The sequence below is a fragment of the Triticum dicoccoides genome, chromosome 1A (assembly GCF_002162155.2).
Source record: "Triticum dicoccoides isolate Atlit2015 ecotype Zavitan chromosome 1A, WEW_v2.0, whole genome shotgun sequence".
In the NCBI taxonomy this organism is placed as follows: domain Eukaryota; kingdom Viridiplantae; phylum Streptophyta; class Magnoliopsida; order Poales; family Poaceae; genus Triticum; species Triticum dicoccoides.
In genome coordinates this window covers 255,587,758-255,659,846 of record NC_041380.1, presented here as the reverse complement: position 1 = coordinate 255,659,846, position 72,089 = coordinate 255,587,758, and positions in this window count along the sequence as shown.

Here is a 72,089-nt window from a genome sequence, read left to right as displayed (position 1 = left end):
CCAAAAATATTATATTATCATATCTATCAGATCTCACTCTGGTAAGTGGCCTTATAGGGATTGACAACCCCTATTTGCGTTGGTTGCGAGGATTTATTTGTTTTGTGCAGGTACGAGGGACTCGCGCGTAGCCTCCTACTGGATTGATACCTTGGTTCTTAAAACCTAAGGGAAATACTTATGCTACTTTGCTGCATCATCCCTTCCTCTTCGAGGAAAACCAACGCAGTGCTCAAGAGGTGGCAAGAAGGATTGCTGGCGCCGTTGCCGGGGAGGTCTGTGCAAAAGTCAACATACCAAGTACCTATCACATACTCTTATCTCCCGCATTACATTATTTGTCATTTGCCTCTCGCTTTCCTCTCCCCCACTTCACCCTTGCCGTTTTATTCGCCCTCTCTCTCTATCCTCCCTCTATTTCTATATTTGCCTCTTTTTGCCTGCTTGCTTTCTGTTTGCTTGTGTGTTAGTTCATTTGCTTGTCGTTATGGCTAGTCCCTTATCTTCTCCGTTGTCTCCCGAGAATGAAATTCTAAATTTTAAGCAAAGGGAGGGAGAAAATCTAAAAGATGATTGGTATAGAATTTGAATGCTCAAAATAGATCTACCAGGAAGCAATCTACTTCCGTTCTTCTTCGCAATTTTTATGTAGGCATTACTCCTTGGCACCATTATGTTCTTGATACTATTACCGGAGGGAACTTTTTGGGTAGCCATACTTTTGATTCTTATAATGCTATGTTAGATTTATTTGGCTTACCTCCTCTCTTGGTTAACGGAACTATATTAACTTTGGAGCCTGTAATGCAAAGGCTTGAAATTATTGAAAATAAGGTTGCTACCGTAGAGTTAATTGAAAATTTGGATAAAAAGATCCACACCCGAATCTCTCAATATGGATCTAAAGTAGGAGTTACTTTGAAAAATATTAAAGAAAAGGAACCCATAGTTAATGAGAAAATAAATCTCGATTCCACTAGGATCGATAAACTTGAGGGTATTATCAGCAACTTGGGAACCGCTTTTTCTTCCGTAAAGAATACTCCAAGTCCTCCCACTAAAATTTCCAAGCTTATGTATGTTCCTAAAAATAAGGGTGAATCCTCTAGTAAGGAAAATGCGGATCTCAAATCTATAAGTATTCATCCCAATCTTTTTGCTATCATTAAGGAATCATTTGTTACAAATGAATTTTTTGATGGTGTGCCTATAAGTTTGATAATTAATAAAAAGAAAGAAATTTCTAAAGATGGTAGATGCCTCATTGAAGAATTGCCCACCAAAGATTGCAATACCTAGATCTATTCTTGCTTGTTATGCCTAGCTAGGGGCGTTAAACGATAGCGCTTGTTGGCAGGCAACCCAATTTTATTTTCATTCTTGCTTTTTTTCTCCTGTTTAGTAATAAATAATTTATCTAGCCTCTGTTTTGTTTGTGTCTTTTTGTGTTTAATTACTGTTTGTGCCAAGTAGAACCATTGGGAAGACTTGGGGAAAGTCTTGTTGAACTTGCTGTAAAAAACAGAAACTTTAGCGCTCACAAGAACTGCTGTCATTTTTATTTGGAAAGTAATATTTTGTTAATTATTTTTGAATATGATTAACAGATAAATTTCTCACGTCCAGCAATTTATTTTAGAATTTTTGGGGTTCCAGATCTTGCTCTAGCTACAGATTACTACAGACTATTCTGTTTTTGACAGATTCTGTTTTTCGTGTGTTGTTTGCTTATTTTGATGAATCTATGGCTAGTAAAATAGTTTATAAACCATAGAGAAGTTGTAATACAGTAGGTATAACACCAATATAAATAAAGAATGAGTTCATTACAGTACCTTGAAGTCGTCTTTTATTTTCTTTCGCTAACGGAGCTCACGAGATTTTCTACTTTAAGTTTTGTGTTGTGAAGTTTTCTAGTTTTGGGTAAAGATTTGATGGATTATGGAACAAGGAGTGGCAAGAGCCTAAGCTTGGGGATGCCCATGGCACCTCCAAGATAATATAAGGACACCTAAAAGCCAAAGCTTGGGTATGCCCCGGAAGGCATCACCTCTTTCGTCTACTTCTATCGGTAACTTTACTTGGAGCTATATTTTTATTCGCCACATGATATGTGTTTTGCTTGGAGCGTCCTGTATTATTTGAGTCTTTGATTTTTAGTTTAACACAATCATCCTTGCTGTACACACCTTTTGAGAGAGCCATACATGATTTGGAATTTGTTAGAATACTCTATGTGCTTCGCTTATATCTTTTGAGCTATATAATTTTGCTCTAGTACTTCACTTATATCTTTTAGAGCACGGTGGTGGATTTGTTTTATAGAAACTATTGATCTCTCATGCTTAACTTAGATTATTTTGAGAGTCTTGATAGCATGGTAATTTGCTTAAAATCCAAATATGCTAGGTATTCAAGAATAAAAAATTCTCTTATGAGTGTGTTGAATACTATGATAAGTTTGATACTAGATAATTGTTTTGAGATATGGAGATGGTGATATTAAAGTCATTCTAGTTGAGTAGTTGTGAATTTGAGAAATACTTGTGTTGAAGCTTGTGATTCCCGTAGCATGCACGTATGGTGAACCGTTATGTCATGAAGTCGGAGCATGATTTATTTATTGATTGTCTTCCTTATGAGTGGCGGTCGGGGACGAGCGATGGTATTTTCCTACCAATCTATCCCCCTAGGAGCATGCGCGTAATACTTTGCTTTGATAACTTGTAGATTTTTGCAATAAGTATATGAGTTCTTTATGACTAATGTTGAGTCCATGGATTATACGCACTCTCACCCTTCCACCTTTGCTAGCCTCTCTAATACCGCGCACCTTTCGCCGGTATCATACACCCACCATGTACCTTCCTCAAAACAGCCACCATACCAACCTATTATGGCATTTCCATAGTCATTCCGAGATATATTGACATGCAACTTTCCATCGTTCTGTTATCGAGTTGTAGTTGTTAAGTTGTAAGAAAAATAAAAGTGTGATGATCATCATTATTAGAGCATTGTCCCAGTGAGGAAAGGATGATGGAGACTATGATTCCCCCACAAGTCGGGATGAGACTCCGGACGAAAAAGAGAGAGAAAGAAAAGAGGCCATAAAAAAGGAGAAACGGCCCAAATAAAAAAATGAGAGAAAAAGAGAGAAGGGACAATGTTACTATCCTTTTACCACACTTGTGCTTCAAAGTAGCACCATGATCTTTATAGTAGAGAGTCTCTCATGTTATCACTTTCATATACTAGTGGGAATCTTTCATTATAGAACTTAGCTTGTATATTCCTATGATGGGCTTCCTCAAAATGCCCTAGGTCTTCATGAGCAAGCAAGTTGGATGCACACCCACTTACTTTCTTTTTGAGCTTTCATATATTTATAGCTCTAGTGCATCCGTTGCATGGCAATCCCTACTCACTCACATTGATATCTATTGATTGGCATCTCCATAGCCCGTTGATACGCCTAGTTGATGTGAGACTATCTTCTCCCTTTTTTTCTTCTCCACAACCACCACTCTATTCCACCTATAGTGCTATATCCATGGCTCACGGTCATGTATTGCGTGAAGATCGAATTTTTTTTGAGAATGTCAAAAGTATGAAACAATTGCTTTGCTTGTCATTGGGGTTGTGCATGATTTAAATATTTTGTTTGGTGAAGATAGAGCATAGCCAGACTATATGATTTTGTAGGGATAACATTCTTTAGCCATGTTATTTTGAGAAGACATAATTGCTTAGTTAGTATGCTTGAAGTATTATTATTTTTATGTCAATATGAACTTTTGTCTTGAATCTTTCGGATCTGAATATTCATACCACAATTGAGAAGAATTACATTAAAATTATGCCAAGTAGCACTCCGCATCAAAAATTCTGTTTTTATCATTTACCTACCTGATGACGAGCAGGAATTAAGCTTGGGGATGCTTGATACGTCTCCAATGTATCTATAATTTTTGATTGCTCCATGCTATATTATCTACTGTTTTGGACATTATTGGGCATTATTTTCCACTTTTATATTATTTTTGGGACTAACCTATTAACCAGAGGCCCAGCCCGAAATTGTTGTTTTTTGCCTATATTAGGGTTTCAAAGAAAAGGAATATCAAATGGAATGAAACCTTTGGGAACGTGATTTTCTCAACGAACAAGACCCGGGAGACTTGGACCCGACGTCAAGAAAGAAAATAGGAGGCCACGAGGTAGGGGCGCGCCTATCCCCCCCCCCCCAGGCGCGCCCTCCACCCTCGTGGGCCCCCTGTTGCTCCCCCGGCGTACTCCTTCCTCCTATATATACCTAGGTACCCCCAAACGATCAGATACGGAGCCAAAAACCTAATTCCACCGCCGCAACTTTCTGTATCCACGAGATCCCATCTTGGGGCCTGTTCCGGAGCTTCGCCGGAGGGGGCATCGATCACGGAGGGCTTCTACATCAACACCATAGCCCCTCCGATGAAATGTGAGTAGTTTACCTCAGACCTACGGGTCCATAGTTAGTAGCTAGATGGATTCTTCTCTCTTTTTGGATCTCAATACAATGTTCTCCCCCTCTCTTGTGGAGAACTATTCGATGTAATCCTCTTTTTGCGGTGTGTTTGTTGAGACCGATGAATTGTGGGTTTATGATCAAGTCTATCTATGAAAAATATTTGAATGTTCTCTGAATTCTTTTATGTATGATTGGTTATCCTTGCAAGTCTCTTCGAATTATCAGTTTGGTTTGGCCTACTAGATTGATCTTTCTTGCAATGGGAGAAGTGCTTAGCTTTGGTTTCAATCTTGCGGTGTCCTTTCCCGGTGACAGTAGGGGCAGCAAGGCACGTATTGTATTGTTGCCATCGAGGATAACAAGATGGGGTTTTCTTCATATTGCATGAGTCTATCCCTCTACATCATGTCATCTTCCTTAAGGCGTTACTCTATTTTTAACTTAATACTCTAGATGCATGCTGGATAGCGGTCGATGAGTGGAGTAATAGTAGTAGATGCAGGCAGGAGTCGGTCTACTTGTCTCGGACGTGATTCCTATATACATGATCATACCTAGATATTCTCATAACTATGCTCAATTCTGTCAATTGCTCAACAGTAATTTGTTCACCCACCGTAGAATACTTATGCTCTCGAGAGAAGCCACTAGTGAAACCTATGGCCCCCGGGTCTGTCTTCATCATATTAATCTCCTACTACTTAGTTATTTCCTTTGCTATTTACTTTGCCTTTATTTTACTTTGCATCTTTATCATAAAAATACCAAAAATATTATATTATCATATCTATCAGATCTCACTCTCGTAAGTGGCCTTATAGGGATTGACAACCCCTATTTGCGTTGGTTGCGAGGATTTATTTGTTTTGTGCAGGTACGAGGGACTCGCGCGAAGCCTCCTACTGGATTGATACCTTAGTTCTCAAAAACTGAGGGAAATACTTATGCTACTTTGTTGCATCATCCCTTCCTCATCGGGGAAAACCAACGCAGTGCTCAAGAGGTAGCAGTCGCCCACAGGGAAGCACCTTCCGCAGGCGACGGTGACATCCAGGGGTGACCTCCGGCTATTCTTCTCGTTTCATTCCTGCGACATACATCAGGCGTCGTGGAGGCGTTTAGACTTTTCATTTGGCATTGTGAGAACAATATGCTTGTAATATCTGCTTTGAGATATTGCGTTTTCCTTCCTATTTGCTTTGTTTTGCGTCGGCAGAGCCAGGCCCCGCGCATACCTCAACCGCCATTGGGCCGACCGGAGACCAGGACGGTCCAAGGAGTGAGGGGCTACGTGACCAGTTAGGCTCCTGAGTCGCGATGCTCAGGAGTCCCCCTTGACATGCAAACAGCATATAGGGAGAGTTCGTGAGGATAAATTAATGTTATACGTCGGCAGAGCTCGGCCCCGCGCATACCTCAACCGCCATTGGGCCAACCGAAGACCAGGACGGAACAAGGAGTGAGGGGCTACGTGACCAGTTAGGCTCCTGAGTCGCGATGCTCAGGAGTCCCCCTTGACGTTCAAACAATTTCCATACCTGCCCTCACCGAGGCCTCGGGAGGGGCGCGCGACGCCCAGGTCCAGGGGACCTGGTTGGGTGGCGTGTGCTTGGGCGTGACCCGAGCGCAGCCCCCTCGCGCAACTCTCCCGAGGGGAGGCGTCGTGGTGAGGCTGGGCGTTGAGCTCTGGGCTCCCTGAGGTTGGCATGACCGTGGGGTCTCCCTCAGTTGTTTATCACCAGCGCAGAGCATAGTGCTTCCACTTGTGCACGGGCATAGCCGCTCCTCGGCAGTGTCGATAGCCAGCGCGGAGCATGGAGCTTCCACTTGGGCGTGGTATGGGGGGCCCCTCTAGGAGGAGCCCCCGGGGCGTGTACAACCCCGCCCAAACACGTGGCTTGCACGGCAGGGCTGCGAGGTGTATCTGGGCACTCGTGAGCCAGCGCGGGACTCACGAGGCCCTACCTCAAGGTGGGTTGCGCCTGGTCTTGAGTCTTGGTGACTGTATGTCCCTGCAAGGCGGTTAAATGCAAGCACTCTACGTCCTTAGGTCCCGGCTCTCGAGCAAGCTCAGTCGCCGCTGGTATGCCAAGTCACGATGCCGTGGTCAAGGCTAGGGGTGAAGGCTGGAGAGCCAGTAAGAGCTCCTGAGTCGCGATGCTCAGGAGCCCCCCTTTTAACGTGCAAGCGGGTTGCATGGGATAAATAGACCCGCAGCAGGCGGCAGTCGAGCAGGTGATAGCAGTTGGCAGGTTAAGCATGAAGAGCAGATCGACTCGGATAAATGCAGGAAGATACATGCCACTGGGTCTGGCCCGAGCGGCTTAGGGATGATGCAGCCCGAGGGGCGCCCCCAACAAGGTGAGCTAAAAACGTACCAAAAGGGATACATGCCACAGGGACGGACCCATGTGGCCTGGGAATAATGCAGCCCGTGGGGCGCTCCCAGCTTAAATGGACTTGGAAGATGTCACCTGGTCCTGTAGACGAAGTAGAGTTGGTGCAGCTGAAGCCACGCGTTGAAGGAATGGCTCCTCATGAACCACCGGGACCTTGAGCCTCGGGAAGCTCTAGGGGCTTGGGAGGTTTCCAGGAGATCGTCCCCATCTCCTCCTGAATGGCGTGGAACCTGGCCTCCTGAGCCGCCAGGACTTGCCGCACGTTGCGCTGATAGGCCGATGCCACGCTCTGCAAGCCAAAGGGCATGCGAACGTAGCTGTGTGGTGGACCCTCACAGTAGCCCGCACGTGATGGCCAGAAGTGCTCCTGAGATGCGGCCTTGTTGAGCCCTGGGATGTTGATGCAGGCGCGCAGCTCAGCAGCCTCACCTGGAGGTGATCCGCGCTCGGTCAGCGGCTGTCACCGGGCATGGCTCTCGCGTCTTGTAGCTCTTGGGTGGTCTCAGTGATGAACTCATGGGTGGTGGGCACTCCTCGCCCTTTGCTCTCCTGAGGAAAGTGTGCCATGAAGCATGCTTCCAAGTGGTGCCCAAGCGTCTCCCTCGTGAGATTGGCAAGGTCTGAGGCTCTCCAGAAGAGAGCCCCTGAGCCCTGCCCGAGGAGGGCGCCGGGTGCGCTTTCCTATGCGGTGGAGGGAGGCGCCCCTAGAGCGGGCGCTGATCCTGAAGTGGCTCCTGACGCGACACCATCTACTTGGGGTCCTGCGCGGCACGACAGCTTCTTCTTGGGGATGGTCTCCTGAGGGCCTTCGCTTCTGCTATCAGGGTTGTCAATTGCTGCGGCTTGGAAGGCGCGCTCAAGGGAGCACACCGCATCCATTTCTTCCCATAGGACCGTGATGATTCCCCTGCTTCCTGGCATCTTGAGAACGTTGTAGCCGTGGTGAGTGACTGCCATGAACTTGGCCAGGGCTGGGTACCCGAGGATAGCATTGTACGGCAGGCGGATGTGCATGATGTCGAAGTCGATGAGCTCGGTGCAGTAGTTCTTGCGCTCCCCGAAGGTGACAGGTAGGTTGACTTGCCCTATCAGTGTGGTGGAACCGTCAGTCACTCCTGAGAAAGGCTTGGTTGGCTGGAGCTGCTCATAGGGCACTTGGAGGTTGTTGAACGTGTCGACGGATAGGACGTTGAGCCCTGCGCCACCGTCGATGAGAGTCTTGGTGAGTTGCACATTGCTGATGACTAGGGAGCACAACATAGGGAGTGTGCCAGCGGTGGCTGCGCACTTGAGCTGGTCGGCTGAGTTGAAGGTGATGGCGCATTGGGACCACCTGAGGGGCGCGTGGCCTCGAGCTTGGGGAGCACCGTGTTCACCTCGCGAGCGAACTATTTGAAGACGCGCTGAGAGGCTGGGGCCTGAGCACCGCCCAAGATGCAAGCGACCGCACGCGGCTCCTGGAAGCCCCCGGCCCCCTCGTCCTGGTGGTGGTAGTCGTTCATTCTTGGTGGCGGCAACGGGGGAAGACCGGCGTTGCCCTGGGGGCGATCCTCATGAGGCGGGTCCCTCCAGGCGCCCTCACGAGATTGGTCCTACCAGCGGTCTTCACGAGGCTGGTCGCGCCACTCCTGGCGCCGGCCACGGTCGTCCCAGCGTCCGCCTCCGCGTCCTCCTCCACGGCCGTAGCCCCGGTCGTTGCGCTCGAGGCGTCGACCGAAGCGTCCTTCCCATATGGCTCTGAGCTCTTGACAGTCGCTAGTGCTATGGGTGTTCAGGTTGTGGAAGGCGTAGAACGGATGGCCGTTCTTGGATGACTCGGGCTGATCTTTGCCTCGCTTGGTGTCGGGCTCCACTGCGAGCACTACTGCCTCTTTGCACTTCACGTCCTTGGCCTTGGCCTTCTTCTCCTCCACTCCTGCAGCTGGCAGCTCAAGGAGAGAGAGGCGCCCCTCCTCAGCTCTTGCGCACTTGGTCGTCAGGTTGAACAGCTCCTGAGATGTGCAAAGCTCCTCGTGGATAGCCAGCTCTTCCTTCATCTAGATGTCACGGACGTCGTCTGAGAACGCGGAGATGATGGCTTCGTCCATGACCTTGGGGATCTTGAGGCAGGTGTTATTGAAGCGCTAGATGTACTTCTGGAGGGTCTCTCCTGGCTGTTGCTTGATCCGGCATAGATCGCCCTCGGCCGGTGGGCGGTCGCGAGTACCTTGGAAGTTGGCAATGAAGCGGTCGCGCATCTCGTCCCAGGAGGAGATCGAGCTGTGTTGCAGGTTCCGGAGCCAGGAGCGGGCCCCATCCTTGAGAGCCATGGGAAACCAGTTCGCCATGACTTTTTCGTAGCTGTTAGCCGCTTCAATGCTCATCTCATAGAGCTGCAGGAACTCTGTGGGGTCGGCGGTGCCGTCGTATCAAGGAGGTAGATCTGGCTTGAACTTGCCTGGCCAGCCGACGCTACGCAATTCGGGGGTGAAGGCGCGGCAGCCAGCCGGGGTCGTCGGGGCCCGCTTTTGTGGCGGAGCTTGGTCTTGGCGAGGCCCGCGCTGCGCCACTGCAGGCGGCACGCGGTCTTGATGAGGTGGCGCGGGGATCACCGGTGCAGCTTCTCGCGGCCGCAGGATTTCTTGGCAGCTCCTTTCTTCACGCGCGGGCGCCAGGCACGGTGGATCACGCCGCGGAGGCGCGCGCCTTGGTGTCAAGGCAGCGTCATGGGGTCGAGGAGGTGGAGGCACACCATGAGCCCCGTCGCCGGCGGCTGGTTGAGGGGGAGGCAGAGAGTGGGACGGCGTCGGAGAGCCCCCTGCGGCATGAACGAGCTCGGCAACACGGTCGAGCCACTCCTCATAGAGGTCGTCGACGGGGCGGTAACGTAGGAACTCGTTCACTACGATGAGCGCGGCCCGTGCCTCCATGGGAGCGCGGTGCGCGTGGGACGAAGAACCAGCAGGGGTGAGTGACGGAGTAGCGGTGCGGCCGTCCTGCCGCACTGAAGGATGCAGCGAGGACGCCTGCTGCTTGTTCCCCACTGGGCGGTGGCAGCGTTGGCGGCAGGGGACGGAGAACGACGAGGTGGCCTACCGACGGGAGCCGTCTGAGCGACGCGGGCAGCGAGTGCAGCCCGACGCTCAGCTCGAGCACGGCGAGCATCCGACATGGAGAGGACGGAGCGACTTACTGACGGAAAGGAAGCTACGGTGCACCCCTACCTGGCGCGCCAAATGTCGGATTTGGGGTTCCAGCTAACTCTTAAGGTTCGAACACTGGGGTGCGCGCGAAGTCTTTCCCTTCTACCAATCTACGCTCTAGCTCGCTAAGATATTGCGGACGAACTCGCAATACAGATAGACACAGAGTTTATACTGGTTCGGGCCACCGTCGTGGTGTAATACCCTACTCTAGTGTGGTGGTGGTGGATTGCCTCTTGGGCTGATGATGAACAGTACAAGGGAAGATCAGCCTCCTGAGTTTGAGGTGTCCTTGTGCGTATGAACTTGTGTGTCTCTGGGCCTGATGAGTCCGTGCCCCTACTATGGTGGCTAGCTCTACTTATAGAGGCCCTGGTCCTCTTCCCAAATATCGAGAGGGAAGTGAGCCAACAATGGCGGGCTAATTTGAAGGGGGACATCTAGTACAAGCTATCCTGACAAAAGGTAGTCTGCGCCTGTGAAAGGCTCTGGTGGTGACGCCGTCTTGGGCTCCATGATGACCTCTGCCTTGTCGTCCGCCTGGTCTTGGTCTTGTTGCACCGAAATGGCAACCTTTGCCTGAGGCCTTGGTACTCCACGGCTATACTTGCCTCCTTTGCACCGAAGAGGAAACAAGGACGCTGCATGCACTGGCGCCCGCCTGGTGTCGATCGTCATGGCTCACGTCACGAGAGCCTCGTGAGGTTCGCCTCACCTTGATATCTCCACTCCTCACGAGCCTGCCTGAGTAGGCCACTCCTGAGGAGGTCTTGCATCGTCCGCCTCGCTAGGCTTGGCCCCTCGCGAGGGTCTTGGGTGCCTTGTTGGTGAAGATGGGTCGTACAGCCTGCTGGCTCCGCCACGCTGTGGGCCGCAGGCAGGCAAGTATGGGGACCCCCGTTCCCAGAACGCCGACATGGGTCACCAGACTTGCCTGCCTGTGGCCCACGGTGTGGCGGAGCCAACAGGCCGTACGACCCATCTTCACCAACAAGGCACCCAAGACTCTCGTGAGGGGCCAAGCCTCGCGAGGCGGACGACGCAAGACCTCCTCAGGAGTGGCCTGGTCAGGAAGGCTCGCGAGGAGTGGAGATATCAAGGCGAGGCGAACCTCACGAGCCTCTCGTGATGTGAGCCATGACGATCGACACCAGGCGGGCGCCAGCGCGTGCAGCGTCCTTGTTTCCTCTTTGGTGCAAGGGAGGCAAGCACAGCCGCGGAGTACCGAGGCCTCAGGAAAAGGTTGCCATTTCGATGCAACAATACCAAGACCATGGACTGCAAGACAGAGGTCATCATGGAGCCCAGGACGGCGTCACCACCAGAGCTTTGTGCAGGCGAAGACTACTTTTGTCAGGATGGCACGTACTAGCTGCCCCCCTTCAAATTAGACCGCCATTGTGGGCTCCCTTCCCACTCGATATTTGGGAAGAGGACCAGGGCCTGTATAAGTAGAGCTAGCCACCACCATAGGAAGGGATCGAATCCTCACACTACAAGTTCATACGCACAAGAACACCTCAACCTCAGGAGGTCATTCTTCCCTTGTACTGTTCATCATCAGCCCAAGAGGCAATCCACCACCACCACACTGGAGTAGGGTATTACACCACAACGGTGGCCCGAACCAGTATAAAGCCCGTGTCTTTCTGTGTCGTGACTTCGTCGAGTTCGTCCGCAAGATCTTAGCGAGCTAGAGCGTAGATCGGTAGGAGGGAAGGACTTCGCGCGCACCCCAGTGTTCGAACCTTAAGGGTTTGCCGGAACCCCACATCCGACAGAGACTATGCTTTCCCCACAAGTCGGGATGAGACTCCGGACTAAATAAAAAAAGAGGCCATAAAAAAAGAGAAAAGGCCCAAATAAAAAAATGAGAGAAAAAGAGAGAAGGGACAATGCTACTATCCTTTTACCACACTTGTGCTTCAAAGTAGCACCATGATCTTTATGATAGAGAGTCTCCTATGATATCACTTTCATATACTAGTGGGAATTTTTCATTATAGAACTTGGCTTGTATATTCCAATGATGGGCTTCCTCAAAATGCCCTAGGTCTTCGTGAGCAAGCGAGTTGGATGCACACCCACTTAGTTCCTTTTGTTGAGCTTTCATATATAGCTCTAGTGCATCTGTTGCATGGCAATCCCTACTCACTCACATTGATATCTATTAATGGGCATGTCCATAGCCCGCTAATATGCCTAGTTGATGTGAGACTATCTTCTCCCTTTTTGTCTTCTCCACAACCACCATTCTATTCCACATATAGTGCTATGTCCATGGCTCATGCTCATGTATTGCGTGAAGATTGAAAAAGTTTGAGAACACCAAGAGTATGAAATAATTGCTTGGCTTGTCATCGGGGTTGTGCATGATTTAAATACTTTGTGTGGTGAAGATAGAGCATAGCCGGACTATATGATTTTGTAGGGATAACTTTCTTTGGCCATGTTATTTTGAAAAGACATAATTGCTTAGTTAGTATGCTTAAAGTATTATTATTTTTATTTCAATATTGAACTTTTGTCTTGAATCTTTCGGATCTGAATATTCATACCACAATTAAGAGAATTACATTGAAATTATGCCAAGTAGCATTCCACATCAAAAATTCTGTTTTTATCATTTACCTACTCGAGGACGAGTAGGTATTAAGCTTGGGGATGCTTGATACGTCTCCAACGTATCTATAATTTTTTATTGTTCCATGCTATATTATATTCTATTTTGGACATTATTGGGCTTTATTATACACTTTTATATTATTTTTGGGACTAACCTATTAACCGGAGGCCCAGCCCAGGATTGTTGTTTTTTGCCTATTTCAGAGTTTCGCAGAAAAAGAATATCAAACGAAGTCCAAACGGAATGAAACCTTCGGGAACGTGATTTTTGGAACGAACGTTGTCGTGGTGGGCGCACGGCAGATGCCAAGGGATGGCTAAATAGAGGAGGAGGCTCGACGGCGCTGGTGGACTCCAGAGGTGAGGTTGGCATGAGCGGGCGCGGGACGCCGGACATACCCAGGTTCGGGGCTCTCCGGAGTGATATTACCCCTAGTCCTGCCGAGTGTAGTTGGATGATCGATAGTACAATGTTTCTCCTGGAGCTGTATGAATGGAGGAGGAAGGAAGTTGGCCAAGGCTTAGGCAGTTCCCTCTCCTGGGGTGTTGCTAACTAGGTGTGTGTGTGTGTGTGTCTTCTGCTTTCTCTCTTGCTCTATTGCGTTGTGTTGCAATCGCGGGCTCCCGTGGGTTTTATAGTCCAACCCCCCGGGGGTACAATGGTAACGTTACAAGTTGGTGGGTTTGTATTGTCGGTGTCCGGGAACCCGGGCTGGGTCCCGCCGAGGGCTTGTGGTTCGCCGAGTTCCCCTAGGTGCGGGCCCCGCATGCCTAGGGGGACTGTGCGCCGTCTTGTCGATCGTCAGGGTGTGGCCAAGTCGAGTCATGTATAGTGCTCTTTGTCAGGTTGCCGCTTGTTGTTGTCAGCGATGAAGGCGGGGGCACTGTAGCCACGCCGGCCCTGGGCAACGGGTAGGTGAGGGGCACTGTTGCCATGTTCCTGCTGACCAGAGGCATGGGTGGGGCACTGTTACCTCGGTCATTGTTGATTGAAGTCTCGTCCCATCATACGGCCTGGATAGGACGGGAGTTGACCCGTGGCTGGATTGCGTAGCACGCCATGGGTGGTGTTGGCTTGTTGAGGAGGCTTTGGTTGTGCCGGGTTTGGCTGTCTTGCGCTAGTTGTTGGGGCCGAGTCAACGTGTCTTGCCGGGTCGGCTAGTCTGGCCGGCTTGCGGGGCTTGGCCGGGTCGAGCGACCTGGCCAAGGGCGTGCCGGTATTGAGGGGCAGTGCCAACCCCGTTGTTTTTGAAGAGGATCCGGGTTCCGTTGCCTGCCCGGGGTCCATCCCCCCAACAGTAGTCCCCGAAGCTGTGAAGGTCCACCGTCTTCGGATGAGTGGGCCTTCGCAGTTTCCCCCTTAAGCACGGTGGATTCTGCGAGCGCCGGGTCCGGCAACACCAACTGTGTGCCGGTTTGCTCGGAAACCGGATCGTGGCATTCCGGCCGTGGCGGGGACCGAGAAGTCCGCTGAATCTTCGGGCAATCCCTCGGGCTTCGCGCGGGCGCCACGTGGTGCCCGGAAGTCGGAGGGGCCTGACAGGACATGCGTGTGAAGGGACCGGGCGGCGTGCTGCGGCCCACCGCCGCGCACCCTTGGCCCAAGCGCGTGGATTTATTGCGGCGTCCGGGGGCCGGTTGCTCTTCCCCGGGTAGTTACCGCGCTTGTACGTGCGCACTTATTGTGGGGTAGTGGAACGGGTGCGCGCAGACGATCCCACTTCCCCATGTTCAAACCGAGGGTTAAAAATTGGCGGGCAGGGGGGCGGCGGACATTATTCTCGCTCGCGCCCTCCTGTCCCTTTGCTCTCGCTCCGCTCCTTGCAACCGACGCACTGCGGTGCCCGCTGCTCCGAGCAGAACTCCTTCACCGTCCATCTTCCTTCTTCTTCTTCCTTTGATCATGTCGCTGCCATCGGGCTCCTGGATGGGCTTGAGCGTCACCTCCGAGGACATTGCCCAACTCCGAGCGGCACGGCGCCTGCCATGGGAGACGGACTTCAGCGTTCTCCTGCCACTGGGCGAGCAGAGGCCTCGGCCCGAGGGGCAGGAGCGCGTGGTCTTCCTCATGCACTTCGAGCGCGGGTTCGGGCTGCCGGCGAGCTCCTTCTTCCGCGCGTTCTTGGAGTTCTTCGGGGTCCAGCCGCATCATCTTGGCGTCGGCGCCATCGTCCAGCTCTCTGGCTTCGTCACACTCTGCGAGGGGTACCTCGGGGTCAAGCCTTCGATCGACCTCTGGACGCGCTTCTTCTCCTTGAAGCAGCAGGGCCCGTCGGCCGGGGAGTTCACCGACTGCGGCGCCGCCGTCATCTCGAAGTGGTCGGGGGCGGATTTTCCCAAGATCCCGCTGGAGGATTCTGCCAAGAAGTGGCAGAACTCCTTCTTCTACATCCGCAACCTTATCGCGGATCGCATCAACCTTCCAGCCTTCACCATCGCACCGCCGCGGGCGAAGACGAACTGGGGCTATTCACCCAGGCGCCCGCCGTAGGAGATCGTCAATCTCTGCGAGCGGGTGACAGTATGAGGACGCAGGAGGGGCTCACCGGCACCGACCTCCTCGCCGCGTTCATCAAGTGCCGGGTCCTTCCGCTTCAGGGGCGCTCCTGCCTCATCGGCGAGATGGTCGGCCTTCAAGATCCCAACCGCATGGGGTCGACGCGGCTGTTCGCGGCGCACGTCGCGCGCGGCGTGAATGCCATCTTCAAGGCCAACCTTGGGGAGGACTGGGAGTTCGGCAAGGCGCCGTACAGCCGGTCGAACTCAGCGCTGCAGGTGAGTGTCTAGTCTTCTTACTTTGCTGCCGTGCACCTTCTCGTCCATCCTGATGCGACGCGGGTGGTACTTTTGAACACGATTCGGCATCCTTACGCCTGGGCCTCGTCGCAGGTGCTGCCGGTGGCGCCAGAGGACCCCGCGGCTTGTGGCGGGGAGGAGGAGGCCGAGTCCGATGCCGGCGCTGGGCGTCGCGCGGGTAAGTCTCATGTTCTTCTTCATGTGTCTTGAGTTGTTGACCACGGCACGGAAAGGTCGGTGCTGACGCTAGTTGTTGGTGTAGCGGCGATGGGCGGAGGAGGCGGCGACGCGGGCGGAGCTGGGACCTCGCATGGGGCGGCGCCGAGCTGCCCGCATGGGAAAGACAGCATCGCGCCGCGACCTCAGGCCCTGAAGCGCACAGTGGAGCCAGCCGGGGCCGGGAGGCCGGCCAAGAGGAAGCGCGGTGGCGGGCACGGGGGGCCAACCCCGGTCCCGGTCTTGGCGGGGTAAGCTTCGTTTCTTGTTTGCGCTTAGCTTTTCTTTCCTTGAGCTAGTCTTATTTATTTTCCGATCATTCTATCTTCTTCTTCAAGTCGCCAATCACGTTGGCGAGGGTGGCGGCGGAAGCCGCGGCCACCAAAGGGGCCGAGTTCCGCAGGAGTCGGTCCGACCTCGCCGACCAGACCGAGGTGGAGGAACAGGCCGACTCGGACCTTGGCCTGGATCCGAACGACGCCGAAGCTGTGGCCTGGCGGGACAGGAACCTGGCTGAGGCTGAGCTAAAGGCGGCGTCAGTCCGGGCTTGGACCGACCCAGCGGTGGCATGGGCGCGAGGTGACACGGAGCCAGCCTTGCGCGAGATGCCGGAGGGCACGGTGGTGGCGGCGACGGTCTTTGAGCCGTCGCTGGCGAGGGAGCGCAGCCGTGGTGGCCGGGTTGCGGTGGTGATACCCGACCGGGCGGTCGTGGAGGTGGCGGATGACTCCCCGCCGCGGGCCGACGTGGTCGGGCGAGCGGGGGCTGATGGTGGTGGAGGCGGCGCCGTCTTGGAAGAGACGCTATGGGCGGCGGTATCGGAGGCGCCGCTGGTTTTGGAGGAGGCACCACGGGAGGCGGTGCCGGAGGCCGCCCCGGCAGCAGGGCCGGAGATGGCGACGCAGGGCGTCCCGGCGTCCGGGTCATCATCGGCGCCAGGAGGGGCGTCGGAGGAGGTGTTGGCCGCGTCGCGAGCGGCCAGCGGGGAGTACACCTTGGTGCCCCGGCAGGGAGGGCGCCGAGCTGCCGTGCCGTAGCCGGCGCGGAGTGGGGGCCTCAAACCCAGGAGGAGGCGGCACTGGAAGCCGTCAGTCGCCGCCTGTGAGGCCAGACGGAAAGGCTCGAGGCCTTCGCCCAGGCCGAGGTGGAGCGGACGCGCGACCTGGAGCGCGTCGTTCTGGTAAGTATTCTAGTAATTTCTTCTTTGTGGGGGCGCGCCAGCGCACCTACTGGGTGTAGCCCCCGAGGTTCGGGCCAACTACATAGTAGTTGGGTCAAATCTTTAGAGCGTTGGCCTTGTTCTGACTTCTGCTTGCTTCAGCATCTCGATGCTTTCCGGGTCGCCGCCTTCAATTGTCTCCTGGGCAGGCACCGGGAGCTCAAGGGGCAGCTTGCCGCCAAGGAGGAGGAGCTCCACGTCGCCGCAGGTATTCTTGCGCCCTTTGCTAGTAGGGGCGCGCTAGCGCACCCACTGGGTGTAGCCCCCGAGGTTCGGGCCAACTACGTAGTAGTTGGGTCGAATCTTTAGAGCGTTGGCCTTTTTCTGACTTCTGCTTTCTTCAGCATCTCAACGCTTTTCGGGTCACGGCCTTCAATCGTCTCCTGGGCAGGTACCGGGGGCTCAAGGGGCAGCTTGCCGCCAAGGAGGAGGAGCTCCGTGTCGCCGCAGGTATTCTTCCGCCCTTTTCTAGTGGGGGCGCACAAGCGCACCCACTGGGTGTAGCCCCCGAGAGTCGGGCCAACTGTGTAACAGTTGGGCCAAATCTTAAGTCTTGCTTCTTTCTTCTGCTGAGTCCTTCTTCGCAGCTGAGGTGCTGTCCTGGCGGACTTGTCTGCTCCGGGCCGGTCATCAGTACGACCGGCTCGTTGCCGACACCAGCCGTCTTGGCGTCGAGGCGGCGCAGGCGAGGGCGGAGGCAGCCGCGGCTCGGCGATCCCTTGATGAGGCCAACCGGCAGCATGAGCAGCTAGCGGGTCACATGAGCTGTCTCGAGGCCGAGGTGGAGCACCTCAAGGCGGAATCCGCCAAGGTGGCAGAGTGGCAGCAGGCCCTGGTGAAGGCGGACCAGCAGCACGGCCAGCTGGCCGACGACAAGGGCCGGCTCCAGACCAAGGTGGATCGCCTGCGGGAGCAGGTCACCACGGCTGAGGGGGCCTGTCAGGACGAGGCCCGTCGCCGCGAGGCAGCCGAGAAGGCGGCCGAAGACAAGGATGCCGAGCTGAAGGCGGCCCTTGCCAAGGCGGCCGATCTGGAGAAGGCGCTCAAGGAGCGCGATCGCGCCATCGAACGGGAGCGGCGTGGTACGTTGCTTGAAGCGCAGCACCTGGAAGAGTCCTTCTCTAGTAAGTGCTTTTTCTTGTCGTTTGCCGGGTCGGGATCCGGCCTTTCTTCCTTGTTGTTCTTCTTCTAACTCGCTTATTCCTTCACGGCAGGGGACTTCCCGGAGACGCAGTGGCTGGCGGAGGAAACCGTCTGCCATCAGCGCGAGCCGATCAGCGTCGTTATGTCCGGGATGGATCTACGGGTGGCCTGGACCTTCCCGGAGATCATTGCCGCCGCTGAGGCCCGCCTGCAGGTCCTGGGAATGCAGCTGGGGCCTCTGTCCCAGGCCGGCACCGCGATGACGGCGGCCCTACGGCCGGACTCAATCCAACCGAGCAGCTTCTCGCGCCTGGCGCATTGGTTGGAGATGGGGCTGGACCGGCTTGGCCAATGGCGCCTCTCCGCCGCTCGTGCTGGTGCTGAGATGGTGCTCTGGTTCACGTTGTCCTGGCATCCGGACCTGCAGCGGGACGCATTGATGGGCCAGCGGGCCGGTTCAGAGCAGCACTTGCAAGAGCAAGCCGGCCGGATTGCCTCCTAGGCCAGGTACATCGCCGAGTTTTCCTTCCACGACGAGTTCCACTCGGAGTGGACGAAAGACGGCAGGGCCGTGGATGGTGAAGACTATGTCTTGCTCCTCCATGATCCGGAGGGGAGCTCGGAGGAGATGGGCGTCTATCGTGATGCTGGTGCTGAGGAGGACACCGGCACCTCGCTGGATCCAGAGGCCGCTAGGGGAGAGCCGCCGACGTCGCGACGCGGCGCTGGAGATGCCTGAGACACTTTGTGTAATAATTTGTTAAATAGCAGGTCCACCCACCCACTGGGGGTTTTAGGGTGTAATGAACTCGGGTCGTGGGCCTTTTCTTAAATACTTGTGTAGATGTCATGGGTGCTTTTGCTTTTTGCCTTTCGTTTTTTGGACCGATTTCATATGTTTTTCCTTTCTCAAACCTCCCCCCCCCCCCCGCACGCGAGTCAGACGGCCGAGGCTCCGGTCCGTGACAAGGAGTTCGGTTCTTTGAGAGGAGCACGCAGGACTTGGGTCCCTCGAAACGTTGAGCGCGAGCGAAACACCCACTGGGCTAGCTGGCGGCAATCCGGCAAAGCCGGTTGGCAAGCAGACGGTCATGCGACTGTTCATTTGATGAATGGTTAGCCGTGTTGATCAACCCGACAGCCTTTGACTTAGTGTATGAAGCGTAAAGGAGCTTTGGCCCGTTGTGCTTGCCGGCCGACAACCAAAGCTGGATCAGTGGCTTTAGGGCGAAGTGGGGGACCGCAGCATCCTAACTTTATCAGGAATCACCGAGTAAGGCGGCGGGGTGGCGACCGAGCCGGCCAGCCCCCAAGCCCCCGGGTCGAGCGAGTCGGACCGGTGGTCGGGTTTAGTGGTATAGTGATGCAAAAAAATAGGACACAATAAATTGGTCGACAAAAGGCAGCCCCCGAGTCTTGTTCGAGGACCCCATAGTTTCATGCGTTTACAAAAGGTGACGATACATATGCTCGTGCGGCTAACTGTATAATGGGCGGAGGAGCTCCGCATTCCACGACCGGGTCGTTTCTTCACCGGCAGTGTCCTTCTTGCACTTCTGTGATTTGCGTACGTCGATGAGGTAGTAGGCGTTGCGGTCGCGCAAGGCCCTGCTCACGATGAATGGGTCCTCCCATGGACGAGAGAGCTTGTGCTGACCTGCCTGCTCTTGGACGAGTCGGAGGACGAGGTCGCCCTTGCGGAACGTGAGGGGCTTGATCTTCTTGCAATGGTAGTGCCTCAGGCCTTGCTGGTAGATGGTCAAGCGACTGAGTGCCAGGAGGCGTGCTTCTTCGAGCAGGTCGACGCCATCTTCGCGAGCTTCTCTGGCTTCGGCTTCGGTGTACATTGCGACGCGTGGCGAGTCGAAGTCGACGTCGGTCGGGATGACGGCTTCGGTCCGTAGATGAGGAAGAACGGGGTGAACCCGGTCGACCGATTCGGCGTGGTGCGTAGACTCTAGAGAACGGCTGGCAACTTGTCAAGCCAGTTGCTGGGTGAGTGGATGGGTGGTTCAACGAGTCGCGGCTTTACGCCGGACAGGATGAGTCCATTGGCCCGCTCGACCTACCCATTGGACTGCGGATGCGCAACAGAGGCCAGGTCGAGGCGGATGCCGGAGAAGGAGCAGTATTGTTTGAGTGCGCCCTTGGCGAAGTTGGTGCTGTTGTCGGTGATAATGCTGTTCGGCATGCCGTTGCGCACCGCTATGTCCTTGATGAACCGGACGGCTGTTGGCCTGTCCAGTTTCTTGATTGGTCTTGCCTCGATCCACTTGGTGAATTTGTCCACTGCCACCAGCAAGTGCGTCATGCCGCCTCGAGCGGTTTTGAAGGTTCCCACCATGTCGAGTCCCCAGACCGCGAAGGGCCAGGCGATCGGTATGGTGCGGAGTGCTGACGCCGGCTGGTGGCTGTGTTTGCTGAAGCGTTGGCATCCCTCACACTTGAGGATGAGCGACTCGACATCTTCGAGGGCCGTGGGCCAGTAGAAGTCGTGGCAGAATGCCGTGGCCACCAGGGATCGTGATGCGGCGTGGTTCCCTCACTCGCCCTGGTGTATGTCGTGGAGGATGTCGATGCCCCGTTCCTGTTCGACGCGGCGCTGGAACATGCCGGTGGAGCTGCGCTTGACGAGCTCGTTGTTGATGATGCTGTAGGCGGACGCCCGGCGTTGCACTTGTCGAGCTTCGGTCTCGTCCATGGGGAGAACCCCGTTCTCCAAAAATTCTGATATTGGGAGGGCCCAAGATGGAGCCGTAACCACGGCGAAGACGGCCACCAGTATGGGTTCCGAGTCGGCAGCCCCTGAGCTGGTTTGAGCAGCCCCCGGGTCAGGAATGGCGACGCCCGGGTCCGGGACGATGGTGGCCGGTCGAGCTGAGCAGCCCTTGTGCTGGGTTGAGCAGTCCCCGGGCCAGGTTGAGGTGCGGCCGGGTCGTCTGGAACGTGGATGGACTCGGAGTCCGGCGATGGCTTGACGGACGGCTTGCGCAGGTGCTCGAGGGAGACGCCGGACGGGATGGCTTGTCGTGACGAGGCGATCTTGGCAAGCGTGTTGGCTGCTTCGTTCTCCGCATGCAGGACGTGGAGGAACTCGCAGCCCTCAAAGGATCCGGACAGCTTTTGGACGAGGAAGCGTTAGCTTGCCATGTTGGAGTCACGGGCGTCCCATTCGCCGGAGCAATGCTGCACCACCAGGTCCGAGTCGCCGTAGCACAGGATGCGTCGGATGCCGAGTTCCTTGGCAAGCCGGAGGCCGTGCACAAGGGCTTCGTACTCGGCGACATTGTTGGAGGCGGCGAAATGGATTTGGAGCATGTAGTGGAGCCGGTCGCCCTTTGGGTATGATAGTACGATGCCGGCCCCCAAGCCGAGTCGCATCTTGGACCCATCGAAGTGCATCCGCCAATGCGTCAAGTCGGGAGGCGGCGGCAAGTACTGGGTCTCGGTCCAGTCGATGAGGAAGTCGGCCAGGGCTTGAGACTTGATCGTGGTGCGGGGCTCGTAGAGGATGGTGTGGCCGGCTAGCTGGATTGCCCACTTGGCAACCCGACCAGAGGCATCCCGGCACCCGATGATTTCTCCGATAGGCGTCGTCCTGACCACGGTGACAACATGCTCTTGGTAATACTGCTTCAGCTTCTTGGCGGTGAGGTACATGCCGTAACACATCTTTTGGTAGTGCGGGTAGTTCTGCTTGGAGTTGGAGAGCACCTCGCTCGGGTAGTTGACTGGGTGCTGGATGGCTTGGATATTGCCCTTCTCTGGCCGCTCGACCACCAGCACCGTGTTGACTGCCCGCGAGGTCGCAGCTATGTAGAGCAACAGCGGCTCCTTGTCGGTCGGCGCGGCTAGGACTGGTGCGGTGGAGAGCATGCGCTTGAGGTCTTGGAAGGCCTCGTCCTCCTTGCCGTTCCATTCGAACGGGCTCGTCTTCTTCATCAGTTGGTACAGGGGTAGCGCCCTCTCGCCCAGCCGGCTTAGAAACCGGCTGACCGAGGCCAAGCATCCGGTGAACTTCTAGACATCGCGCAGCCGAGCCGGCTTGCGCATGCGCTCGATGGACTTGATCTTCTCCGGGTTCGCCTCAATGCCGCATTCCGAGACGAGGAAGCCAAGTAGCTTTCCGGCCGGGGCACTGAAGACGCATTTTTCCGGGTTAAGCTTGACCTTGTATTCGCGGAGGTTGGCGAATGTTTCCTTCAAATCGTCGAGGAGTGTGAGGTGCTGCTTGGTATTCACCACGATGTCGTCCACGTACACGTGGATATTGCGGCCGAGTTGCGGCAACATGCATTTCTACATGCAGCGCTGGAAGGTGGCGCCGGCGTTCTTCAAGCCGAACGACATGGTGATGTAGCAATACTCCCCAAAGGGCGTGATGAAGGACGTCTTCAGGGTGTCATCCGGGTCTAGCTTGATCTGGTGATAGCCGGAGTAAGCGTCCTGGAAGGACAAGAGCTCACACCCGGCGGTCGACTCGATGACTTGGTCGATCCCGAGAGGGTGAACGGATCCTTGGGACAGGCCTTGTTGAGGCTGGTGTAGTCGATACACATGCACCAGGTCTTGTTCTTCTTTAGGACGAGGACTAGATTGGCCAGCCACTCGGGGTGAAACACTTCCATTATAAAGCCGGCCGCCAAAAGCTTGGCGACCTCTTCACCAATGGTTCTTCTCTTCCATTTGGAAAATCGTCGTAGGGGTTGATGGACAGGCTTGGCGTCCTCGCGGACGTGAAGTTTGTGCTCGGCGTACTTCCTCAGGATACCCGGCATGTCCTTGGGGGTCCATGCGAAGATATCCCGATTCTCACGGAGGAAGTCGACAAGCTCGCCTTCCTATTTGCTGTCGAGGCGGGCGCCTACGATGACGTACTTGCTGCAGCTGGGGTCTTCTGGGTTGAGCTTCACTTTCTTGATCTCCTTGGAGGGCTTGAAGGCGGCCTCGTCGGCCGGGTCCGAGGTCAGGATTGACGCGGCGGAGGCCTCGCCTGCCAGAGCGACGATCTGGTCGAGCTGGCGCCGCTCCTCGGCAATGACCAGCGACTCGGCCAACTTGGCGCCGTCTCGGGCGCACTCCAGGGACTTGCGGTAATCGCTGGTGATGGTGATGAGGCCCTTGGGACCCAGCATATTCATCTTCAGGTACGCGTAGTGGGGAACCGCCATGAACTTGGTGAGCGCGGGCCGACCCAGCAACGCGTGATACGTGCTGGACAGGTCCACCACTTCGAACCAGATCGGTTCACACCGGAAGTGGTTGCTGCCACCGAACAGGACGTCTAGCCGGACCCGACCAATGGGGGAGCAGGAGAGGTCGGGCACGATGTCGTGGAAGATCGTTCGGGTCGGCTCCAGGTCCTTGGCCTTGAGGCCGAGCTTGGTCATCGTGTCGCGGTAGAAGATGTTGATGTTGCTGCCGCCGTCGATGAGGATTTGGGAGAACTTGCATGTGCGTCGTGCGACGATGGTGGGGTTGAGGATGAGGGCGTAACCACCCGGACTCGGCATGACTGCCAGGTGATCCTCCTGGGTCCAGGTGATCGGGCGATCCGACCAATGCATGAACTCCGGCTTGGCCGAAACGATGGTGTTCACCTCCTGCCAAAGGAGGCGCTCGCTGTGCTTGTCGTCGCCGAGGCTGGTGAAGACGACGTAGGCCGCGTTCTAGTCCGGGTAGGCGTCGTTGTGCATCGCGCCGCCAGCTGGAGGCGGCGGTGGAGGCGGAGGCGGCTGTCCCGCACCTGGAGCCGGAGCCGGAGGGGGCGGGACGTCGCCCCTCATGATGCGCTTGGTGATGACGCACTGCCGGAGCATGTGTGTGGAGGGTTTTGCGTTGCTGTCGTGCTTGCAGGGGGCGTCGAGCATCTGCTCGAAGCTCATGGCGGGTTGCCATGACGTCTTGCCGGTTTGCCGGCGCTTCGCCGCCGGGTCCGCCGCGGGCTTGGCGGCAGCGACGAGCCGGTTGTCGCGACACGGTGCTGGCTGGTCGGCCTTGCGCTTGTTGTTCTGGTGATGCTGCTGCCCGCTGCTTTCGCTGGCTGGCTTCGGAGGGGGAACCGGCTTCGCCTTGCCGGCCTCATCCAGCGCCAGCTGGATCTTCATGGTGGAGTCGGCATTGGTGTACTTGTCCGCCGTCACCATGAGCGCGACCATGGTGGCCGGCTCGGAGTGTAAGAGCTTGTGCTTGGGGAGGGTGCCATCTCGGCACCCGTTGACGAAGTACTGGATCGCTTGGACTTCATGGACGCCCTCGCAGCTGTTCCGAAGCTCGGTCCAGCATACAAGGTACTCGTGGTTTGGACGTGGCTTGGGTCGGCCGCGGTGGCCGTGAATCCGTAGGCGGCATTGCGCTCCAGCTGAGCGGCGTCCAGGCGACGCTGAGTGGCGGCGAGCATCTCGGACAGGTCCAGCATCTGCTGGCGCCTTTCCTCGAGCTGAGTTCGGGCCTCAGCGATGTTGGTGGCGTCGACGTTGGTGCCGACGGGGATGCGGAGGCTCTGCATCGCGGTGCACAACGGATCGGACGGCTCGATCCGTTCTGCTGCGGCCCTGGGTTCGACAGCCTTCCTTGTCTTGCTCGACGAGGAGGAGGCGTCGTCGCCAGTGACGAAGACCTCCACATGGACGTCCATTGCCCCGGCGGAAATGCCGCCGCCGAGGGAGAGGGAGAGTCGGAGTAGCTGAGCACCTCGCTGGGGTACTCATCGGCCACGAACGCGTCGGAGATGCGCAGCACGGTGAAGGAGGCGACAAGCGCACCGACGACGTCATCCGCCAGTGCGACGGACTCATCGGTGTTGGAGAAGGGCCCCGTCTGAAGCATGTTCCCGGCCAATTCCTCGAGCTGCCCCACGGTGGGCGCCAACTATTGTGGTGGGCGCGCGGTAGATGCCAAGGGATGGCTAAAGAGAGGAGGAGGCTCGAGTGCGCTGGTGGACTCCAGAGGCGAGGTTGGCATGAGCGGGCGCGGGACGCCGGACATACCCAGGTTCGGGGCTCTCCAGAGATATAATACCCCTAGTCCTGCCGAGTGTAGTTGGATGATCGATAGTACAATATTGCTCCTGGAACTGTATGAATGGAGGAGGAAGGAAGCTGGCCAAGGCTTAGGCGGTTTCCTCTCCTTGGGTGTTGCTAACTAGGTGTGTGTGTCTTCTGCTTTCTCTCTTGCTCTGTTGCGTTGTGTTGCGATCGCGGGCTCCCGTGGGTTTTATAGTCCAACCCCCCGGGGGTACAATGGTAATGTTACAAGTCGGTGGGTCCGTATTGTCGGTGTCCGGGAACCCGGGCTGGGTCTCGTCGAGGGCTTGTGGTTCGCCGAGTTCCCCTAGGTACGGGCCCCACATGCCTAGGGGGACTGTGCGCCGTCTTGTCGATCATCAGGGCGTGGCCGAGTCGAGTCGTGTATAGTGATCTCCATCAGGTTGCCGCTTGCTGTCGTCAGTGGTGAAGGCGGGGGCACTATAGCCACGCCGGCCCTGGTCAGTGGGTAGGTGAGGGGCATTGTTGCCACGTTCCTGCTGACCAGAGGCATGGGCGGGGCACTATTACCTCAGTCAGCGTTGATTGAAGTCTCGTCCCATCATACGGCCTGGATGGGACAGGAGTTGACCCGTGGCTGGATTGCGTAGCACGCCACGGGTGGTGCTGGCTTGTTGAGGAGGCTTTGGTTGTGCCGGGTTCGGCTGTCTTGCGCTAGTTGTTGGGGCCGAGTCGACGTGTCTTGCCGGGTCGGCTAGTCTGGCCGGCTTGCGGGGCTTGGCCTGGTCGAGCGACCCGGCCAAGCGCGTGCCGGTATTGAGGGGCAGTGCCAACCCCGTTGTTTTTGAAGAGGATCCGGGTTCCGTTTCCTGCCCGGGGTCCATCCCCCCGACAAACGTGATCCAGAGGACTTGGACCCTATGTCAAGAAAGCAATCAGGAAGGCACGAGGTAGGGGGGCACGCCTACCCCCCCCAGGCGTGCCCTCCACCCTCGTGGGGCCCATGTTGCTCCACCGACGTACTTCTTCCTCCTATATATACCTACGTACCCCCAAACAACCAGATACGGAGCCAAAACCCTAATTCCACTGCCGCAACCTTCTGTACCCATAAGATCCCATCTTGGGGCCTTTTCCGGAGCTCCGCCGGAGGGGGCATCGATCACGGAGGGCTTCTACATCAACACCATAGCCTCTCCGATGATGTGTGAGTAGTTCACGTTAGACCTTCGGGTCCATAGTTATTAGCTAGATGGCTTCTTCTCTCTTTTTGGCTCTCTATACAATGTTCTCCCCCTCTCTTGTGGAGATCTATTCGATGTAATCTTCTTTTGCGGTGTGTTTGTTGAGACCGATGAATTGTGGGTTTATGATCAAGTTTATCTATGAACAATATTTGAATCTTCTCTGAATTATTTTATGTATGATTGGTTATCTTTGCAAATCTCTTCGAATTATCAGTCTCGTTTGGCCTACTAGATTGATCTTTCTTGCAATGGGAGAAGTGCTTAGCTTTGGGTTCAATCTTGCGGTGTCTATCGGTGTACTAGAGTAGGGGTACCCTAGTATCCCGAACTTGTGCACGGGCAGTTGCAGCGCCGCGCGGCAAGGCTTGCCGGACGACCGCCAGAGTCCTCCATGGGTTCCTTTGGAGCCATTCAAGAACAAAGCATTCAAGATAAAGAGACAAGGCCCTGGCAAGAGGACCTTGCCGGGAAGAGACAAGGCCCCGGCAAGAGGAGCTTGCTGGGAAGGCCAACCACGGCACTTCAAGAAACTTGCCGCGATGCACCGCACGTCCCGACAAGGTCCGGTGAGCGACAAGCTTCTGGACTCGACAAGACGACGACCCCGACAAGGTACTCGCTGAGGGCCCGCTGCCACTCTTTACCCATGCTCCAGCGCACCCACCCGCGTGTCACCATGAGGCTTCCTCAGGGGCGCGTGGCGGAAGCCTGTGCAGCCAGGGGTACGCGGTGGCAAGCGGAGATGAAGAGAAGGACATCGTGGCAAACAGTGGCGCTCCTAACGGTCACTTTTTGCACTGTTTAGGCAACTCAGACGGGCATTCAATGACCTTGTCCCCTGCCGTCAGAGTTAGGTAGGGTGCACTGTGTCCACAGTAGCGATAGCTGCACCTACCGCATCCTTTTCCATTTTTACCCTTCTAGTCTACGTTGCCACCTGTCGGTGACCCCTTGAAAGTATAAAAGGAGGCCCAAGCGCAACGTAGAAGGGGTTCGGCTCATTCGAAACATCAGGAACACTCTCACGCTCGGTCTGGCAGCGTCCATCGCTCCTGAGCAAGAATTCAATACACACAAACAAGCAGCAGTAGGGTTTTACGCATCCGTGCGGCCCGAAGCTGGGTAAAACTGCTCGCGTGTACTGCCTTGATCTGCTCTTTGCGCGGCCTCCGCCCCCCTCCGAACCGAAAGGGGCCCGGTCCCCATAGGTGTTGGTGGATCAGTGTCCCCTACCTGGCGCGCCAAAGATGTCGGGGAAACTGATCCACCAACACCTATGGGAACCGGGCCCCTTTCGGTTCGGAGGGGAGCGGAGGCCGCGCTACAGGACTTGAAGAGGTACCTGTCCTCCACTCCAATACTTGTCGCACCTAAGCCACAAGAGAATTTGCTGCTATATCTGGCAGCAACCAATCAAGTGGTTAGTGCTGCGTTAGTAGCGGAGAGGGAGGCGGACGATGAGCCAGCAACCGTGGCAAGTGAATCCAGCGACAAGCAGGGGGCTTCTCCGACAAGCTCTGGCCCCGACAAAGTTGAGTCTGCGCAGGCATGCAAGGAGGTGCAGAGGAAAATGGTGCAGCGCCCAGTTTACTTTGTCAGTTCCCTTCTACAGGGGACTAGATCAAGGTATTCTGGCGTACAGAAATTGCTTTTCGGCCTTCTCATGGCCTCGAGGAAGCTGCGCCATTACTTCCAGGCACATGAGATAACAGTTGTCACTCGCTTTCCGTTGAAGAGGATACTGCAAAATCCAGAAGCAACTGGCAGGATTGTCGAGTGGGCACTGGAATTGTCAAGCTTTGGCCTCAAGTTTGAGAGTACTTCCACTATACAGAGCAGAGCATTGGCAGAATTCATAGCGGAATGGACGCCGACACCAGACGAAGAAAATCCAGAAACAAGCATCCCCGTCAAAGAGGCAAGCAAAGAGTGGCTGATGTACTTTGATGGTGCCTTCTCGCTGCAAGGCGCCGGCGCAGGTGTGCTGCTTATCGCACCCACCAGAGAGCACCTCAAGTACGTAGTTCAGATGCATTTTCCCAAGGAGCAAGCAATGAACAATACCGCAAAGTATGAAGGTTTGCTTGCCGGACTCAGAATCGCGGTAGACCTTGGGATCAGCAAGCTCATTGTCAGGGGTGACTCACAGTTGGTCGTCCGCCAAGTAAACAAAAGCTATCAGAGTCCGTTGATGGAAGCATATGTTGATGAAGTAAGGAGGCTAGAAGCACACTTTGACGGCCTGCAAATGGAACACGTTCCACGAGCTCAGAACGATATTGCTGACGGCCTGTCAAAGTGCGCAGCACTAAAGTTACCTGCGGAACCAGGGATTTTTGTGCTCAAGCTGACTCAACCATCTGTAACACCATCGACTGGACAGAGAAAGAAGAGGAAGTTGGTTTCTGATGACTACTTTCCGGCAGAGCTTCCCGAAGCCGCCGCCAAGAAGGTCCCCAAGATCGACGCCAAGAGTGCTGAGGAGCAGTCTGCTCCGGCGAACCTCTTGGTTTGTTCCGTTGAAGCAGACGCTCCCGACAAGTTTTGCTCCGGCAAGCTTGCCGGGGAATATCACGCTCCGGCTGAACCGCAGGTTCTTGCCGTAGAAGCGGATGTTCCCACAGCAACAGATATGCCTTTAGCCCTTGTTGTCGAGCCGCAAGCTCCAGCATGGGCGCAGCAGATCGTCCGTTTCCTTCAGACAGGAGAGCTTCCCGAAGAGCAAGAAGAAGTGGAAAGAGTAGCCCGGCAGTCAAGTATGTACAAGTTTGTCGACAACACACTGTACAGAATAAGACTCAACGGTGTGAAATTGAAGTGCATTCGCCGGGAAGATGGACAACAACTGTTGACAGAGATACATGGAGGCATATGTGGTCACCACATTGGCGCAAGAGCACTTGCCGGCAAAGCTTTCCGACAAGGTTTCTTCTGGCCAACAGCCCTCCAGGATGCAACTGCACAAGTAACCAAGTGTGAAGCGTGCGAGTTCCATTCCAAACAGATACACCAGCCAGCTCAAGCTCTCCAGACGATCCCTTTATCCTGGCCATTTTCAGTCTGGGGGCTCGACATCCTCGGCCCCTTTCCCCGAGCTGTCGGGGGCTTTGAGTTCTTGTACATCGCCATCGACAAGTTCACAAAGTGGCCGGAAGTGGAACCAGTGAGGAAGGTGACAGCACAGTCAGCAGCCAAGTTCTTCAGGTCGATTGTTTGCCGTTTCGGGATCCCTAACAGGATCATCACCGACAACGGCACGCAATTTACGAGCCGCACCTTCATGCAGTACGTCCAAGATCTTGGCGCCAAGGTCTGCTTCGCTTCTGTTGCTCATCCGAGAAGCAACGGTCAAGCGGAGAGGGCAAATGCTGAAGTGCTGCGAGGCCTCAAGACCAGAACTTTCGACAGGCTGCACAAGTGCGGAAGAAACTGGATCGAGGAGCTGCCGGTGGTTCTTTGGTCGATCAGGACGACGCCAAATCGAGCCACTGGCCAGACACCCTTCGCTCTAGTCTACGGAGCAGAGGCAGTTCTCCCCATGGAACTCGTTTACGGGTCACCTCGAGTGCTCGCTTATGATGAGCTCGAGCAAGAGCAGTTGTGCCAAGATGACGCGCTGCTCCTTGAGGAAGACCGTCTTCAGGCTGCTGTGCGAGTCGCTCTCTACCAGCAAGCTTTGCATCGCTACCATAGCCGCAAAGTTAAAGCCAGGAGCTTCGAGGAAGGCGACCTTGTTCTCCGGCGTGTTCAGTCCGCCAAGAATTCCAACAAGTTGACGCCGAAGTGGGAAGGCCCTTATCGGGTGAAACGAGTTACTAGGCCCGGCGATGTCCGCCTTGAGACCGAAGATGGCATTCCGGTGAGCAACTCCTGGAACATTGAACATCTTCGTAAGTTTTACCCGTAGGGCGCGGTTGCCGGAAGCTTTTCTGGCAACCACCTTTTGTACAAGTCTTGCCGCTGTTGCATGTAATCCTTTGTACAAAGCCGGGCGCAGACCCCGTGCACCAGTAAAGTTCATGTGCCCCGCACATCTTGTCAGTTTTTATGCTATAATCCTTTTTTGCATATGTTATCTGACACTTTGTGCAGCACCAGACCCCGGTAAGCGATAACGAGCCCAAGGCTCCATATCATTACTTTATTTCTCTGTTTCTTTCTCAAAAGAGGGAAGGTTCCCTCGCCCACAAGGTTTACCGGGGGGGAAGGAGAAGATAATGGTGTGTACCAGGCCGTTCAAGAAAGTTTCTCCTTGCCGGGAAGCAGACGACAGAAAAGCTAAGTTGCTAAAAGTTTGAGCAATCAGTTTTTTAAGTTTTTGAGTTATTTTCCTTGAACGACCGTGCTTTGTATGGAAAACCTGTGCACGGAGGAACCAACTCGTAGCTAGCTGCGCCCTTACTTTGTTTCGAGTCCGCTCAACAACTTAAGTGAGCTGCAACTAGTTGCAACAAGGTTGCTTGTCGGTAGCGACCCCGCCAGCAGGCTGCTGAAGTTCCGCACTCGGCGCTCGCGGCAAGGGTGCCTGCACTGGCAAGTTTCCCTAGAAAGCGTAGGGCAAAACCATACAAAGCCAAGAGTCGAGTAAAGGAAGTAACACAGCAATTTTTTGCCTAAAATATAGTTATATTACAAAAATAACTTGTCGCGCCTCTAATAAAGTGTTCCCATGACATGACTGGCAGCAACAAGAAAAGAAGAAAACGGACGACCTAATCTACGCGACCGCCGTCAACCCTTTTGACCTCGTTCACCCTGTCCACAATGGGTGCGACGAGGGCCTTAAGTGCGTCAAGATCAGCGTCCGCCGGCAGCCTCTTGAGGACGTTGGTGAGGTTGAGGCACGGATTGCGGAAGGCCACCTTCACCAGCACCTTCTCCAGAACTCCGGCACAAATCGAGCGTGACTCGTTGGCCAACTGCTTTGGGATCCGTTCCCGGAGTTGCTGGAGCGCCGCCGCCACGCCTTTGAAGAACAGAGTGAGCTTGGCGCTGGGTTGGAGGTTCTCGTCGGAGGAGTACCCGAAGCCTTCCACCCCGAATTGCACCAGCTCCTCTTCGATGACTGCAGCAATGTTCACGAGGCCCTCCGTCCAGAGCGCCATAGTATCTCTGAGAAGATTCTGGGTTTCGGCGGCCCTCGCTAGCAGCGCCTCGTTGGCCTTGATGTCCTTCTTCAAGTCCGCCTCCCATTTCTTGGCGCCGTCCAACGTCTCCGTCAGGGTGGCCAGCTTCAGCTCCAGATCAGCATTGGAATTCTTGGTGGTGCGCAGCTCTTTGCCCTTCTCGGAGAGTTGGCCCTGCAGCTCACCATGGGCAAGGGCGTCCTTCTCGCGCTCCAGCTTGAGCGCGGCAAGCTCTTCGCCACCCACCTTCAGATCAGCCTCCAGCTGCGCCACCTTTACTTCCAATTCCTTCTTGACGGTCTCGGCAGCCGCAGCCGCATCCTTTGCCTCTTGGAGCGACCCGCCAAGTGCCCGTTCGCGTGCGGCAAGCTCCTCCTCGTGGCTGTCGAGGTTCACTTTCCGCTGAGCCAGCTCTCCTTCTCGCGCGTACAGCTTCTTGCCGGTGAGCCGCTGCTGCTATTCAGCTTCGGCCTTCTCGAGGAGGAAGGCCTTCCGCTCTTCAGCAAGCTGCTCCCGCTCCTCCGCCAAGGCCCGGAGAGCTTCCTGGCGAAAACCTCGGAACTCCTCCGCGCGCTTCTCTATATCCACGCTCGCTTTCGTGACGAGCGCTTCCCGGGACTCCAACATGACTTGACGGGCGCGATAGAGCGCCAGCAGCCTCCGCAGCAGCCGCTCCTCCTCGGGCTCGTCACCGCTGCTTCCCGGCGCGTCAACGATCGACAACCCGGCAGAGGCGAGCACCTTCCCATCCAAAACTTCTCCTTCCACCGGCGCCTTGGAACTTGACGCCCAAGGGAGCTTGATGAAGATGCCCTCGCCAGCCTTCAGATAGGCGCCGGGCTGGGGCTCCTCGGAGCCTGACGCTGCGGCAGCGGCGGAGGGATCGGCGGTCGGTGCAGCACCTGACGCTCCTGCGGCCTCAGGGCCGTTAGTGCGATCGCCAGATCCCCCGCCAGCTTCCTCGGCGGCAGCCTTGGCGGCCTCTTCACCGGCAGGCACATCGGCACCAGCTCCGTCTTCGGCGGCCGCAGCATCATCAGTGTTGCCGCGCGCGTCCTCTCCGCCGCCCGCCTCGGTCTCCATCGGATCCGCGGAGGGTGGACCTGACGACCGGGGAAGAACGAGAAGTCAAACAAGCACTCAAGAAGAAAAATCAGCAGAAGAATACAAAGAAAGTTTCGGGCAGGAAGGATTACCTGTGCTGGGATCCGCTGTCATAAGCTCCACCACCGGCGGATCATTAGCGCTGTCCCTTGCCGGAGACTCCTCCCTTGCCGGAGGCTCCTCCCTTACTGGAGAACGCTCCCTTGCCGGGGAGTCCGCCCTTGGCGGCGTAGTCGAACAAGACGACGAGTCGGAGGTGATCACCACGCCCTCCTGATGAAGCTGTTCTGCTCCTGCACAAACAAACCAGTGATCAGATGTCAACAAAGGAAAAGAGCAACCACGCGCACCCAGAAGCAGAAAGTAAACCATATGCTTACGCTGGGGGCTGCGCTGGGGGCTGCTCTGCAAAGTGATGGCCGGATCCGGCAAGGTGGTCTCGGGCGCGCCTCCTGTCGTTGCAATGGGCTCGTCCTCGATGATCACCACCTGAGCCTTCGCCCTCTTCGCCGCCCTCTAGGCCAGAGTCCTGAAAAGGGAGAGTCCAGGGTGGGTCAGATCAGATGCAAGACCGGAATGGCAAGTTGAAGAACTACAAGAACAACAAGGGAATCTTACTCTTCTTCCTCTTCCTCGTCGGAGCTGAGCGCGGAGAGGTCGAAGTTCGGCCCACCTCCGGCGCGATGAGGTGGAGGGGTGGGATCCCTTGGCCGCTTGGCGGGGACTGCGGCGCCAGCCCGAGATGACCCCGCCCCAGTTGCCACTGCGGTGGGAGGCGCACCCGCGGCAACCGTACTTGCCGCGGCAGAGCGCGTCGCGTGGCGCTGCGGCTGTTGACCAGCTTGCCGCCCTGCTGCGTCCCCGATCCTGCGGAGGCGCCTTCTTGGCTGCACTGGGGGCTGCATTCCGGGCCCTGTTCCCGGCAAGCTCCCCAGAGATGGCAGGCCGCTCGCACCCTCGGCGGGCTCACTCAACTCGGCGTCGGGCGCGGCAAGCTCTTCTTCGTCTTCGGGCCACTCCCGCCTCTTCCGCCCTGGTGGCGATGGGTTCCATCTCTTGATCAGTGGTGTCGCGGGTGAGGAGCTTCTTGTCGTCAGCATTGACCGCTACTTCCACTAGGCTGTCGAAGAACTGCTGCACAACGTCTCCGGCAGGCTCTTGCCAAGTTGGAGCGATCCCGTGCGAATCACACAACGACATCATGGCGCAGATGCGGTCGCGCGAGGAGTTGTTGCACAGAGGAACGACGCCTGCCGGCAACCTGAACCACTCGGGATGCTGTGGGTCATGCTTGAATATCTCCTTGAGTATCCCGTCCAACTCTATGACGGTGAAATTGAAGTTGAGGCCTGGGTGCAACCTCATGATATCTGCCGGGCCTCCAAATTCCCAGGCGGGTCTCCCCCTCGCCTGAAGAGGGGCGATGCGCCGGTGAAGGAAATCTGCGCCGACAGCTCCTACAGTCAGCCCGGCAAGCCTAAGACGCAAGATCCGAGTGGTGGCGATCTTCAGCTTGTCGTCGTCCACGGACAGAGCGCTCTAGTCATTGCCACGCACTGCTGGGGCTTGGCGCAGGGCGGTGAACGGCTGTGGGCTCTCTTCTACAACCCAGCACCAATCTGCTCTCCACTCGTCCCACTTGCTGCGGAGCTCCCCCTCCAGATAGGTCTCCTTCTTGCCGGCCCGCGAGATCCAGGCGATCCCGCCGGCAAGAGGTTCCCCTCTCTCGACACGAGGCATAAAGAAATGGCGGAAGAGAGCTACGTTGGGGTGGATTCCGACAAAGTTTTCGCATAGATGGGCGAAAACTGCCATGGTCAGAACGGCGTTAGGGGTGAAGTCAAGGAGGTGGAGTCCATAGGTGTTCATGACGTCGCAAAAGAAATCAGAGAATGGCGGGCAGAGCCCGCAGTAGAAGAACACGGCGAAGAAAGGATATCCGCCAACTGGAGCTGCTTGCGAGGCGACGGCGGAGAGTACCTTCGTGCGCGGATGCGCCCGCATCTCCGTCGACCAGAAGAGATAGTACCACTCCCTCGGCTCCTTCGCGGAGAGCTCAGGGGGGGGGGGAAGTGGCCCGCTCCTTCCGCAGCGCCTCAAGCCGCTGCGCTTCGGTCGACTTCATAGCTTTCGCGGCCGCGGCCTTCGTGGCCTTCCCCTTCCCGGGCTTCGGAGGCATGGCGGAGGCGGTGGGGGAGATCGACGGTGCTGGTGGTGGCGGCAGCGACGGGGGTGGAGCGCTGCCCTCTTTCAACTCTGCAAGCGGAGGAGGGCGGCGGAGATTTCTGAGATTGCAGCAGCGAAGGGCGAAGGTGGGGGAAATGCCCCTGTTTCCCCTGCTTATAAAGAGGGACGGGGCGGACATTTTGGCCTTCCAAATAAACAACCACCCACGATCCCTCCCACGACTCCGCGATTGACGCGTGCCGTTACGGGGGGCGCGGTGGATACGGAGTTAGATTCGGCATAACCCAGGCTCCGCGCGTGCCCGTGCCCTATTTTGGGCCTGGCCCAATAGCGCTCGGCACCATGTGTGGCCCAGGCCCGGGGGCTCCTGTCGGTGTACTAGAGTAGGGGTACCCTAGTATCCCGAACTTGTGCACGGGCAGTTGCAGTGCCGCGCGGCAAGGCTTGCCGGACGACCGCCAGAGTCCTCCGTGGGTTCCTTTGGAGCCATTCAAGAACAAAGCATTCAAGATAAAGAGACAAGGCCCCGGCAAGAGGACCTTGCCGGGAAGAGACAAGGCCCCGGCAAGAGGAGCTTGCCGGGAAGGCCAACCACGGCACTTCAAGAAACTTTCCGCGATGCACCGCACGTCCCGGCAAGGTCCGGTGAGCGACAAGCTTCTGGACTCGACAAGACGACGACCCCGACAAGGTACTCGCCGGGGCCCGCTGCCACTCTGTACCCACGCTCCAGCGCACCCACCCGCGTGTCGCCATGAGGCTTCCTCAGGGGCGCGTGGCGGAAGCCTGTGCAGCCAGGGGTACGCGGTGGCAAGCGGAGATGAAGAGAAGGCCATCGTGGCAAACGGTGGCGCTCCTAACGGTCACTTTTTGCACTATTTAGGCAACTCAGACGGGCATTCAATGACCTTGTCCCCTGCCGTCAGAGTTAGGTAGGGTGCACTATGTCCACAGTAGCGGTAGCTGCACCTACCGCATCCTTTTCCATTTTTACCCTTCTAGTCTACGTTGCCACCTGTCGGTGACCCCTTGAAAGTATAAAAGGAGGCCCAAGCGCAACGTAGAAGGGGTTCGGCTCATTCGAAACATCAGGAACACTCTCACGCTCGGTCTGGCAGCGTCCATCGCTCCTGAGCAAGAATTCAATACACACAAACAAGCAGCAGTAGGGTTTTACGTATCCGTGCGGCCCGAAGCTGGGTAAAACTGCTCGCGTGTACTGCCTCGATCCGCTCTTTGGGCGGCCTCCGCCCCCCTCCGAACCGAAAGGGGCCCGGTCCCCATAGGTGTTGGTGGATCAGTTTCCCCGACAGTGTCCTTTCCCAGTGACAGTAGGGGCAGCAAGGCACGTATTGTATTGTTGCCATTGAGGATAACAAGATGGGGTTTATATCATATTGCATGAGTTTATCCCTCTACATCATGTCATCTTGCTTAAAGTGTTACTCTGTTCTTTTGAACTCAATACTCTAGATGCATGGTGGATAGTGGTCGATGTGTGGAGTAATAGTAGTAGATGCAGGCAGGAGTCGGTCTACTTGTCTCGGACGTGATGCCTATATACATGATCATACCTAGATATTCTCATAAGTATGCTCAATTCTGTCAATTGCTCAACAGTAATTTGTTTACCCACCATAATACTTATGCTCTCGAGAGAAGCCACTAGTGAAACCTATGGCCCCCAGGTCTATTTTCTATCATATTAATCTTCCATCAACAAGCTATTTCTTGCACCGTTTTTATTTTGCTTTATTTACTTTGCATGTTTATCATAAAAACACCAAAAATATTATCTTATCATATCTATCAGATCTCACTTTCGTAAGTGACCGTGAAGGGATTGACAGCCCCTTTATTGCGTTGGTTGCGAGCATTTTATTTGTTTGTGTAGGTGCGAGGGACTCGTGTGTGGCCTCCTACTGGATTGATACCTTGGTTCTCAAAAACTGAGGGAAATACTTACGCTACTTTGTTGCATCACCCTTTCCTCTTCAAGGGAAAACCAACGCAGTGCTCAAGAGGTAGTAGTAAGACGCTCCTATCAGGTGGTTCGGGCTCGAAAGACGACGTTGTTGCGCAGTTCCTTCGTAAGGACGAGCCTTTAGCCGAATCGTAAGTGAACAAGGGTGTTTTAAACATATCCCGTTCCTTTTCCTGTTACAAGGGTAACATCTAGAGTACATGTTTTGCAGTCTGGCACGCAGTCTTCCTCAACAATCCTCTTCGGGGGATCTTCTTCCGGAGATGATGGAAAGCGAGAAACCTCCACAGGATTCCTCGCCCAATATTGCGGATGACTTCGAGGTGTCGTCTCGGAGGATCTCTCCCGATCATCAAGTGGTGCAGAGGATAATGAAGACAATGCCCCAAGGTGAAACTTCGGTCGCCCAGGGCTCGGGGAGTGCGGTCCCTACAGGGACCAACAATAAAGTCCCCGGACTATCCGGTTTACAGCCGGAGACGACTCTAGGGTCGGACAAACATATCCCTTCAAAGGAGTCCATACTCCCACAGCTGCTTCCCGGGGTCTGGAGGCGCCGGATACATTGATGGACATGTTGCGATATTCGTCCGTCTCAGAGGAACATCGTACCTTGATGGGTACGGTGGTTGAGAGGATTATGTCCGCAAAAAGCGGATTGAATGAAGCTTTCACGGGCCTGCTAAGAGGCTTCGAGGTACGTAATGTAATATTTTCAATTGTGCTCTATACGCAAAATACTCCTGTGTATAGATAGTAGCCCCTGAGACTCTGGTTGACGTCCAAAGGGAGGCAATCAGAGGATCGAAAAAGATATGCCCAGGAAAAATCTAATTAATTCGAACACAGGCTGTTACATCCACGACGACTGCCCATGCTACAGAGGTTGCAGGTCTGGAGCAGAAACTTGATGTGGCGAATGACGACATCATGCTTATTAATAGGCAGCTCGACGAGGCGCAAGGTATGTTTTGAGGCGGTCAGTGTATGTATGTATAATAACATGAGCACGAATCTAAGAATTATATACTAAGACATGCATAACTGCAGATAGCGCTGCCGCGGTGGAGGCCCTTTGGGATGAACTTGCCCGAGCAAAGGAGCAAGCCAGGATGAGTAATGTGGCTGTCAAGAAGGCAGCTAATGAGTTAAAAGCCTGACAAGCTGCTCGGCTCTAGTGCGAGCAGAGAATGTCTACCATGGCGCGCGAGCTAAAGGAAGCCACTGTCCGGTGCGAGTTCCTCCAGAGGGATAACAAAGCCAAAACGGCCGATCTCGACAATGCCTTACAAGAGGTGAGGGAAGCACGATCCGAGTCTAGGGCGGCTCGGGAGGAGATCCGACAAGCTGGGGAGATAGCGGCCGGGAAGCCTTTCTTATTACAGAATAAATTTGGTGATCCGAAATATGCCCCACTTAATCAAATGTGGAGCTCTCCAGACGCATTGGTGGACTTGCCGAAGAGCGCCTCCGATGCAGAGCAATTTTACCAAGCACAAGAAGGGTATGCAACGGAGAAGCTTTTCTGGACACAATTCGGCACGCCAAAGCGCCCGCTGTTGCTGAACGAACAGATGGCCCAGGTGGGCCGAGCTCCACAAGATATCCGATTCTATCATGAAGGACGTCGTGGTCCGGCTGTGGCCGACTAAGCCAATTCCGAATAGTTATTTCGGTTTGGAGCAGCGACTTATGGATGTGGTGCCGCGTATCGACGCCGTGAAGCGATCGGCGTGCATTGAAGGTGCATGGATGGCCTTTGCCCGTATCAAGACGTATTGGGCGAAGATGAAGGCCAACGATATTGCAGCGAAGAGTCCACCCAAGGGGAAGAACAGACACACGCCGGAGCATTATTTTGAAGATGTCCTAGAGGGCGCCCGCTTAATAGAGGTTCAGTGCTCAAAGGATACGATCTTCGAGTGAATGTGCCAAAATTGTAAAAACAATATTATGATATTTTAAGGTTATGCCTAAAAGTTTTGGCTCCTCCTGTGCCACCGTTTTTGTATAATCTGAAAGTTTTCCAGTCGTCGGCTTCAGCCCCATCACATAAAATACGGGGGTGTTCGGAAAAGCACTTGATCACTCTTGACCCAACATCTTGGTCCGTGAAGGAGGTGTCAATGCGGTGAACTAGGCAATCGGACTATAGGGCTTTAACACTTTCACTTAGCCATAGGAGTTTGACAGTGGGTCTATGATATAGCCCCTGGTATGTACGCGGCTATCCGAATGCAGTGCATTACATAGGTGACCAGAAGAATGGTCCTTCGTGTAATACGGAAGGAATCGTGAAAGATTCTGATAATTCATCGAGTGGTTGACCAGCTCTCGCCGCATCATGACAGTCAGTTTTCGACTTTCTCTACTGAGGTGCTCATCCGGATGAACCAGGACACAATCGCAGTAGTTCTCCCTTTACTACCCTAGCCGATAGAGTGGAACGTAAGGTAGTAAGCACAGGAGCCAGGCAACCCAACTATTGACCAAATACATGATTCGGAGCTGATGCATATAAGGCTGAACTAGTGACGCCGAAGTGTGCTATAAAGTTGTTCGGACTTGCCCGCAATTTATTTGTTTCCATATTGAGCCCCTGGCAATTTGTGCCGAGGTGCATGTGTGAAACAACCGAAGAAGCAAAATTCAGTTCTTTTTGAAAAAGTGAGTACTAAATACGGATTATGTTCACTGGAACCTGATTGATACGTCAATTGCCATTTTATAGATAATAACGCCACGACCCAGGTTATTTGACATGTCGGTGGTCGAAGGCTAAGGGAGAAGGCACTTTACAGGGTCTAAATAGAGAGTGTGGTCTACTAAGAATTACTTGGGCCTCCTGTCGCGCGTCTGCGCTGCCTTGCCTTGGTGAAAGGACTCCTTAACAGGAATAGCCTTTGGGTAGGTGAACGAAGCCAAACTCCAAAAGAGTTCGTGAGATGACCAGTCTTTGAGCCACCTGTGGTAAAAGATAAAAAATAGTTAGAAAAGAAAGGAAAAAGGAGGCTATTGGAGAGCTTGTAGGCCTGTCCGTATTGTGCCTTTGCCTATCAGGAATAGCCCAGGGTATTCTAAGTACATCATTATGTATGTGCGGTACAAACTTCATGGGTATATGAGGCGAATGACGGAGGCAGAACCGCTAATCCAGCTCTAAGATTGATCGGCCCCATTTAATAGAGGCAGCCGGCTTAATGGCCGATGAGATATGCGGCTTGATGAGGCCGCTTGGTACTTCGACTGTGGTAGTTGTAGTATGACCCTCCGTACGGAGGGAGTGTTCCGTATTTCGATTTTTTTATGACGCCGCGTGGACCAGGCATCTTAAGTTTTGCGCGGGCGTAGAGTTGGACCGCATTAAAACGAGCAAAAGCGGTACGCCCTGGAAGTGCATGGTAGCTACTGCGGAACGGGACAATATCAAAGGTCAAGCCTTCGCTTCGAAAGTTGTTCGGCGAACCGAAAACGACTTCCAATGTGACGGAGCCCCTACAGTGAGCTTCTACGCCGAGTACTACTCCCTTGAGGGTAGTTGTGGTGGGATTGATTCTTGAAGGATCGATACCCATTTTGCGGACAGTGTCTTGGTAGAGTAGATTAAGGCTATTGTCCCGTGAGATGGAAACCGTCGATAATTGGATCGATGACCAGAGCCGCCGAACCTTCGGGACGGATATGGCGAAATTTTGGGGGAGCGGCTCTATGGCGTATGCATTCCGTAGTGCACGCCTACGCTCCCCTGTAGGGGTGTGCGTCATGTATACCATGTTTAGGGTTTTTACTTCGGCGGGAAATTGTTTCTAACCCCCGGTATTCGGCTGGTGAGTCTCTTTGTCATCGCTGTCACTGGGCGGCCCCTTCCCCTTGTGTTCGACATTAAGCTTGTTGGCTTGTTTGAAGACCCAACAGCTTCTGTTGGTGTGAGTAGCTGGTTTATCGGGGGTGCCGTGAATCTGGCAGGGCCGATCCAGTATTTTGTCTAGATTTGATGGTCTGTCTCTATTTGCCTTGAATGCCTTTTTTTCGTTGACCGGGTTTGTAGCCGCTGAATTCAGCGTTGACTGCCGTGTCTTGCGTTTTCGTTATGATTGCGACGTTTGTGTTTATTGCATTGTGGCTTGCCGTTGCCGTCTCGGACTTCAGAAGTGCCTGGATTGCTGGCACTGCTGCTTCTATGAGCGAGCCAGCTGTCTTCTCCCACGCAAAAGCGGGTCTTTAGAGCGGTAAGGGCTGCCATGGATTTTGGTTTTTCTTGACCGAGGTGGCGGGCGAGCCACTCATCCGGGATGCTGTGTTTGAAGGCCGTGAGGGCTTCGGTGTCCGGACAATCGACAATTTGGTTCTTTTTCATTAGGAATCTAGTCCAGAGCTTCCTGGCTGACTCTCCCGGCTGCTGGATGATGTGACTTATGTCATCAACATCTGGTGGCCGGACATATGTACCTTGGAAGTTATCGCGAAAGGCGTCTTCCAGGTCTTCCTAGCTGCCAACGGAGTTCTCTGGAAGGCTGTTTAGCCAGTGCCGTGCTAGTCCCTTTAGTTTTAATGGGAGGTATTTGATGGCGTGGAGATCATCACCGTGGGCCACATGGATATGGAGAAGAAAATCTTCAATCCATACCGCGGGATCTGCTATTCCATTGTATGATTCGATATTTATGGGTTTAAACCCTTTTGGGAATTCGTGCTCCATTACTTCATCAGTGAAGCAAAGAGGGTGTGTGGCGCCTCTATATAGAGCCACATCGCGACGTAGTTCAGATGGAGTCTGTCTGCGGCATTCGGCCCCTACGTGATTAGGCTTGTCACGTTCGAATAGATAGCCATCGTCGCGCCGCTCCAAATCCCGCCTCGGCAGAAACAACAATCATATAGACCCAGCGTTAGAGCAGGGTGAACCATCGCCGGACCACGGCAACACGGAGAATCAAACCGAACAACCTGACTCTGTCAAAGATAATAGTCCGACGACATCACACCAGACAGACACCCAGAGCAACAGAATGCCCACCAAAGGCTTGTTGCCACCGCGAGGAGTCTAAAAAAGCAGAAGCAAAGGCTCAAGGCTGCGCAAGACACACTCAGAATCAGATGGAGTAAAGTACTCAACACAATAGCGAAGTACAGTGATAATCGCCACACCAAGAGCTACCCGAAGCGGAAGTTGCTACCTGAATTCGATGAGGAGGCCTTAGATCCGCCGCAACCAAAAATTAAAACGGCCATCTGGCCGGATAGTCAACGTCACGGCCAACATAGAGCGGCAAACAACGCCGCACATAAGCCAATACGCGATCCACGCGAGGGCTCGTATCAAAAGGACGGCACAACCAGATCCATCTATGGACCACGCAAGCGCGCTCCAGCATACGATGCAACACAACAAACATCCAAACATCACGGTACACCCAGATACAGGGGTGCCGCACACCCCCTATGTTTTACCGACGAAGTGCTGGACCACGAATTTCCAGAGGGATTCAAACCCGTAAACATAGAGGCATACGACGGAACAACAGACCCTGGGGTCTGGATTGAGGACTATATCCTCCATATCCATATGGCTCGAGGAGATGATCTCCATGCCATCAAGTACTTACCCCTCAAGCTCAAAGGGCCAGCTTGGCACTGGCTTAAAAGCCTCCCCGAAAGCTCCATTGGAAGCTGGGAAGAGCTCGAAGACGCTTTTCGGGCAAATTTTCAAGGGACTTATGTCCGACCTCCGAATGCGGACGATTTGAGTCATATAACTCAACAGCCCGGAGAGTCAGCCCGAAAGCTTTGGAACAGGTTTCTTACTAAAAAGAACCAAATAGTCGACTGTCCGGACGCCGAAGCCTTATCAGCTTTCAAACATAGCATTCGAGACGAATGGCTCGCTAGACACCTCGGCCAGGAAAAGCCAAGAACAATGGCCGCATTACCAAGCCTCATTACCCGCTTTTGCGCGGGCGAGGACAGCTGGTTGGCAAGATGCAGCACCAGCGACCCAAGTACATCTGAAGTCAGGGATGGAAACGGAAAGCCACGACGCAACAAAGACCAGCGCTGAAATATGGGAAATAGCTCGAAGAGCACGGGAGTTAACGCTGGATTCAAAAGCTCTCGGCAGGGTCAGCAAAAGCTGCCCCTCAAAGATAACAGGGACGAACTGTCTAACCTAAACAAAATCCTGGACAAGATATGTCAAATCCACAGCACCCCTGGGAAGCCCGCAAATCACACCCACAGAGAATGTTGGGTCTTCAAGCAATCCGGCAGACTCAACGCCCAACACAATGGGCTGGATACACCAAACGAAGACGAGGATGAGCCTCGCACGCAAAACACTGGGGAACAGAAGAAATTTCCACTAGAAGTCAAAACAGTAAACGTGTTACACGTGATAAAGGGGAGAAGCAAAGCGGCACTCCCAGATAAACATGCCCAAGGACCTATCACCGCAGAGTTCTGCCACTGACCGTCTCAACCAATCACCTTCGACCATCAGGATTTCTCAGCAAATATCCGGAGCGCAAGATGGGCTGCCTTGATATTAGATCCAATAATTGACGGATACCACTTTACACGAGTCCTGATGGACGGCGGTAGCAGCTTAAACCTGATATATCAGGTTACAATCCGCAAAATGGGGATAGACCCAACGAAAATTTACCGTAGCAATACTACCTTTAGAGGAGTAACACCAGGCCCAGGGGCTCATTGCACGGGCTCCCTGCTACTAGAGGTTGTATTCGGCTTCCCTGACAACTTCCGTAGAGAAAATTTAACCTTCCACATTGCTCCATTCCAAAGTGGCTATCAAGCACTACTCGGACGCAAAGCTTTCACCCGCTTTAACGCAATACATCATTACGCTTCCCTCACGCTTAAGATACCCAGTCCACGTGGCATCATTATAGTAAAAGGAAATACTGAGTGATCCCTGCGCGCCAAAAAGAATGCGGCTGCCGTGGCAGCCGCACACTAAAGCGGCCTCACCAACTAAAACATTCGATAGGTCGTCAAGACCACAGACACGGTTAGACGAGTCCGGCGCAGCTATATGTAATTCATACAGGTTTGATGACCACACCCCTATTACAAATACAAGGGGCTCAACGTGCGCAGACAAGTGGCAACTTTTACTCATCTTGATCTATACATGGTTTCTTTAAAACCTACCTTTTGGCACAACAACTTTTCACCTAAGTTCCTCTCTTTTACAGATGACCATCGTGATACACCCGTCCAGGATACGGCACAATGGAGACACAGGCGCAGACGTGCAGCAGGGACCTGTTCAAAGGATTCTTTTTAGATTAACACCCTGCGTCAACCTTTTTTACTGTCTCTTGTTGATACACATCCCTCGGATTCTCAGTACAATTGAGAAGGATGCTGACGTCTTGGCATGTGACCACGTCAGAATAATGCACATACCTGGACACCAGGGGCTTCTTATAAAGGGCACTGTTAAGGCCCACAATAAAGACCGAACACCTTAGGGAGTGTTCGCGTCGCGAGTTTGGCCTTATATGCATCAGCTCCGAATCATGTCTTTGGTCAAATGTTGGGTTTGCCCGACTCCTGCGTTTTGCTGCCTTACGTTCCGCTCTATCGGCTAAGGCGGCACCAGGAGAACTACTGCGATTGTGCCCTGGTTCATCCGGACGAGCACCTCAGTAGAGAAAGCCGAAAGCTGACTGTCATGATATAGTGTGAGACTGGTCAACCACTCGATGACCTATCGGAATCTTAGAATTCCTCCGCCTTAACGAAGGGCCGTTTCCCGGCCAGGCATGTACGCACCCCGAACTCGGGTGAGTGTAGAGCCACCAGGGGCTATATAGTAGCCCCACTGTCAAACTCCTCTGGCTAAGTGAAAGTGGTAAAGCATTATAGTCCGGTTGCCTAGTTCGCTGCGCTATCACCTCCTTAATAGGACCAAGACGTTGGATTAAGTGTGAACACGCATCTTCTGCGAACACCCCCGCATTATATGCGTGGGGGCTGAAGCCGACGACTGCAATCTTTCAGCATATACATATATATATACGTAAACGGCCGCACAGGAGGCATCATATTACTATCGGGCAAAAGTATAAATACAGCCTTGATAAATTTAATAAAAACATTGTTTTTACAATGGGAATACATGTCACTCAAACATAATATTCTTCGAGCACTGGGCCTCTATCAAACGAGCACCCTCAAGAACTTCTTCAAAATAGTGCTCGACAGCCACTCGGCCTATGGCTGAACCCTGCGCCGCAACAGTGGTAGCATCCATCTCCGCCTAGTATGCTTCGACATGGGCAAGGGCCATCCGCGAGCCCTCTATGCACGCCGACATCTTCATCACATTGATGCGCGGCACCGCACCAAGGAACTACTGCACCAGGCTAAAATAGTTGTTCGGCTTTGGCCTTTTCGGCCACAGCTGGTCCACGACAGACCTCATGGCGAGTCCGGACAACCTATTGAGTTCGGCCCATTCGGCTAGCTGATCAGTCAATGGAAGCGGACACTCTGGAACGTTAAACCGCGACCAGAATAGCTTGTCCACTTCACGATCTGTTTGATCTCGAAAGTATTCGGCCGCATCGACCGCGCTCGCCGCCAAGTCCAGATATGCGTCTGCCGAACTCCACAGCCGATCCAGAGGGGCATACTGCGGATCTCCGAACTTCCTCTGCAGCATAAAGGGCTTCCCAGCCACAATATCCCCGGCTTCACGTAGCTCCTCCTTCGCTCTCATAGCAGAGCGGGTGTCTTTGGTCGCCATCGTGGCCTTTTCAAGGTCCGTCGCCTTCGCTCGGTTTTCTTCTTCAAGGAACTGGCAACGGTCGACAGTGTCTTTTAACTTTACAGCCATCTTGGCCATTTTCTCTTTGCTCTCGCAATGCGCGGCCTTCTCGGCTCTCAACTCTTCGGCCGCCTTCAAAGCAGCCGCATTACTACTCCTTGCTTGTTCTTTGGCTCGGGCAAGTTCCGCCCGAAGGGTCTCCATGGTGGCAGCTCCATCTGCAGTCACAACATATTAAAGATACTGGCATCACGCTGCTCTTCCTATGTGACATTCACCAGAAAACATCACTTACCCTGTGCCTCATCAAGCCGCTTATTAACAAGCTCGATGTCGGCATCCGCCGCATCCAGTTGCCGCTTTAGTTCGGCAACCTCATCAGTCCGGCTAGCCACCGGAGCTCCAGACACCTGCACATAAAGGCGGTCTGGTTATTACCTGGGACTACGATCCTCTGTTCGCCATCGTTTTTGACGACAACCAGAGTCTCAGGGGCTACTATCTACACAGGGCACACCTAAAAATGTGCGGTTCTACCACAAATGCATATCATTTCACATACCTCAAAGCCCGTCGTAGACTCATGAAAGCTTCATGCAACCCGCTTTCGGCGGACGAAATCCTTTCAATCACCATACCCATCAATGTACGGTGCTCTTCTGAGATAGTGGCTCGCCCTAGCAGATCCCTTAGTGCGTCCGACTGCGTACTAGAAGGTGTCGGATTCTTTTGGTTGCTCTCTTCAAGAGCCGGATACTGGGGGCTTCGGGTGACCATGGGATTACCTTCTGGCCTTGCTAGATCCAAAGACATTCTCCGTGATGACACTTCAAGGTCGCCCGCTTCTCGAGCCGGGGAGTCCGGGGGAGGCGTTTCGCTCTCCATCATCTCCGGAAGAAGATGCCCCGAAGACGAGCTCTGCTGAGAAGGGCTCAGATCCGAACTTCAAGATAGATGCTTCGGTTATCTTCCTCAGAAGTAAGGTACAATATCTTCACTATTAAGTACCTTTTGATTACTTACAGCTTGTTAGAGGGCTGATCCCCGCACGGACTTTGTGCGGCAAGAGCACCCTCCGAGGTAGGACCCTCTGGTGGAGTTTTCTTCTCCTGTTTGGAAACCTTGGTTTCCGGATCATTAGAGGTAGTCCTCTTCCTCCCCCAGGGCGAGGGAATGTCAGATTCCTTCCCTTGGTTATCCTCCCTCACGGAGGCGCTCGTTCCCTCGGTTGGAATAGGTAGCGGTGGGGCCCGCTTTCACCCTCTTTATTCCCCCCTTCATCTTCCTTTGAGGGAACCAAGCAAGGTGCTGGCTTGAGCATCTTTTCCAGCACTGGATTGTCCAAGCCTTCGGGAAGGGGGGCCGAACACCGGATCATCTTCGCCTTTGTTATCCAGTCCTGGTCAAAAAGTGATTCTTCAGAATGACGTCATGATAAATGAAAGACAGTGTGTTTGGCTAGAGAATTACTTACTTGGGCCGCGGTGCGGTTGCTGCTCAGTCCCACGTCCTCAGTAGTGTCCGGACACTCTATTTGAGGTCCGAAGAATGATTTATACATCTCCTCGTGCGTTAGGCCGAGGAAATTCTGAATAGTACGCGGTCCTTCTGGGTTGAACTCCCACATGCGGAGGGTCCGGCGTTTGCATGGCAGGACTTGACGTACCAGCATGACTTGCACTACCATAACCAATCTAAAATCTCCCTCAAAGAGATCCCGGATGCGGCTCTGCAGTATGGGCACATCCTTGGCTGGACCCCAGCTCAGCCCCCTGCTGATCCATGACATCAGTTGTGGTGGAGGGCCCGAATGAAAGGCGGGGGAAGCTACCCACTTGGCACTTCTGGGAGCGGTGATGTAAAACCACTCCATTGCCATAATCCGGACACCTCTGGAAAGGAACCTTTTGGCCATGGAACTCCAGCAATCTTGCTTATTAATGCACCCCCACACGCTGCATACTGCCCCTCGGCCGTCTTCGGCTTCACATCGAAGGTCTTGAGCCACGGGCCAAAGTGAGGGGTGATGCGGAGGAAGGCCTCACATACAACAATAAATGTCAAGATGTGGAGAAAGGAATCTGGGGCTAGATCATGGAAATCAAGCCCGTAATAGAACATCAAACCCCTAACAAAAGGATCCAGCGTAAGGCCTAGTCCTCGGAGGAAGTGGGAGATGAACACGACATCTTCACTGGGTTCAGGAGTAGGGATGACCTGCCCTCGGGCGGGCAGCCGATGTGAGACTTCTGCGGTCAAGTATCTTGCCTCCCTCAACTTCTTGATATCCTCTTCCGTGACGGAGGAGGGCATCCACTGGCCTTGAAGGCTAGATCCGGACATGATTGAAGGTCCGAAGCTCCTGACCTAGGTTTCGGGTGTTAGAACTCGAGGCAGGGGAAGGATTCGATTGAGCACGGGAGGAAAAAAGTAAAGGCCTTGCCCCTTTATAAAGAAGGTGAATATCAAGCGTCCTCTCCGTGGCCGTTTGGGACTTGCCTATAATCTAGGAGTCCTAGACACGGCTAGGTTACCCACGTCCGTATTGATGAGGATCCTATAATAAAAGGAACACGATCTCTTCTTTGACAAGACGTGTCAAGAAACCTCCTCGCATTAGGTGCAGGGCTGGTTAAATAAAAACGGTTCAAATAATCACCGGGCCATGACGTAACGTCATGATTGCCAAAACAGGTCAATAGATTAGATCGGTGGAAATATTATTCTCTCTACGGTGGTATGTGGAAATTATTTTGCAGGGTCGGACACTATCCTTCTATTCCAACTCTTCTGTGATGTATTCAGAGGAAGAACCCGCCTTGCAATGCCGAAGACAACATTGTGTGCCGGACTCATCGTCATTGAAGCCTGGTTCAGGGGCTACTGAGGGAGTCCTGGATTAGGGGGTCTCCGGACAGCCGGACTATATCCTTTGGCCGGACTGTTGGACTATGGAGATACAAAATTGAAGACTTCGTCCCGTGTCCGGATGGGACTCTCCTTGACATGGAAGGCAAGCTAGGCAATACGGATATGGATATCTCCTCCTTTGTAACTGATCTTGTGTAACCCTAGCCCCCTCCGGTGTCTATATAAACCGGAGGGTTTTAGTCCGTAGACAAGATACAATCATACCATAGCCTAGCTTCTAGGGTTTAGCATCTCCGATCTCGTGGTAGATCAACTCTTGTAATACTCATATCATCAAGAATAAATCAAGCAGGATGTAGGGTTTTACCTCCATCAAGAGGTCCCAAACATGGGTAAAACATCATGTTCCCTGCCTCCTGTTACCATCCACCTTAGATGCACAGGTCGGGACCCCCTACCCGAGATCCGCCGGTTTTGACACCGACACCCACGGTCCGTAGATCGATCTGGTATGTCCTGCTCTACTGTCCAGGTCCTGCCGAAGGTCATATGTATATGCCTAAGCTATTTTATCCCTGCCTTTATAGCGAGGTAGTACGGGCTGGTGTTCGGCTTGAGTTCCCGCTTTGTCCCGGCCACGTGGTGGTCGGTCAGCCGCATTGTGCGCTGATGGCATGGGCTCCAGCGCCACGTCATCCAATTGAGGTAGTAATTTGCGCTTCGGGTATCTTTTGAGTGGTCGCTCAAGGTCGTATTCCTCGGCTGTCAGGACATTAGTCCATCTATCGTTGAGCAGATCTTGATCAGCTTGAAGCTACTGCTGCTTATTTTTCAGGCTCCTTGCAGTGGCTATTAGCCGGCGCTTAAAGCGCTCTTGCTCGAGAGGTTCCTCGGGCACGATAAAATCCTCGTTGCCGAGGCTCACCTCATCCTCGGAGAATGGAAGATAATTGTTGTCCTCCGAGTCTTCATGCACGACCTGTTCATTAGGGCTGACTCGCCCATCTTCCCGTTCATGTTGTTCGGAAGTTGGCTCAACGGGGTATTCATTGTCTCCAGCATCGTCTAGAGTATTGTTTTCTCCTGTGTCGGCATTGCTGTCTTTTTCACGGCGTGACTTAGAACGGTGCCGCTGTCGTTGGTGCTTTGGCTGTGTCTCAGGAGGTTTATCTTCCACTGGGTCTTCTTTGTCATCGCCGTTAACTTCTTTGAGTGTGTCCACCATGTGTACGTCGTAGGAGGAGGTGGCCGTCCAGCGCCCGGTAAATGGCGGGTTTTGGGCCTGCTCCTCTTCCGCATCGTCGTCCATACCGTCGATGTCTCTGGAGTCATAGTTGAGCATGTCGGTTAGATCTTCGATAGTTGCTATTAAGTGGGCGGTGGGTGGGAAGCGAAATTCCCCGTCATCAGCCCCCAGTTCAAACCGAATATAATTCGGTTGTGAGTCCCTTGCTAAAGAGAGGGTTTCTAATGAGTTAAGCACATCGCCTAAAGGCGAGTGCCGGATCATGTCCGTGGAACTGAATTCGACGACCGGTGCCTGGTAAGGCTCGGCGGATGCGGATGCACGTAGTTTGGAACCAGTGACCGGATATGAGTCCGGGGGTCCGGCGACGCATACCCCGCTCGAAGTTGGGTCTGTGTGTGGCTCCAACGCCACTGAGTCTACGGCTTCCGTGGCAGGGTTAAGTTTTTCGTCTTCGGATGGCGCAAGCAGCTCTGGATCTAGGGCCAGAGCGCTTACAGGCACAATCTCCTGGGTATGGTCCGATGACTGATTTAGGTCATGTTCATCGCAGTGGCAGGGAGCGGCTGCCATGGGCTCAAATCCGTCGAAGATCAAGTCTATGCGGATATCAGCGACGTAGTTCAAGCTTCCAAACCTGACCTGATGGCCAGGAGCGTAGTTGTCAATCTGCTCTAGATGGCCAAGCGAGTTGACCCGTAGTGCGAAGCCGCCGAATACGAAGATATCTCTAGGTAGAAAGACATCCCCCTGGGCAGCATTGTTGTAGATGATGGATGGAGCCATCGAACCTTCTGATGATGACAAAACGGAACTCTCAATGAAAGCACCAATGTCGGTGTCAAAACTGGCGGATCTCGGGTAGGGGGTCCCGAACTGTGCGTCTAAGGTTGATGGTAATAGGAGACAGGGGACACGATGTTTACCCAGGTTCGGGCCCTCTTTATGGAGGTAATACCCTACTTCCTGCATGATTGATCTTAATGAATATGAGTATTAGAAGAGTTGATCTACCTCGAGATCGTAATGACTTAAACCCTAGAAGTCTAGCTATGTGATTATGATTGTCTCTACGGACTAAACCCTCCGGTTTATATAGACACCAGAGGGGACTAGGGTTATACAAACTTGGTTACAGAGAAAGGAATCTTCATTATTCAAACACCAAGCTTGCCATCCACGCCAAGGAGAGTCCCATCCGAACACGGGCGAGAGTCTTCGGTCTTGTATCTTCATAGCCCGTCAGTCCGGCCCATGTCCAACAGGCCGGTCGCCTGAGGACCCCTTAGTCCAGGACTCCCTCAATCCCTTCAACGCAAATGGTTCTTTTGGATGACACGTGTGCAACCACGTACAAACAATTATTGGGTATGTTGCCATTTGTCAAACTGGAAAGATTTACATTTGTAGATCTAGTAACATTGCCATTTGTCAATCCTTGTAACACTGCGGTTTGTCAAAATATGCAGCTAGAAATCATTAGCACTATCTAATTTTTGCAACTAAAATTCAGTAATTAAGCATAAATTTCATTCATAGATTAAGCAGTCGTTCTTAATTTATACAAACAGTTCAACTCGACTGCTGAACCGACCAAACTTCTCCCCAATTGTTGCCAACCACGTATTGAAATAGCTAGTTCAACTATATATACTAGCTAATTTTAAGTACGTTTTACAGTTCGACCACACATCTATAGTCAGATGAACTGAACAAAATTGCCCCTAAATACTACTACTACCACGGAGGGGCTTTGTGCTACTTCCGGCAGCCTCTCCTCTGCCGAGCACGCTCACCCCCTTAGTAAGAGGCAGAGGAGGAGGAGGAGCCTACCGGCGAGCTGGACAAATGTAATACGGTGCCTGCCGGTGCTGCACGTTCAGCGATGCTCGCCAGCTCGAACGCCCACTACCGCTCCAGACGATCCCTCTTGAGGCGGCCGGACTGCTCGTAGATCTCCTGATTCCTCGCCTCTGCATCGGCCTGTGCTGCGACCACGGCTATGGTAAGGCTCTTTGCATGCTCGACGAGGCGCTCCTCCTCCTCCCGGAGGAGCTCGATGTAGCGCGCAAGGTCGCTGATGCACGTGCGGGCCTCCACCTCCACCTCCGCCTCCCACCTTCGGGTCGCGGCGGCGGAGCGGGTGATAATCCCGACGGTCGATGGTGGGCTGACAGCCACGGCGGCCGACGATGGGTGGCGGCCACGACCAGCACCTCCCACCTTCGGGCCGTAGTGGCGGAGCGGGCGATGGCCACGGTGGCCGGTAGTGGGGGCGGCCATGACGGCCACCTCCCGCCTTCGGGCCGTGGCAGCGGAGCGAGAGATGGCACTGGCTTTCAATGGTGGTGTGGCAGCAACGATGGCCGGCAACAGCTGCCGACTGGCAGCGGTGGCGGAGCGTGTGCTGGATGTTCCACGCACACCCAACAGGGACGCCACAGCACTACACTACGCCGGGGATTGCGCCGCCGCCGCGGTGTAGCCTCCCAGTTGGAGCTGTCCTCTAATGATGGCAGAGTGGCTGAGTGACGACGACGGACCTGTGCCATTGGCGATTGTGGGAGAAACGGACAAGATAAGCTACAGGGAGGGAGGGGAAAATGCAACGCAGGACTCGCTGGCCGTGAGGGTTTTTATAGCAGGCCGGTAAGCATTGTGATTTTGGGGGATATCACCAAGTCGGGCGGGAAGCTTGCGCGGGAACTAGCGAGGTTGTGCGGAAACGGGCTCACCGACCATTCATTGGCGCCACCGTTTGGCCAAAAAAACGCCCCCGCACGCTGTGCAAGCTTGCGCTGTAAGCCGTCTGCGGCAGCAGGGTGACAAGACGTGCGAGAGGACACGTTTAATTAAAAAATCGTTTGCGATTTAATTACCTACTATACCCCCGTCCTGGTTTATAAGTAGGATTTAAGTAATAAAATACAAATGCATGTCGCCATAGATTATATCGTTGAAGTCGTATTTGAACATAGTTTCCGGCTATACAATTTTTGTAACACTCATTTGAACACTGTTTTGGTTAAATTTAAGGTTATATACCAGCAAGCATTTGCCCGCAACACACATGGCTTATTCCATCACAAATAGCTCGGATTGGTCAACTGTATGCCACGTATCGCACACGCAACTCTAATCTGTGCCGTATCACTGTGCCGTCCTCATCTACCACTACTGCATGGCCACAGAGCCTTGCGACCGTTTCAACAGGTTTTCCAACAACTCCGACTACAAGTTCGCCACGGTGGAAACCACCAACGATGTAAAGGCGCTCCATGTTACGGGCTTGGCCTGCAAGAACCTTGTCGAAATCCGTGACCACTACAGGGTCTGGGGCAGCACGAAGAAGGACGCCCTGGTCGAACTTGCGCCGGCCATCATCGCCCCCTACTATGAAGAGATGAAGCAGGATGCCCTGAGAACAAGTCACGTATCCTGGCACGGTGCCTGGATGCGGCAACTGGATGAACCTTACCTCAGGTTCGCGGCCAAGAGTATAGATGATCGTTTATGCTAGTTAATCATGCATGTAATATATAGTTTACTTTATTCTTGGTGTGTGGAAATGTCATGTGTGTAGTAGCCCCCTATGTAATTATGCATGTAATAGTTTACTTTGGTGTGTGCAAATGCCATGGTTGTAGTAGCCACCTATGTAAGTGGATGTTTAATTTGGTTATGTAAGCATGTCCTTATAAGTGTGTGTGTGTGTGTGTGTGTGTGTGTGTGTGTGTATGCAATCCCATCGCACAACACACACGTCTTGTTAAGTTGAATCGTTTTTGTTCTCTTGTGTCAACGCAAACAGTTCATTCAAGTGAACTGCATGCCGTATATCGCACACACCTTGATCTGGCTAACCGTTTCTTTTGTGTTGCCTAATCACAAATAGTTCATCCGAGTGAATCGTATGCTGTATATCGCACACACCTTCATCTGGCTGCCCGTTTCTTCTGTTTTGCCTAATCACAAACAGTTCAACCGAGTGAACAGTATGCTGTGTATCGCACAAGCCTTCATCTGGCTGTCCGTTTCTTTTGTTCCTCCTTGTCACAAACAGTTAATTGAACTGAACCATATGCTCTTCATCGCACACGCAACTAAAATCTGAACAGTGTTTGATGCATCCTCCATCGCAAATGTTTTGCACCTTTTTTGACGGTTTTCATACACCACCGTTTGCGATTATTGCATCGCACACAGTTTCTCGAAGGGTCTCTGATTGTAGTGTCGCGTTAGCAGCATCCTGCAGTAGTGTATGTTTGCAATAATAATGACAGGTGGTTTGGGAGAGTGTCAACTCTAGGAAAAAATAATCCCACATACTTGGAGAGTGTTCAATCTTATGAAATTATTGATAAAAGCGGGTTTGGAGAGGTCATGACTTTAGTTGATATTAATCCCACTATCTTGGAAGATTTTAAAACTTTTATGCATGTGGATCATGAAGAGAAAATTGTGTATGATAGTTATATTATTGAATTTGATTATGATCCTACATGTAATTATTATGAGAGAGGAAAATATGGTTGTAGAAATTTTTATGTTATGAAATTACCTCTCGTTATGTTGAGATCATCAATGTTTTATTCCTCTTCTTTGCATATGTTAGATGTTTCTTGTCTTGATAATTTGTTTGCTTATAAAATTCCTATGCATAGGAAGTATGTTGGACTTGAATGTGCTTGTCATATGTTTCATGATGCTCTCTTTGTGTTTCAATTATTATCTTTCATGTGAGCATCATTGAAATCTCAAAACCTATCTTAATGGCTATAAACAAAGAGCTTGTTGGGAGATAACCCAATAGTTTTCCTTTCTGTTATTTAATAACACAATTATGCTACTTTTATGATTGTGTTTTCATGTTTTAGTTAGTGTTTGTGCCAAGTAAAGCCTTTGGAATCATGTTTGGTGATAGTTGATTTGATCTTGTTGAAAAATAGTTAGCAGAATTGTGAAAAATCACAGAAGCGTGATAAAATCTGAATTTTTTACACAAGATTGATATCAAAATTGCCTAAATTGTCCTAAGTTTTAAGAATTTTTGGAGTTACATAAGTATGGTCAAGGTCCAGATTACTACAGACTGTTCTATTTTTTATTCTGTTTTCTTTGCATTGTGTGCTTATTTTGATTAATCTATGGATTATATCGGGGGGTGTAAGCCATGGTAAAGTTGTAATACAGTAGGTATAATGCAATAAAAAAATATTAATGGGTTTTCAACAATACTTAAAGTGGTGATTGGCTTTATTATACTAACGGATCTCATGATGGTTTTGTTAAGTTTTGTGTGATTGAAGTTTTCAAGCTTTGGGTGAGATCATGATGGATGAAGGAATAAGGAGTGAAAAGAGCCTAAGATTGTGGATCCCCATGGCACCCCAAGTTAATATTCAAGGAGAACCAAGCAACTAACCTTGCGGATTGCCCGGAAGGCATCCCCTCTTTCTTCTAACAACCATCGGTAATTTTACTTGGAGCTATATTTTTATTCGTCACATATCATGAGTTTTGCTTGGAGTGTCTTGTATTATATGAGTCTTTGCTTGTTTTGCTTTGTAGTTTTCCAAAATTATCCTTGCTGGACACACCTATTTGAGAGACCCAAAATTATGTTATGATTTTTTAGAATTGCTCTATGTGCTTCACTTCAATTTTTTGAGCTATGGAATTGCTCTAATGCTTCACTTATATCTTTTTGGGCACTGTGTGCTTTAATTATTTTGAAGAAATACTCTCATGATTCACTTAGATTTATTTTAGAGTTAGTAAATTTTTGAAGAAATTCTCTCATGCTTCACTTATATTATTTTGAGACATGAAGTTTTTTATGCTCATGTTCTTCACTTAAATTTGTTTGAGCTTATCAAAAGCGATTACAACATATGAAATTAGTCCCAAAGTGATAAATATTCAAGAGGGATATAATAAAAACTTTCATGAAGATCATTGGACAAAATAAACTTGATTGTAATAGTTTTGAGATATGATGATAGTAATATATGGGTCATGTTGGTGAGTAATTATGCTTTATTAAGAATGTTGGTGTTAAGGTTTGTGATTCCCTATGCACGCACGAAAGTCAATAGTTATGCAATGAAATTATATCCTACTTGTGGTGCATTATTAGGTGTTAGTTATGCTTAATGCTCGTTTATGAGAATTTTCGTTTCTTGGTTGGTTGCTTCTCTCTATTTTCTAGCATCCATTTATACTAAGCGGGAATACTACTTGTGCATCCAAAATCTTTAAACCAGTTATGCCATATGAGTCCACCATACCTACCTATATGTGGTATTTTCATGTCGTTCTAAGTAAATTTGTATGTGCCAACTCTAACTTTCAAAATGAATTTCCTTTTTGTGTGCCCGTACCGCTCATGAAGTGGCAGGGGGTGGCCAATATTTTTCCATGCTAGATGTGTTATTCTCAAGATGAGTGTTTATTCACTTGTCATTACACGAGACTATGGCGTTAATAGGGATGCCTAGTCCTGAAATGAAAAAGAAATTTACTTTATGTTGTCAAATAATAAATTCCTTGGAAAGTGTTGGTATGGAAGGCACTCGTGGATACGACTAGCCATGGATTGTGAAAGAATGGTGGAAAAAGGAATATATTTTATTTTATGTTTGGGAACCACGTATGATGTATCTAGCATGGAAAGTATTGGGAACTACTTTGTCGTTTTCGTTGACAGGAAAAGCATGCCTCTCAAAAAAATATCTCTCAAATTTTGCTTTTGAGCTCTGGCACCTCTACAAATCTCCGCTTCCCTCTGCGAAGGGCCTATCTATTTACTTTATGCAATTTTTTATTTTTATTTGTGTCCCCGTCTTCTCTTATAAAGCACCAACTAGGGATCACTATGATCATACTTGTGCATTGGATGTAGCTAGTATTCGAGTGTGTTTCGTGAATGGATCAATCATTGAGCATGATGGGCTAGGGATAACTTTATTTAGTGTTTATATTTTGAAAGACATGTTGCTTGTTGATATGCTTGAGTATTGAAGTCTTCATGTCAAATATAGAATATTGCTTTGGACGATCTAAAAGTCCAAATGTCCATGCTACAAAAGAAAAGAATATGTGATGAACATGTTAGGCAGCATTCCACATCAAAATTTCTATTTTTATCATTTACCTACTCGAGGATGAGCAGGAATTAAGCTTGGGGGTGCTGATACATCTCCAATGTATATATAATTTTTTATTGTTCCATGCTGTTATATTATCATTCTTGGATATTTTACAATCATTTTATAGCAACTTTATATCATTTTTTGGAACTAACCTATTGACATAGTGCCTAGTGTGAGTTGCTGTTTTTTACTTCGCAGAATATCTATACCAAACGGAGTACAAACACAGCGAAAAATTTTGGAATTTTTTTTGGACCAGAAGACAACTTGGGAGCCAATGAAGTGGATGAGGGAAAGCCCATGGGGCCCGCAACCCGGTGGTGGGGCCCATGGAGCTCCATTGCACCGCCTCTCAGCTCTATAAATGCCTCCAATATTCTAGAACCCCTAGGGGATTCGACGAAACACAATTCCAATCACCGCAAGTTCCAGAACCACAAGACCCAATCTAGAGCCCTATTCCGGCACTCTGCCGGAGGGGAACACGAGCACGGAGGGGTTCATCATCCTCATTGGTGCTCCTCCGATGATGAGTGAGTAGTTCACCATGCATAGACCTACGGGTCCGTAGGCAGTAGCTATATGGCTTCTTCTCTCTTTTTGATTCTCAATACAATGTTCTCCTCGTTGTTCTTGGAGATCTATTTGATGTAATGACTTTTTTGCGGTGTGTTTGTTGGGATCCGATGAAGTTCGAGTTTATGATTAGATCTATATCCATGAATATTATTAGAGTCTTTTTTTATCTCTTATATGCATGATTATATAGACACATATTTCTTCTCTGAAACTTTGGTTTGGTTTGGCCAACTAGATTGATTTCTCTTGCAACGGGAAGAGGTGCTTTGTGATGGGTTTGATCTTGCGGTGTCCTCACCCAGTGATAGAAGGTGTAGTGATGCACGTATTGATCATTGCTATTAAGGATAAAAAGATGGGGTGTATTCCTACATGAATAGATCTTGTCTACATCATGACATCCTTCTTATTGCATTACTCCATTTTTCCATGAACCTAATACACTAGATGCATGCTGGATAGTGGTCGGTGTGTGGTGTAATAGTACTAGATGCATGTAGGAGTCGGACTACTAATCTTGGACGTGATGCCTATATTCATGATCATTGCCTTGGATATTGTCATAATAATTATTTGTTCTTCTATCAATTGCCCAATACTAATTTGTTTACCCACCGTATGCTATTTTCTCGAGAGAAGCCACTAGTGAAGTCTACGCCCCCCGGATCTATCTTTTATCATAATATTTTCTGATCTATTATTCTGAAACCCCAAAAATACCTTGGTGCACTTTTTCTTTACTTATTTTATTTTGTGTTTTATTCAGATCTATTTATCCAATCTCATACAATTTAACCTATGTTTTTACCGAGGTGAGATTGACAGCCCCTCTTACGCGTTGGGTTGCAAGTATTTGTTCTTTATGTGCAGGTACCGTTCACATAATGATGCTTGGTTCTCCTACTAGATTGATAACCTTGGTTTCATAACTGAGGGAAATATCTACCGTAGCCGTGCTACATCATCCCTTCCTCTTTGGGGAAATACCGACGCAGTCTCAAGCACATCAGTGGGTAGAAGCTATTCCAACTAGTAGTGCTGATCATAACACTTATATTAAAATGCTTAAAGAAATTATCTTCCTGAGTTTTGTTGTCCCTAGATATTTAATGACTGATGGTGGTTCACACTTTATTCATAGTGCTTTCCGTAAACTTCTTGCTAAATATGATGTCAACCATAGAATTGCATCACCTTATCACCCTCAATCCAGTGGACAAGCTGAACTTAGCAATAGAGAGATAACGTTAATTTACAAGAAATTGTCAATAGGCCCCGAAAGAATTGGTCTAAGAAATTAGATGGTGCACTTTGGGCCTATAGAACTGCTTATAAAAATCCTATGGGTATGTCTCCTTATAAAATGGTCTAAGGTAAAGCTTGTCATTTGCCTCTTGAGTTAGAACATAAATCGTATTGGGAAATTAAAGAACTCAACTATGACTTCAAACTTGCCAGTGAAAAGAGGTTATTTGATATTAGCTCATTAGATGAATAGAGAACCCAAGCTTATGAAAATGCCAAACTATTCAAAGAAAAAGTTAAAAGATGGCATGACAAAAGAATCCAAAAGTGGGAATCCAAAGTTGGTGAATATGTTCTATTGTACAATTCTCGTTTTAGATTTTTTGCAGGAGAACTTCTCTCCAAATCGGAAGGACCATATATCATCGAAGAAGTTTACTGCTATGGAGCTATTAAGATCAATAATGCTGAAGGTGGTCAATGGACAAAGAATATATTTCAGGTACGCCTATTAATGTTGAAACTAATATTATTCATACCATGACATCGGAGGAATATATAAAATAAACCTTCCAGAAGACTCCAGAACCCTGAAAAGCAAGAGGTACGTCATACAGTAAATAAACGGACTCCAAAAATTCCAAAAAAATATTTTCTGTCAGTTTTGGAATATTAGAAAAAAATAAGAAACACCTGGGAAGGCAACCCAGGTGCCCACTAGGCACCAAGGCGTTCCTACCCCACCTGACGTGCCCTGGTGGGTAGTGGGCCCCTCGGGCACCTTCCCAACTCCGTTTTCCTGTAGTATGCTTGTTTCCCAAGATAAAAATTCTTTATATACTCTGTTCTTGTTTCATGCTCTCTCTCTCTCTCTCTCTGTCAGATCTATCAAGCTCGGCATCATGTCTTCTCCCTCCTCCAACAACATAGAAGAAGATGCTTGGCTACTGAAGACATAATTAAAAAGAGAGGAACCAAAAGAAGCCAGCAAGGAGGAAAAATTCAAGGAAGTTACGAGAGATCTAGCTCAAGAAGGGGGGCATACCATGTTAACATGGGAAGATGAGGAAGAAGATATCCTTCAACCATACTACAACCATCTCACCCCTACTGAAATTGAAGCCTCTAGGGCCTTCAAAATGGTTCATGTTCAAAAAAATATCTCACTCGTGAAACTATTTTGTTGGAAGAGCAAAACATCGCCCTCCCGAGCACCAGTCGTAGATTGGAGTACCTATTGAGGCTGAAGTGTGAAGCTACTACCTCAATACCACCACCATCATCATCATCACCGAAGAAGGAGACTTAAGTACACGAGTATGGGCACTCCCCTTGGCTTGTTCCAAGCTTGGGGAGATGCCCCGGTATCGTATCACCATCACTTTTATTATCCTCGCCAGTTTTTAGTTCGATCTTTAGTTATTTCATGATTTAGTTGAATAAAAGTTTAGTGTGATCTATTTTCGAATGCTAGTTTCATGATCTATCTATCTATGTAATCGAGTGAGAGTTACATAATAAAGATTAGGTTGAGTTTTTGCTTCTTTATTTTCTTGTTTAAATCAAAGTAAAGGAAATAATGAAAAAGATCATATGCTAATCTTATGGTAAGTAATGACATTACATAAGGAAAACTATGAGTGGTAAAATTTATTGAAAGTTGACAAACATAGCATTGGTCAAGGATGCAATTCATGAAAGAATTAATGAGGGGAGAGAAGATTCACATGCAAACGGTCGCACAAGGTTCTCGCACAGTTCGTCTTATTTGCCACGTATCACTGTGCCGTCCTCTGCTCGCGTCCCTCGGCAAGCACAGCTCACCGTTAGGCGCCGTGGTGCGCTGTGCTTGTCGTTAGGCGCCGCAGCGCGCTATGTCGCGTCTGTTGGCGCGCGCTACTCGCGTCCGTCGGCACACTCGGCACGCTCGGCTTGTGGACAGCTTTTCCTTGCGCGTTCAACTGCTATATGCATATATATCCTAGCAAGATGCCCGTGCGTTGCACGAAACATCAAGATTGTATGAGTAGTTTATCTTTTGAGAGAAAATGATGAATGAGAGAAGTCCTTATCTGCAAGTGTGGAGAGAGGTGCGGTATCTTTTTGCAAAATTGTCATAGTTTGCTTTCTAACCGTCAGATATAGATCGGACGGTCTATATTACACGATGGGAGGCACACCATCATCACCAACTCGGTCTTTTATAAGAGTAGAGATAGAGATGGTTGATCGCCGTTGAGGCGACCGCGGAGCGCTCTGCTCGTGTCCCTCCGCGCGCACTCTGCCAGCGTTGGGCATGCGCACGGTCACGTCGGGGGGCCCATATGCATGCGATTGAGCCACGCGTGGTGCCACGCGATGCAGTTACATGCGGCACGTTGGAGTTACCGATGCAAATTAGGACTGCCATCAGGGCCTGCCGATATTCCTAGCCATCCGGCTTCCCCTTTAATTCCCGTGGCCATTATAACCTTAGTCTTTTCAACCTTTCGATCTTGCCCCACAACACAACAAGCACACCCACGATGACACATAGAGAGGGGATGTCCAGCGACGCTCCAATGGAGTTCGGCGAGCATAGAGTGGAGACCCATGCGAGGGAGAGAGATCTCTCGGTGGTGTACACCATCAACCCGGCCGTGGTGGACGACTACATCAACAACGTTGAGCAGTTGCTTGCTCGAGACAAGTACAAGGTGGTCGGCATTGACCTCCAGTACACCACCGGTCATCCCAGCATCGATCAGAAGGTTGTTGTCGCCCAGTTGTGCGTGGGCCATCATGTCCTCATCTACCACTACTGCATGGCCACAGAGCCTTGCGACCATTTCAACAGGTTTTCCAACAACTCCGACTACAAGTTCGCCACGGTGGAAACCACCAACGATGTAAAGGCGCTCCATGTTACGGGCTTGGCCTGCAAGAACCTTGTCAAAATCCGTGACCACTACAGGGTCTAGGGCAGCACGAAGAAGGACGCCCTGGTCGAACTTGCGCCGGCCATCATCGACCCCTACTATGAAGAGATGAAGCAGGATGCCCTGAGAACAAGTCACGTATCCTGGCACGGTGCCTGGATGCGGCAACTAGATGAACCTCACCTCAGGTTCGCGGCCAAGAGCGTAGATGATCGTTTATGCTAGTTAATCATGCATGTAATATATAGTTTACTTTATTCTTGGTGTGTGGAAATGTCATGTGTGTAGTAGCCCCCTATGTAATTATGCATGTAATAGTTTACTTTAGTGTGTGCAAATGCCATGGTTGTAGTAGCCACCTATGTAAGTGGATGTTTAATTTGGTTATGTAAGCATGTCCTTATAAGTGTGTGTGTGTGTGTGTGTGTCTATATATATATATATATATATATATATATATATATATATATATATATATATATATATATATATATATATATATATATATATATATATATGTGCAATCCCATCGCACAACACACACGTCTTGTTAAGTTGAATCGTTTCTGTTCTCTTGTGTCAACGCAAACAGTTCATTCAAGTGAACTGCATGCCGTATATCGCACACACCTTGATCTGGCTAACCGTTTCTTTTGTGTTGCCTAATCACAAATAGTTCATCCGAGTGAATCGTATGCTGTATATCGCACACACCTTCATCTGGCTGCCCGTTTCTTCTGTTTTGCCTAATCACAAACAGTTCAACCGAGTGAACAGTATGCTGTATATCGCACACACCTTCATCTGGCTGCCCGTTTCTTCTGTTTTGCCTAATCACAAACAGTTCAACCGAGTGAACAGTATGCTGTGTATCGCACACGCCTTCATCTGGCTGTCCGTTTCTTTTGTTCCTCCTTGTCACAAACAGTTAATTGAACTGAACCATATGCTCTTCATCGCACACGCAACTAAAATCTGAACAGTGTTTGATGCATCCTCCATCGCAAATGTTTTGCACCTTTTTTGACGGTTTTCATACACCACCGTTTGCAATTATTGCATCGCACACAGTTTCTCGAAGGGTCTCTGATTGTAGTGTCGCGTTAGCAGCATCCTGCAGTAGTGTATGTTTGCAATAATATTGACAGGTGGTTTGGGAGAGTGTCAACTCTAGGAAAAAATAATCCCACATACTTGGAGAGTGTTCAACCTTATGAAATTATTGAAAAAAGTGGGTTTGGAGAGGTCATGACTTTAGTTGATATTAATCCCACTATCTTGGAAGATTTTAAAACTTTTATGCATGTGGATCATGAAGAGAAAATTGTGTATGATAGTTATATTATTGAATTTGATTATGATCCTACATGTAATTATTATGAGAGAGGAAAATATGGTTGTAGAAATTTTTATGTTATGAAATTACCTCTCGTTATGTTGAGATCATCAATGTTTTATTCCTCTTCTTTGCATATGTTAGATGTTTCTTGTCTTGATAATTTGTTTGCTTATAAAATTCCTATGCATAGGAAGTATGTTGGACTTGAATGTGCTTGTCATATGTTTCATGATGCTCTCTTTGTGTTTCAATTATTATCTTTCATGTGAGCATCATTGAAATCTCAAAACCTATCTTAATGGCTATAAACAAAGAGCTTGTTGGGAGATAACCCAATAGTTTTCCTTTCTGTTATTTAATAACACAATTATGCTACTTTTATGATTGTGTTTTCATGTTTTAGTTAGTGTTTGTGCCAAGTAAAGCCTTTGGAATCATGTTTGGTGATAGTTGATTTGATCTTGTTGAAAAATAGTTAGTAGAATTGTGAAAAATCACAGAAGCGTGATAAAATCTGAATTTTTTACACAAGATTGATATCAAAATTGCCTAAATTGTCCTAAGTTTTAAGAATTTTTGGAGTTACATAAGTATGGTCAAGGTCCAGATTACTACAGACTGTTCTATTTTTTATTCTGTTTTCTTTGCATTGTGTGCTTATTTTGATTAATCTATGGATTATATCGGGGGGTGTAAGCCATGGTAAAGTTGTAATACAGTAGGTATAATGCAATAAAAAAATATTAATGGGTTTTCAACAATACTTAAAGTGGTGATTGGCTTTATTATACTAACGGATCTCATGATGGTTTTGTTAAGTTTTGTGTGATTGAAGTTTTCAAGCTTTGGGTGAGATCATGATGGATGAAGGAATAAGGAGTGAAAAGAGCCTAAGATTGTGGATCCCCATGGCACCCCAAGTTAATATTCAAGGAGAACCAAGCAACTAACCTTGCGGATTGCCCGGAAGGCATCCCCTCTTTCTTCTAACAACCATCGGTAATTTTACTTGGAGCTATATTTTTATTCGTCACATATCATGAGTTTTGCTTGAAGTGTCTTGTATTATATGAGTCTTTGCTTGTTTTGCTTTGTAGTTTTCCAAAATTATCCTTGCTGGACACACCTATTTGAGAGACCCAAAATTATGCTATGATTTTTTAGAATTGCTCTATGTGCTTTACTTCAATTTTTTGAGCTATGGAATTGCTCTAATGCTTCACTTATATCTTTTTGGGCACTGTGTGCTTTAATTATTTTGAAGAAATACTCTCATGATTCACTTAGATTTATTTTAGAGTTAGTAAATTTTTGAAGAAATTCTCTCATGCTTCACTTATATTATTTTGAGACATGAAGTTTTTTATGCTCATGTTCTTCACTTAAATTTGTTTGAGCTTATCAAAAGCGATTACAACATATGAAATTAGTCCCAAAGTGATAAATATTCAAGAGGGATATAATAAAAACTTTCATGAAGATCATTGGACAAAATAAACTTGATTGTAATAGTTTTGAGATATGATGATAGTAATATATGGGTCATGTTGGTGAGTAATTATGCTTTATTAAGAATGTTGGTGTTAAGGTTTGTGATTCCCTATGCACGCAGGAAAGTCAATAGTTATGCAATGAAATTATATCCTACTTGTGGTGCATTATTAGGTGTTAGTTATGCTTAATGCTCGTTTATGAGAATTTTCGTTTCTTGGTTGGTTGCTTCTCTCTATTTGCTAGCCTCCATTTATACTAAGCGGGAATACTACTTGTGCATCCAAAATCTTTAAACCAGTTATGCCATATGAGTCCACCATACCTACCTATATGTGGTATTTTCGTGTCGTTCTAAGTAAATTTGTATGTGCCAACTCTAACTTTCAAAATGAATTTCCTTTTTGTGTGCCCGTACCGCTCATGAAGTGGCAGGGGGTGGCCAATATTTTTCCATGCTAGATGTGTTATTCTCAAGATGAGTGTTTATTCACTTGTCATTACACGAGACTATGGCGTTAATAGGGATGCCTAGTCCTGAAATGAAAAAGAATTTACTTTATGTTGTCAAATAATAAATTCCTTGGAAAGTGTTGGTATGGAAGGCACTCATGGATACGACTAGCCATGGATTGTGAAAGAATGGTGGAAAAAGGAATATATTTTATTTTATGTTTGGGAACCACGTATGATGTATCTAGCATGGAAAGTATTGGGAACTACTTTGTCGTTTTCGTTGACAGGAAAAGCATGCCTCTCAAAAAAATATCTCTCAAATTTTGCTTTTGAGCTCTGGCACCTCTACAAATCTCCGCTTCCCTCTGCGAAGGGCCTATCTATTTACTTTATGCAATTTTTTATTTTTATATGTGTCCCCATCTTCTCTTATAAAGCACCAACTAGGGATCACTATGATCATACTTGTGCATTGGATGTAGCTAGTATTCGAGTGTGTTTCGTGAATGGATCAATCATTGAGCATGATGGGCTAGGGATAACTTTATTTAGTGTTGATATTTTGAAAGACATGTTGCTTGTTGATATGCTTGAGTATTGAAGTCTTCATGTCAAATATAGAATATTGCTTTGGACGATCTAAAAGTCCAAATGTCCATGCTGCAAAAGAAAAGACTATGTGATGAACATGTTAGGCAGCATTCCACATTAAAATTTCTATTTTTATCATTTACCTACTCGAGGATGAGTAGGAATTAAGCTTGGGGGTGCTGATACATCTCCAACGTATATATAATTTTTTATTGTTCCATGTTGTTATATTATCATTCTTGGATGTTTTACACTCATTTTATAGCAACTTTATATCATTTTTTGGGACTAACCTATTGACATAGTGCCTAGTGTGAGTTGCTGTTTTTTACTTCGCTGAATATCTATACCAAACGGAGTACAAACACAGCGAAAAATTTTGGAATTTTTTTTGGACCAGAAGACAACTTGGGAGCCAATGAAGTGGATGAGGGAAGGCCCATGGGGCCCGCAACCCGGTGGTGGGGCCCATGGAGCTCCATTGCACCGCCTCTCAGCTCTATAAATGCCTCCAATATTCTAGAACCCCTAGGGGATTCGACGAAACACAATTCCAATCGCCGCAAGTTCCAGAACCACAAGACCCAATCTAGAGCCCTATTCCGGCACTCTGCCGGAGGGGAACACGAGCACGGAGGGGTTCATCATCCTCATTGGTGCTCCTCCGATGATGCGTGAGTAGTTCACCATGCATAGACCTACGGGTCCGTAGGCAGTAGCTATATGGCTTCTTCTCTCTTTTTGATTCTCAATACAATGTTCTCCTCGTTGTTCTTGGAGATCTATTTGATGTAATGACTTTTTTGCGGTGTGTTTGTTGGGATCCGATGAAGTTCGAGTTTATGATTAGATCTATATCCATGAATATTATTAGAGTCTTTTTTTATCTCTTATATGCATGATTATATAGACACATATTTCTTCTCTGAAACTTTGGTTTGGTTTGGCCAACTAGATTGATTTCTCTTGCAACGGGAAGAGGTGCTTTGTGATGGGTTTGATCTTGCGGTGTCCTCACCCGGTGATAGAAGGTGTAGTGATGCACGTATTGATCATTGCTATTAAGATAAAAAGATGGGGTGTATTCCTACATGAATAGATCTTGTCTACATCATGACATCCTTCTTATTGCATTACTCCATTTTTCCATGAACCTAATACACTAGATGCATGCTGGATAGTGGTCGGTGTGTGGTGTAATAGTACTAGATGCATGTAGGAGTCGGACTACTAATCTTGGATGTGATGCCTATATTCATGATCATTGCCTTGGATATTGTCATAATAATTATTTGTTCTTCTATCAATTGCCCAATACTAATTTGTTTACCCACCGTATGCTATTTTCTCGAGAGAAGCCACTAGTGAAGTCTACGCCCCCCGGGTCTATCTTTTATCATAATATTTTCTGATCTATTATTCTGAAACCCCAAAAATACCTTGGTGCACTTTTTCTTTACTTATTTTATTTTGTGTTTTATTCAGATCTATTTATCCAATCTCATACAATTTAACCTATGTTTTTACCGAGGTGAGATTGACAGCCCCTCTTACGCGTTGGGTTGCAAGTATTTGTTCTTTATGTGCAGGTGCCGTTCACATAATGTTGCTTGGTTCTCCTACTAGATTGATAACCTTGGTTTCATAACTGAGGGAAATATCTACCGTAGCCGTGCTACATCATCCCTTCCTCTTTGGGGAAATACCGACGCAGTCTCAAGCACATCAGTGGGTAGAAGCTATTCCAACTAGTAGTGCTGATCATAACACTTATATTAAAATGCTTAAAGAAATTATCTTCCTGAGTTTTGTTGTCCCTAGATATTTAATGACTGATGGTGGTTCACACTTTATTCATAGTGCTTTCCGTAAACTTCTTGCTAAATATGATGTCAACCATAGAATTGCATCACCTTATCACCCTCAATCCAGTGGACAAGCTGAACTTAGCAATAGAGAGATAACGTTAATTTACAAGAAATTGTCAATAGGCCCCGAAAGAATTGGTCTAAGAAATTAGATGATGCACTTTGGGCCTATAGAACTGCTTATAAAAATCCTATGGGTATGTCTCCTTATAAAATGGTCTAAGGTAAAGCTTGTCATTTGCCTCTTGAATTAGAACATAAATCGTATTGGGAAATTAAAGAACTCAACTATGACTTCAAACTTGCCAGTGAAAAGAGGTTATTTGATATTAGCTCATTAGATGAATAGAGAACCCAAGCTTATGAAAATGCCAAACGATTCAAAGAAAAAGTTAAAAGATGGCATGACAAAAGAATCCAAAAGTGGGAATCCAAAGTTGGTGAATATGTTCTATTGTACAATTCTCGTTTTAGAATTTTTGCAGGAGAACTTCTCTCCAAATGGGAAGGACCATATATCATCGAAGAAGTTTACTGCTATGGAGCTATTAAGATCAATAATGCCGAAGGTGGTCAATGGACAAAGAATATATTTCAGGTACGCCTATTAATGTTGAAACTAATATTATTCATACCATGACATCGGAGGAATATATAAAATAAACCTTCCAGAAGACTCCAGAACCCTGAAAAGCAAGAGGTACGTCATACAGTAAATAAACGGACTCCAAAAATTCCAAAAAAATATTTTCTGTCAGTTTTGGAATATTAGAAAAAAATAAGAAACACCTGGGAAGGCAACCCAGGTGCCCACTAGGCACCAAGGCGTTCCTACCCCACCTGACGTGCCCTGGTGGGTAGTGGGCCCCTCGGGCACCTTCCCAACTCCGTTTTCCTGTAGTATGCTTGTTTCCCAAGATAAAAATTCTTTATATACTCTGTTCTTGTTTCATGCTCTCTCTCTCTCTCTCTCTCTCTCTCTCTCTCTCTCTGTCAGATCTATCAAGCTCGGCATCATGTCTTCTCCCTCCTCCAACAACATAGAATAAGATGCTTGGCTACTGAAGACATAATTAAAAAGAGAGGAACCAAAAGAAGCCACCAAGGAGGAAAAATTCAAGGAAGTTACGGGAGATCTAGCTCAAGAAGGGGGGCATCCCATGTTAACATGGGAAGATGAGGAAGAAGATATCCTTCAACCATACTACAACCATCTCACCCCTACTGAAATTGAAGCCTCTAGGGCCTTCAAAATGGTTCATGTTCAAAAAAATATCTCATTCGTGAAACTATTTTGTTGGAAGAGCAAAACATCGCCCTCCCGAGCACCAGTCGTAGATTGGAGTACCTATTGAGGCTGAAGTGTGAAGCTACTACCTCAATACCACCACCATCATCATCATCACCGAAGAAGGAGACTTAAGTACACGAGTATGGGCACTCCCCTTGGCTTGTTCCAAGCTTGCGGAGATGCCCCGGTATCGTATCACCATCACTTTTATTATCCTCGCCAGTTTTTAGTTCGATCTTTAGTTATTTCATGATTTAGTTGAATAAAAGTTTAGTGTGATCTATTTTCGAATGCTAGTTTCATGATCTATCTATCTATGTAATCGAGTGAGAGTTACATAATAAAGATTAGGTTGAGTTTTTGCTTCTTTATTTTCTTGTTTAAATCAAAGTAAAGGAAATAATGAAAAAGATCATATGCTAATCTTATGGTAAGTAATGACATTACATAAGGAAAACTATGAGTGGTAAAATTTATTGAAAGTTGACAAACATAGCATTGGTCAAGGATGCAATTCATGAAAGAATTAATGAGGGGAGAGAAGATTCACATGCAAATATACTATCTTGGACATCTTTTATGATTGTGAGCCCCCATTAAATATCTTATGCCAAATTGTTGACGTTGGACAAGGAATACAACATAATGATTTATGTTTGTTCATCTTCACATAGAAGTTATATTGTCATGGATCCTCTAACATGTGGTGCTTTCCCAATATCTTTGCTAGCCAAAAATCCCACTAAGTAGAGATACTACTTCTGCATCCAAAACCCTTAAACCCAAATCCATGTTTCGAGAGTCCACCATACCTACCTATGGATTGAGTAAGATCCTTCAAGTAAGTTGTCATCGGTACATAAGGCAATAAAAATTTCTTCTAAAAGTGTTTGATCTTTTAGTGTAAGGGAAAATAAGCGTCATACGAACTTGTGATGGCAAAGTAATAAAAGCGACAAACTGCATAATAAAGGTTGCTATCATAAGGGGCAATATAACGTGATGTTCTTTTACATTAAGAGATTGTGCATACAAAACTAAAAAGTGCATGACAACCTCTGCTTCCCTCTGTGAAGGGCCTATCTTTTACTTTTATGTATTTACTTTTTATGTAAGAGTCAAAGTGTTCTCCTCTATTCCTTTTTATTTTTCTCTTTTGCAAGTGTCATGTGGTGGGGAAAGATCTAGGAACATATATCCAATTGAATGTGAGTAATCAAGAATTATTATTGTTGAGATCATCCTTGAGGTGAATAAGTTGGGAGGCAAAACTATAAGCTCCTATATTTCTATGTGTCCGGTTGAAATTTTTTGCTCATATATATGTTGTGACTGTTAGCAATCATAGAAGACTAAATGATGGTTGAGTATGTGGACTTGCCAAAAGGCTTCGATACAAGGCCCTTCCTGAAAATATGATGAATTGTAATTGCAAAGTTGACTGAGAACATAGTTTGTTAGTTTTCAATGAAGTTTATGCTTCATACTTTGATGTTGTGATGAATTGCTACTTGTTCATGAGAAGCTATATGATAAACATTGTTGTTGTTATAATAATAAGCATGATGCTACTATGTTTGTATTTTGTTTTTATCGACACCTCTCTCTCTCTCTAAACATGTGGACATGATTTTCAATATCGGCTTCTGCTTGAGGACAAGCGAGGTCTAACCTTGGGAGATTTGACACGTCCATTTTGCATCATGTTTTCCTACTATTATGTACAGTGTTTTTATGCATTTTAACACTTTGTGGAGTAATTCTAATGCCTTTTCTCTCATAATATGCAACGCTTTCACCAAGAGGGAGAATGCCGGCACCTGGAATTCTAGACCTAAAAAATCTATGTCAGAGATACCTATTCTACACATCTCCAAATGAGCTAAAATTTTACGAAGAATTATTTTGGAATATATAAAAAATACTAGAGAAAAGAATTACCAGAGGGGGCCACCTAGGTGCCCACTAGGCACCAGGGCCTGCCACCCCCTCCAGGCTTGCCCTGGTGGGTAGTGGGCTCCTCGTCCCATCTTCGATGCCCATCTTCTAGTACATAAGGTCTTTTGACCTATAAAAAGTAAGGAGAGGACTTTCGGAGTGGAGCACCACTGTCTCGAGGTGGAACTTGGGCAGGAGCACTTTTCCCCTTCGGCGGAGCGATTCCGCCAGGGGAACTTCCCTTTGAGAGGGGGAAATCGAAGCTATCGTCATCACCAACAACCCTCTCATCTTTGGGAGGCCAATCTTCATAAACATCTTCAACAGCATCATCTCATGTCATAACCCTAGTTCATCTCTTGTGTTCAATCTTTGTACCGGGAACCTCAGATGGTACCTGAGGGTGACTAGTAGTGTCGATTACATCTTGTAGTTGATGCTAGATGGTTTATTTGGTGGAAGATTATATGTTCAGATCCATTATGCTATTTAATATCCCTATGTTCTTGAGCATGAATATTATTTGTGAGTAGTTTCCCTTGTTCTTGAGGCCATGGGAGAAGTCATGTTGCAAGTAATCATGTGAATTTGATATTCGTTCGATATTTTGATGATAAGTATGTTGTGATTCCCTTAGTGGTGTTATGTGAACGTCGACTACATGACACTTCACCATCTTTGGGCCTAAGGGAATTCATTGTGGACTAGTTATTAGATGATGGGTTGCTAGAGTGATAGAAGCTTAAACCCTAGTTTATGTGCTATTTCGTAAGGGGCTGATTTGGATCCATATGTTTAATGATATGGTTAGAGTTTATCTTAATTCTTCTTTCATAGTTGTGGATGCTTGCGAAGGGGTTTAATCATAAGTGGGAGGTTTTTTTTAAGTAAGAACAAAACCCAAGCACTGGCCCACCCACATATCAAATTATCAAATTAGTGAACGCAAATCAAACCAACATGATGAAAGTGACTAGATGAAATTCTCTTGTGCCCTCAACAATGCTTTGCTTATTATAAGAGATCATTCCGGCCTGTCCTTTACTATAAAAATGGTTGGGCTATCTTGTTGCACTTTTGTTACCGTTATCGTTACTTGCTCGTTACAATTTATCTTGTTATCGAACTACCTATTACCGACAATTTTAGTGCTTGTAGAAATTACCTTGCTGAAACCCGCCTGTCATTTCCTTCTGCTCCCCATTGGGTTCGACACTCTTACTTATTGAAAGGACTACGATTGATCCCCTATACTTGTGGTTCATCATACACATGGTGGACGGCCTTAGTGTTATTAGTTCTATTTACTAATTTGTGCATGTACATGATACTCTCGAATGTATCTATAATTTTTATTGTTCTGTGCTATTATATTATCTATTTAGGATGTTTTTATGCATTAATATGTTATTTTATATTATATTTGGGACTAACTTATTAACCTAGAGACCAGTGACAGTTTCTGTTTTTTCCTTGTTTTTGAGTTCTATAGAAAAGGAATATCAAACGGAGTCCAAACGGAATAAAACTTTCACGATGATTTTTCTTGGACCAGATGACATCCACGGAACTTGGAGATGAAGT